The 72,089-nt window shown below is 38.8% G+C and overlaps 3 protein-coding genes across 4 annotated transcripts; 1 reads left to right on the forward strand and 2 right to left on the reverse strand.

Annotated features, from left to right (window-relative positions):
* Positions 1 to 20,047: 20,047 nt before the first annotated feature.
* LOC110894876 (probable sugar phosphate/phosphate translocator At3g11320) lies at positions 20,048 to 23,610 on the forward strand. Its single transcript, XM_022142118.2, has 4 exons — positions 20,048 to 20,591; positions 21,878 to 21,981; positions 22,060 to 22,288; positions 23,124 to 23,610. The coding sequence occupies exons 1-4, from the start codon at positions 20,145 to 20,147 to the stop codon at positions 23,280 to 23,282; spliced, it is 939 nt and encodes a 312-aa protein (XP_021997810.1). The 5' UTR covers positions 20,048 to 20,144; the 3' UTR covers positions 23,283 to 23,610.
* Positions 23,611 to 26,898: 3,288 nt separating this feature from the next.
* Positions 26,899 to 31,934, reverse strand: LOC110894875 (proliferating cell nuclear antigen). Of its 2 annotated transcripts, XM_035980571.1 has the most exons (7): positions 31,513 to 31,934; positions 30,169 to 30,321; positions 29,988 to 30,085; positions 28,598 to 29,144; positions 27,773 to 27,925; positions 27,591 to 27,688; positions 26,899 to 27,492 (listed from the first exon to the last, which is right to left on the reverse strand). In XM_035980571.1, the coding sequence occupies exons 1-7, from the start codon at positions 31,838 to 31,840 to the stop codon at positions 26,971 to 26,973; spliced, it is 1,899 nt and encodes a 632-aa protein (XP_035836464.1). In that variant the 5' UTR covers positions 31,841 to 31,934; the 3' UTR covers positions 26,899 to 26,970. The 2 variants fall into 2 exon arrangements, with proteins under 2 accessions (XP_035836464.1, XP_035836463.1); XM_035980570.1 differs by lacking the exons at positions 29,988 to 30,085; positions 30,169 to 30,321; positions 31,513 to 31,934 and adding exons at positions 29,229 to 29,326; positions 29,410 to 29,458.
* A 4,125-nt stretch (positions 31,935 to 36,059) lies between these two features.
* LOC110894874 (uncharacterized protein At2g39920) lies at positions 36,060 to 38,760 on the reverse strand. Its single transcript, XM_022142116.2, has 5 exons — positions 38,573 to 38,760; positions 38,160 to 38,297; positions 37,169 to 37,607; positions 36,510 to 36,710; positions 36,060 to 36,406 (listed from the first exon to the last, which is right to left on the reverse strand). The coding sequence occupies exons 2-5, from the start codon at positions 38,278 to 38,280 to the stop codon at positions 36,220 to 36,222; spliced, it is 948 nt and encodes a 315-aa protein (XP_021997808.1). The 5' UTR covers positions 38,281 to 38,297; positions 38,573 to 38,760; the 3' UTR covers positions 36,060 to 36,219.
* Positions 38,761 to 72,089: the final 33,329 nt, after the last annotated feature.

The raw sequence follows: 72,089 nt of genomic DNA on the forward strand, positions 1-72,089 counted from the left end.
TCCGGTAGTTCGAGTCTGTAGGCGACTTTTCCGATTCTTTCCAGAATCCTAAAAGGTCCAACATATCGAGGCGCTAGTTTCCCTTTCTTGCCGAATCGGACTACACCCTTCCAAGGTGATACCTTTAGGAGTACGTAGTCACCAACTTCAAATTCAAGGGGCTTGCGTCTTTTATCGGCGTAACTTTTCTGTCTGTTCCGAGATTTTACCAAGTTGTCTCTTATCTGGTGGATTTTGTCAGTCGTTTCTTGTAGAATCTCGGGACCGGTTAGTTGCGAGTGACCGATCTCGTGCCACACAATAGGCGATCGACATCTTCTACCATACAAAGCCTCGAAAGGTGCCATTTGGATGCTGGCATGATAGCTGTTATTGTACGAGAATTCCACCAATGGCAGGTGTTTGTTCCAACTACCACCAAAATCTATAACACACGCTCGGAGCATGTCTTCAAGAGTACGGATCGTTCTTTCAGTTTGTCCGTCGGTCTGAGGATGGAATGCAGTACTCAGATTAAGCGACGTACCAAGGGCCGCCTAAAACGTTTCCCACAATCACGAAGTGAACCGAGCGTCACGATCTGAAATGATATCACGAGGCGTACCATGATTACGAATGATCTCGTCGGTGTAGATTTGGGCTAGTCGTTCCACCTTGTAGTCTTCTCGTATCGGCAAAAAGTGGGCTGACTTCGTGAGACGATCGACTATGACCCAAATACTGTCGTGACCTGATGGCGTGGGCGGGAGCTTCGTTATGAAATCCATAGCTATACTCTCCCACTTCCATATAGGTATCGGCGGTTGTTCGAGTAAACCAGAAGGTCTTTGATGTTCAGCCTTGACTCTTGCGCAAGTTAAACAACTTCCAACGTATAGAGCGATATCCCTTTTCATACCCGGCCACCAGTACTTATAACGAAGATCCTGGTACATCTTGTCTGCACCGGGATGAATAGAATACCGGGATTTGTGGGCTTCGTTCATGATAATCTTTCGCAAATCGGTCCGCTTAGGGATCCAAATTCGGTCCAGATAATAGAATATCCCATTTGCATTGCTTACTAACTGAGCTCCATCGTGATAGATCCTCCCTCTCTTCAATGCACGCTCGTTAAAGCAAGCATGCTGAGCTTTGCGAATAAGGGTTTCGAGGTTATGCTGGGCTTGGATGTTTCGGGTACTGAGCACGTAACTCTTTCTGCTGAGCGCGTCGGCAACCACATTCGCCTTGCCTGGGTGATAACGAATCTCACAGTCGTAATCGTTGAGAAGTTCTACCCATCGGCGTTGATGCATATTAAGCTCTCTCTGATTAAAGATGTGTTGTAAACTCCTGTGATCAGTGTAGATCGTACACTTAGTGCCATACAGGTAGTGCCGTCAAATCTTCAATGCAAAGACAACCGCGCCTAGCTCGAGGTCATGGGTTGTATAGTTCTTCTCGTGGATCTTGAGCTGACGAGATGCGTAGGCTATAACCTTGTCTCGCTGCATAAGAACACAGCCGAGACCAAGGTTAGAAGCATCACAGTAGACAATGAAGTTGTCGCTTCCGTCGGGCAGCGTAAGAATCGGTGCGTTGCACAGCATATGTTTGAGAGTTTGAAAGGCAGTCTCTTGTGCGTTTCCCCACACAAAAGGCTTGTCCTTATGCGTAAGAGCAGTAAGCGGCACAACGATCTTAGAGAATCCTTCAATGAACCGTCTGTAATAGCCCGCTAGTCCGAGAAAAGAACGAACTTCGGACGGGTTCTTAGGCGTAATCCAGCTTTTGACAGCTTCAATCTTCGCAAGATCGACATGGATACCCCGACTATTCACTATGTGACCCAGAAATTGAACCTCCTCCAACCAGAATTCGCACTTGGAGAACTTGGCATAGAGTTGGTTTCCCTGAAGTAACTCGAGAACCAAACGTAGATGTTGCGCGTGTTCGGCTTTCGATTTGGAATAGATCAAGACATCGTCGATGAACACGATGACGAAACGGTCAAGATAAGGCTTACACACGCGATTCATTAGGTCCATAAAAACCGCGGGTGCGTTGGTTAGACCAAAGGGCATGACAACAAATTCGTAGTGGCCATAACGGGTTCGAAAAGCGGTTTTGGGAATGTCTTCCTCTTGAATCCGTAGCTGATGATATCCTGAACGTAGATCGATCTTAGAGAAGCATGCTGCACCTTGTAGCTGATCAAACAAATCGTCAATTCAGGGCAAGGGGTATCGGTTCTAAATGGTTAGCTTATTCAACTCCCGATAGTCGATGCACATCCGGAACGATCCATCCTTCTTTTTGACAAAAAGGACTGGCGCGCCCCAAGGAGAGGTGCTTGGGCGAATAAAGCCTCTTTCGAGTAATTCCTGGAGTTGGTTCGAGAGTTCCCTCATTTCGGATGGAGCGAGTCGGTAAGGGGCTTTGGCAACGGGGTTAGCTCCAGGAATGAGGTCGATACGAAAGTCGATATCACGACTAGGTGGTAGTCCGGGAAGATCATCAGGGAACACCTGAGGAAATTCACGAACCACTGGAACATCTTTAACTTCAACTTTCTTTTTCTTTCCCTTCTCCGCTACTACAATGTTGGCCAAGAAGGCTCGGTATTCCTTGCGGAGATACTTGCTGGCTTGAATACACGACATAAGCTTGAGACCTTTCGACGTTGTTTCACCGTATACACATAGGAGATCACCATTTGCGAGCGAGAATCGAATCATCTTTCCAAAGCACACAACTTCAGCATGGTTTTCACGAAGAAAGTCCATGCCTATTATGACATCAAAGCTTCCGAGTTGCATCGGAATAAGGTCAATTGGGAAGATGTGATTGTTGAGTTCGAGGGTACAATCACGGAGTACTGAATTAACGGCAATAGTTCTTCCTGTAGCGACTTCGACTTCGAATGACGAGGACAGATAAGAGCGCTTACGACTAAGGAGCTTCTCGAATTCAAATGACACAAAGCAGTTATCGGCTCCAGTATCAAACAAACATGATGCATAAATACCATTCACAAGGAACGTACCATTAACCACGTTGTTATCCGCCTGAGCCTGACGGACATTGATGTTGAAGGTTCGGGCATGGGCTGCTTGCTGCTGATGCTGAGGCTGCTGTTGTTGCTGCTAGGGCTCTTGCTTAACCACCCTGTTCGGGCACCTGTTTGGAAAGTGGTTAGGGTCACCACATGCAAAGCAGACTCGAGCATTGACTGCTGGTGCTTGAGCTACTTGTTGGCCTTGAGGGGCGAGGAGTAGAGCTTGGTTGACAGTAGCTTGAACTGGGGCTTGACGAGGACCATAGCGATAGTTCGCAGTGAAATGACCGTAAAGGTTGCAGTGAGCGCAAAAACGACAAGCTAGACCCACTGGATGATGATACGAACATGTCGGGCAGAGTGGGTGAGGGCCTGTGTATGCACGTTTTGCTGGCGGTGCATTGATCACTGGAGCTGAGCGCTGGTGCTGCTGCTGTTGAGTTGGTACAGCTTGTAGTGGAGTAGCGGTTGTTGCGGCAGCACAGCTCTTGTTGCTGGAGCTGTTGTTCTTCTTCCTTCTTCTTGAAGACTTGGAGGCTTGAGCAGTGGTGTTGTCGGTGGGTACTGCAGTGGCTTGATGCAGAGACTTGGTTTGCTTATCCCAGAAACCAGCCTTTACTCGCTTATCGTTGATCTCAGCGGCGAGTAGGTAGGTTTCTTTGATCGTTGCTGGTTTGGCGGTGTGAACAAAGTCGGCTACACAATCGGGCAGAGCTCGAATGTACTTCTTGATGGCTTGATCGGAGGTCTTGACTTGGTCAGGACAGATAATGCTAAGCTGCTTGAAGCGAGCAGTGAGAGCAGCGTTGTCTCCATCCTTCTGCTTGATTCCCCAGAACTCGTCCTCCAGCTTTTGGCGCTCATGAGGAGGGCAAAATTCTTCGATCATAATCGCCTTCAACTCCTTCCATGATAGCCCGTAAGCTGCATCATTTCCGCGCTTGTTTTGTTCGGCCGTCCACCAGTCTAGAGCACGGGACTGGAAGACGCCTGTAGCATTGAGAGTGCGGAGATGTTTAGGACATCCGCTCTGGCGCAGAGTGACTTCGACTGAGTCGAACCAGTGAAACATGGCTGTTGGACTATCTTCGCCAGTGAACTCTTTTGGTCCGCATGCTTTGAACTGCTTGAAGCTGAAAGCAGCCTTGCTCGATTCCTTAGGGATTTCAGCTCGGGATTCTTCAGACGATTTGCTAGCGTTTTCATACACCTAACTCACAGCTTTTGCCACGGTTTTGGAGATGATCGCAGCGAAGCGTCGGTCTCTCTTCTCTTGGTGAGTCAAACGGTGTCGGGATCCAGACGACGACATGGTCTGCATTAGACATCATCACGAGTCTCAACACAACGAAATCGAATCTCACCCCACACGTCTAGACTACTAAAGCTTAGAATCACGTCGAGTCAAACATTATGTAACATATAGGCACATAATCACAGATACACATAATCATAGAACATAGAAGTACACAGAGCACAGAATCACAGAAGCAGAAAAGCACGTAAGCACATAGAACACAGAACACAGAACACGTAAATACCTAGGCACTTAATCACTGAAGCAGTTAGAAAACAGAAACCTATCCTTCAAAGTTCGCGTGTCATTCGAATAGTATGTTGAATAGCATCGTATAGTATAGTTTAACTTAGTCGTATAGCATAACATAGCATGATACCGTCTAGATTTGGGATAACCGGGTGTCGAATTGAGATAGAATTAGCAAATGCGAGTCGTGTGTTGTTGATCGTAGTGGTAGTAAAATCGAATATTACCTCAAAATAAAACAGAGAAAGCAATATAAACACAAAACAGAGAAGCACACAAAAACACATAAAACCAACAAGTTATCAGAGTACGCGACTGCGGTTCTCAAAATCGAAACACATAGAAATCGAGAGGTAGATTGTCTGCGGCTACTAGACATCGACTACCCAAGGTAACTCGACTATTCACAGTAAACTTGTCATCACTTTCGACTCTAGTGGTCGTGCTTCTGCCTCGATTCTTGGGCATTCCACACGCGTTCCCTAGGTCATACTTGTGAGTTCAGGTCGTTGGAGTCCGTCGGAGCCTTGGTGAGATGAATAAAATACAGAACAAACTGCTAAGGTTAGGGTTTCACCCCTTGGCTTAGCAATTTCTTCCTTGTTTTTAGTAAAATCGAGAAGAATTTTCATCAAAATGGGGGTTTCACACCTGTTTTGGTATAATTCTCCTCGTTTATTGGCAAAAATGTCAAGATGAAGGAGTAAAATCCCCATAAGTCAGGAAATTTAGTCGGGAGTTTGCGGTTTTCACACCTATTCCTGATTGAATCGCCTGACGTTATTTGAAAATTTGAGTGCAGTGATAGTGAAGAATTACAGAATAAGGCACATAAACTGGGTCTGATGGTTCCTAACTATAGTCTAGGTCTCCAAGACAGCGACCCGGACTAGGTCGTGTCTGCCTAATTCCCTATAGTTATGGCTCTGATACCAATCTGTCACACCCCAACCGATGGCGGAATCATCGGGGCGCGGCACTGAGCGAAACAGATTGTCCAGAAGTTTCCACAACAACTATTATATAAATTCAGTTTACATGACACGTCCCATACCGTGTCCCAAATAAATAACAAGTTATCATAGAAAGCAACTAGGCAACTAATTCCGTTCCGACAACTCAGATTCAATTATTACAGACAAATGTTTATTTTTTTTCTAGACTCCCTAGCCTCGATTTCATCACCATGCGCCTAAGCATTCTAGGAACTTAAGCACCTGTCACATACGTTAAAATAGAGTCAATACATATAATGTAAAGGTGAGCACACAAGTTTAATAATAGCATATAGAGTTCGAATAATTTACGCATAACCAGGCACGTACACAGAGGAAAACGATGCATGTTAATTATCGACATGGGACCATCGATACCAACGACTGCGGGTTGACCGTCCGAGACGGTTCGCAATACATGATTACCACCGTAATCCATGCAAGTAATTGTCCTTAACAACCCCCGTGTGAACGGGTGCTGAGTCCAAACTATAGTACTATGTTGCTAAGGCAGGTAGATAGCACTCCACGTGTAAACATAATAAACATCATTCATTTAGTCAAGTAGCACATGCAAATGGTCAGCGTTCAAATAGTTTGTGTTTGATTGTGATTTGATAGGTAACGTAGGTAACACCCAAAAGTGCTAAAAGCAAAAAGGGATCGAGTATACTCACAGTGATTGATTGTGGATTGAAGGGAGCGCTGAGAGTAAGATTAGCCTGAATAGTTCGATAGCATAACGATAAGTAACGCAGTAAGGTAAACAAGTATGGATGGATCGAATGGGCTGGTCGATCGAACGGCAGGTTCGATCGAACGGGCTGTTCGGTCGGCTGGTATGTCCGGTTGGACAGTCCTGATCGATCGGCCGGCAGGCTCGATCGGTTGGGCCATTCGAGTGGATTGTTTCTTCCTCTGATGTGTTTGTGTTTGAGGATTTGAACTTTTGAAGTTTTTGTTGCAGTATTTGAGAACACTGAAGTGTTCCTACCTTTCAATTCGATCGATCGAACGGTTCGTTCGATCGGCTAGCTCAGTCGATCGGCTAGCCCACTCGATCGGCTAGAAACTTCAGAATTGGTCCTCAACTGAATGTCACTCGATCGAACAGTCTGTTCGATCGGCTGGCATTCCCTACTACAAACGAGTTATGAAAACGATTAAGTGTTGAAGCATAGTATCTCATGATCCGAACAGTAATGTTCACCAATCGAGTGCCATATTCGATCGAACACTACTTCGTCAATACTATACCTCAAAAGTTTGGAAAAGTGAGACGTCATGTGCTAGCCGATCGGCTGGCCCGGTCGATCGGCTGGTGTGTCCGATCGGCTGGGCTGTTCGATCAGCCTAGCTGTTCGGCCAGCAAGTCTGACCTGGTCGGCCTTTCGTCTAACACTTGGCCGTCTGGTTACTTGTCATTATATCGAGGTAGTTTGATAACGAGTTGAACTATGATACCTTCGTTCTTACCCGTCTCTCTGGCTCGGACAGGAATCACCCAAGTCCGGCCGGTGAACGGTTCGGAACGTTGGTTTAGAGTCTAACCCAAAATCGGTGAACCCTGTTCATAGAACCGAATTTTGAACCTTTTAACTTGTTAGAATGATTAGTTAGCCGGTTCAAGCTCCGTTTCTATCGGTTTGAAGGCATTGAGTGTAAAAGAGTTGAAAGAAAGTTGAGATTCCTTCTTTCAATCCTTCACAGCTTGTGGATGTTTAGATCTTTGATAGATCTTAGCTTGTTTATGTGGAAATCGGTTAGATCTAAGCTAATCATAGTTGAATGAGGCCAAAACATGATGTTCTTCAAGAACACCATGATGACATCACCCAAGAACACCTAGATCTTGGTGATTTCACGGTTAGAATTCAAGTTTTAAAAGATAGAAAGGTGTAGAATCAAGTAATGATCATAAACGTACAAGAATTAGAGTGAAAAAATCTGAGAAAAGGTGAAGAAGGTAGCTGGTTCGGTCAGAGCTTTCCAAAAATGGAAAGTATGACAATGACAGCCCTATTTATAGGCTCCAAAAGAGGAAAGTGGCAGCCGATCGGCCAGGAGTTCCGATCGAGTGGGCTGCTCGATCGGCTGGCAAGATGCTAGCCGATCGGCTGGCTTGTTCGATCAGGTTGCCTCCTGTTTGATCCGCGACAGACTTTGAGTATTTTGCGACGATTTTCGACGTTTCGATTTCGATGGACGCTGATACGAATACGATAGAGTTCCTAGTCAAATTACTTTTAATCCCAACCACTATATCTAACATACAATCTTCTATAAGTCACGTTTCGATGTCGTTTTCGATTGTGTTTGGTTGCTTTTCGAGTTTCGATTCGATCTTCGATTGATTTGCTTGAATACCACACCAACATAAAGTAAACACGCACAAGTAACACATAAGGCACACACACACGTACAACAATACCACAATTCGTATAATTCGAGTCTCGAGTTCGATGATTGTTAGATCGGTTTGATTACTGATTAGTTGACTTTATCGCATTGTTACTTCCTACTATTCACAGTCGTAGATCGGTTCGCGCTAAAACACCTTCGATTACTTCGATTCTTGCTGATTACAACACTTACTCCACATAGTACAACTAAAACACAAATTCGACTATTTACAGTCAAAGAAAGTCAAAGTTGACCTGGACTTTGACTTTGACTTTGACATTCGAAAACACGGGGTGTTACATCCACGTATCCAATCTACGTAAATGTCTAGCCGACGAGGGACTGCAGGTTTCTCTTGAAGACTTGCAAATAAACGAAGTTGTTCAGTTTGTGGAGAAATCGGTCGAAATCATGGATCAAACTGTCAAGCGTCTGAGGCGCAGCAAAATTCCCATTGTTAAGGTTCGATGGGAAGGAAAGCGTGGTGCCGAATTCACTTGGGAGCTGAAAAGTGATATGAAAGCCAAGTATCCGCAGCTCTTCGAGCAGTCTTCATCTAAGATTTCGTGGACGAAATCTCCTAAAGGAGGGGAGACTGTAACGCCCAGCGTCCCTAAACTTTAGACACTTGGCAAGATCAGTCCCTGAATTCCTATTAATTGTCAGTTTTAGTCCCTGTCAGTGTTGCAAAAATCGCGATTACTCGGCGATTAATCGCCGACTAGTCGCTAGTCGGCCTCCTACTGAGTAATTTTTCACTAATCAGCCAAAAAATCGCTAGTCGGTCAAAGTCGGTCCAAGCCGCCCTAGTCGGCCCATTTGAAATCCTTACAGAACAGGCCCAAGATTACAACTTTAGCCCATTTTCCTTATCCATTACCCTAATATGACGAAGAATTTGAGTCGGAGAAAGAGGATGAAGTAGACGAGGAGATTGAATACGAGTCGGATGGTGTCGAAATCATTGAACACTACGGGGATGACGATTACATTTGAGCTATTTGTTAATGTTTGAATTTTAAGTACCGACACTTGTTATGTTATGACTTATATGTAAGTTTAGTTTGTATTTTGAACTACTTTTACCCTTTTAAATGTTATATTGATATGGATGTGTGAGTATATATATATATATATATATATACATATTTATAAAAATAATAAAATTTACATATAAAGTTCCGATCCGATTAATCCCGAGTAATCTCGAGTAGTCGCTAGTCCCCACCTCACCGGCCGACTAGCGACTAGCGAGTTCTCCAACCTTGGTCCCTATAGTTATGTAATGTTGGTACTTTGAAACTTTAGCATGAACCTTATTGATATTAATGCTTGATACTATGATGCTTGATTCTTTATTCTAGAAGTTTGATTCTTGACACTTAAACTATGAGACTTGATACTTAACCTAGATACTTGTCTCTTGATACTTAATCTAGACACTTGATTCTTGATGCTTGATACTTGATACTTGGATTCTTGATACTTGGACTCTTGATTCTTGATACTTGAGAAACTATGATTCTTGACTCTTGAAACTTACTTGGAGCTTGACTTCTTAGACTCGTGAAACTTGATTCTTGGTTGGACGAGAGACTGGAGCCTTGTCAATAGCGGAATCTATGAAACCTTGAGACTTAGAAGTTTATGATGTAATCTAATTAATAAGATACTATTTCCCAAACTATACGTAACGCAATGCTTAATCTAACTCGCAAAGCGAATCAAAATCGGGAACGCAGAAGGAATGGATTGGCCAGAGTGGCCATCCGATCGGATGCCCACCCGATTGGACGACCACCCGAACAGGTGACCACTCGAACAACCAGCAAGCTTGTACCGCCCTAATGCACCCTCACCCTATAAATAGGCCTGTCACATCATCACTTTGAGTGATGTGACAGCTCTGCTCGACCAGACACGTGCACTCTCCAATTCTCCATTTTCTTGCTGATTTCGGTACGTTTTTAGGCTAGATTCTTGTACTTTCTTGATCTACACATCATTCTCTACATAATTCTCACTTGAAATCATACTTTTCACCGTGAAATCTCTCGGATCTGAGTTCTTGAGGATGATGTCATCATGAAGGTTGTACAAACTGACATGTGATGTCATTCTAGGCAAGATCTAGCTCAGATCTAAGATGATTCATGCGTTTTTGCACTAAATCTAACCTAAATCTAAGCTAAATCTAGACTTTTTCCTATAAAACTTGAGTGTCTTCATCTTTTTCTCAAGCTTTTACTTTATTCGGTGGAGATCGGGTCTAAACTAACTATAGATCTGATGAATAATCTAGAGTTGGTATTAATCTAGGTTTTTACCGGTAAAAGACGAGCATGGCAACGGATCCCGACATAAACCCATTAGAAACAAACGACTGATCGAACAGGGGTGATTCCCACTCAATCGGAACTTTGGTGCTAAAGGGTTTTACCGTTGTCTCGATACGTGTCGTGCCATCACCGTTAATCTAGAAACTTAGAAATTCAACAAACATGATCATCAAGAACAAGGGTCGCTGACCGAGTGGCAACCCGATCGGACAGCCGTCCGATCAGACACCCACCCTATCAGAAGACACTTGCCTTCATCTTGAAAACTTTCAATACGCTTGGTAAACAATCAAATTTGGGAGACTCGATCGAATGACAACTCGATCGGACAGCCGTCCGATCGAGCAACCATCCGATTGAGAGGACCCAGGGTGCAAACCATTCGGATAGAATGGCAATCCGATCGGATTACCATCCGATCGGACAACTATCCTTTTCACTTATGTTTTCCACACAAGTGGTAACCCGATCGGATGGCCATCCGATCGGGCAGCCCTTTGTCTCTCTACACACATGAGTCACTCGGCCGGCTGACCATCCGATCGGACAGCCATCCGATCCTGTGACTAGTTTAGCACTTTATCCAACTTCGTTACTCTGCTCGACTCTTATCCTATTGTAATCTAATCAGGCTAATCCTAGAAGAGCTCCCTTTGATCGAATAGCAGTTCATACTGTTAAGAAATCACTGTGAGTATACTCGATCCCCTTTTTCTTTAAACTTTTGGGGTGTAACATGTATTCTATGAAACTTAAACTTGAATCTTGAAACTTATACTCTATCCTATGTGAAACTTGTGATTCTTGATTCTTGATTCTTTGTGTTATGTGACGTTTAATCTAGAGTGCGTAGTTCCGCCTTAACAATAGTAGCGCTATAGAAGTAATGCACCTCCCCGTTAGTCTTTGGGGTATTGTTAGGATGAGACATATAACCTCCCGTTAAACTTTGGGAAAGGCACTTAACGCATTGGAAAGTTGGGCTATCACTGCGTGGACTGCGACACTAGCACGACTGAAACTATTTTATCGTTTACACTATGGATATGAGTTGTTTAACCTATTATTCTATTATCAAACTTGTGTACTCGCTAATACTTTGTATTGATATTTTAATACATGTTGCAGGATGATAGGATGCTTTGGAATGCATGGAATCAAGCTAGGAGATGCTTAGAAACGTCGCCTAGTTAATTTAGTCTTTTAAACAACTTGAACAATTTATGATTGGGTTTGTAAGATGATACTTGTGATGACGTTGTTAGACATTCGCATGAAATCAATTAATCTCTATTGAAAGAATAGTGTTATGGAAATTCTCATGAGTAATCTGAACGCTTAGTGCTCGCACCCCGATGTTTCCGCCATCGGTTGGGGTGTGACATGAACTTATACCGACACGTACATAAAAATAAGTAAAACAATTATGTTTTTAAGTTAAAAATTGTACCGCGCGTTGCGGTGGGGCCGAAACGTAAAGTAAGTCGAATTTGTAAAACAAAGTTTATGTCAAAACGTAGATCAATCAAAAACGTACAAAAAAATAATTAAAAAACATATTATATCTGAGCCTACCCATTTTCAAAGAAACATAATCAACTTGAATTTATACGACACGTACCTAAATATAAGCACATAAAAATGATTATATTTTTTTTTAGAAAGTTAAAGGGTTGTACTTGTCAATACTAAATGTTGAAGGGTAAAGGCTAAAATAAACAAAAACTTACTAAAAGACAAAAAAAAACGTAGTTAACTTGAATTTATAAAGACACATATATAAATATAAACACGTAAAAATGATTATAAAATTTTTAGAAAGTTGAAGGGATATAAGAATCTATACTAAACGTTGAAGGTGATAAATGCTAAAATAAAAAAAAGTTACTAAAAAACAAATGAAAAAAAACTTAAAAAAAAGGGATCAATGGGATGCCATTGTTGATCCATCTTATAATTGCAACCTTTATAGAATAATGTATGTGTGGTGTGTACTTTCAAACACGTGAAGAATATAACAAGAATCTAAAATTAGGGTGTAGGGAGTGGTTAGACACTTTAAAGTGATAAGTTTCAAAATCAACAAATGAGAGTGTGGCATGTCATTCAACCTTAATTGTTTAAACTATGCTCAAAAGTGTTGTCAATGGTTAGACATTTAATGAATTGGTAAACTATTTAAAAAAAAACATATAAATCAAAAAGCTGCCAATCATTCTCTCACAAACAACTTCCCCGTAGAGGCAAAGCTTCACTGATCATCAACCTTCACCGCGCGGCAAAGGGGGTTGGCGACGGTATGCCCGAGTGGCAAAACGAGTTTGACGCGCACACCGTACACCCTTAGATGTTTAAACTGAGCCTGAGGTTTGTAATAATTATATGTTAAACGAGAAAGAAATTTCTAATCCTCATTGATGACTTCAAATACATAGCGAGAGTCAAGCAATCACGTTACCTCTCGCGTATATAATAATAACATATTACTTATATTAAACTACTATAATAAAAGAAATCAACTTTTGAACACGTGTCATTCATTGAAGGCATCCTCAAATTTATATTTATTTTATATTAACTAAATAAATAAATAATAAATTAATATTAAACTTTATCATACTTTAATAAAATATTATCCTCAAATCTAAATTGTTAATTTAATATATTTTTAAAACAAATACCTCTCTTATCTACTTATCTTATATTAAATATATAAATAATAAATTAATATTAAATGTTATCCTAATTTATTAAAAATATAATTTTTTTATTATTTGGTATACAAAATTATATTTATTCAACTCATGTAAAACGCGGGGTTTTTAAGGATATAATTTTTTTTTATTATTTGGTAGATTTTTCAACCCGACTATACACGGATTTTTTAAAGATACGACGTTTTTAGTATTTAATACAAACTTACATTTATTTAGGATATTTTTTTTATTATTTGGTCGATTTTTCAATCCAACTATACACGAGTTTTTTTAAAGGTACGACGTTTTAGTATTTAATATACAAAATTACATTTATTTAATCTGTGTAATTCACATGGTTTTTAAAGATATAACTCTTTTTAGATCTATTCAACACGTGTAATATACGGGTTTTTAATAATGTAATCTTTTATTATTTGGTAGATTTATTCAACACAATTATACACGGGTTTTTTAAAGATACGACGTTTTTAGTATTTAGTATTCAAAATTACATTTATTTAATCTGTGTAATACACATGGTTTTTAAAGATATATAACTTTTTTATTATTTGATACATAAAATTACATTTATTTAACCCGTACAATATACAGAGTTCATAAAAATATAACTTTTTATTATTTAATATATAAAATTAAAATTACATTTATTCAACCTGTGTAATACACGTGGTTCTAACCTAGTTACAAGATATTTTAGACCAGGTTACGATCAAATAAAAAGTCTTCTAAAATAAGAAGTCGTAAGAAGGGTATCAAACAAACTCTGATTGACCTCATTCAATAGGCATTGGAACCGTCTCATCGAACTCTACGATGTGAGATTTTAGGTTTTTTTAGATGTTTAGCTTTTGATTTGAGACTTTTTATTATATTTTTTTGAACGGTAACTTTCTTAAGATATTTACATCCCCAAGACGGGGACCCTAACCAAGTCTGTCTCAGACTTACGTTGTCTTAACCGGGTCCGCGGCTGGGAGTGGTCAGACTTGGCTACGGCGTTCGGCCGGAAACCGTACCGCCTTCACACGAGACACCTCGCTGGAGTAACGGCCGGATTAAAACCGGGGCGGCTCAGGCTCGAACTTGCGCAACATTGGCTAACAAGCACTTACCATCATTGCCTGGTCCCCACACCTTTGCTACACCCGGGAGTCGAACCGGAGTCTCCAAGGAAACAAACCGGCCCAACTCCCAACTGAGCTGGGGTGGGGGATAGACTTTTTATTATATCATCGTGTCTTTTTATTTATCATTGTGTTCTTTTATATTTTGCGTCATTATGTCTTTTTTTGTGACTCATTGTGTTTTTTCTCTTTGATATTATGTTTTTTTCGACATTGTGTTACATTTTGCTCAACATTGTGTTATATTTTATGATTTATTATATCTTTATACACTTCCTGTTTTTAAGGGTCTTTCTATAATAACTTTACCCTTATGATCACGCACAACACTTATTTGTTAATGAGTTGATATATTGTAAACTTTTTAAAAAAGTCTTCCGCTACAATTCATGAGTTGAAAAAATTTTAAAACCAAATAATGAAATACTCTAACTGATATCGAGTATTGTTATAAAAGAATTTATAAAAACATGAGTGTGAAAATATCATAATATGTAATTAAATACTAGTTTTTTCTTATGTAATTGGTTTCTTCTATGTTAATGACTATATACATCCATTTGTTGTTTATAATGCACGAATCCCTAAATTCCCCTTGCTTCAACTTTTAAGAAAGGTTCTTCATTATCACGTTTCTACGTTTTTCACACTTTACTCAATCAAAAAGGCAATCAACACTTATAAAATTGCTAAATGTGCAGCGATAGAGTGACGGATTTAGAAGAAAAACTAAGGGGTAGCGCATGTTAATTTTTTTTTTTTCAGGGGTAGGGTAGCTAATACATAAAACAAAGACGAAATTATACTAAAAATGTAATTCTTCAAGAAATTTGAGAGGTAGCGCGGACAACCCCTCAGGTATGCTAGATCCGCCCCTGAAGGGTTAAGTGCACTAATAGTGTTTACAATAATATTAATAATTTGATTATTAGCAAAATGTGGGATACAACTATGTTCCCACATGCATGATGCATGTGCTAATGAAAGTAAAGGGGTCCCTGTGATGGAACTATCCTCTTCTGCATGAAGATATGAGTACAAATATTGATAAAGCTTTTTAAATATTTACAAGTGACTCACATGAATATCAATTAACTGTAACTGATTTAAAGTATAACGTTATTTTAATTAATTCCTTGAAAAAAAAGTACCAATCCTAAAAAAGTATAGATTGTTTAGCAAGTTAAATTATGAAACGAGTTTTGCAAGCACAAATTGTAAAGTATGATACGCACGATAAAATTATTTGACATACAACCTATACTTTTGAAATTTGGCCACTTATTAAACTGGTTGCTTTAGCGGTTCATTTGTGGGGTCGGTTTTTGAAACCGGATAATATAATAAATAATTTTAAAATCTAAATTTTAATAAAAGACTCCTATTAATGCCACGTGTCATTTTCTCCTTTAATCTTAAAATTTTCAATTATATTTTATTATATATCACTAATCCTTATCTTAATTCTAATAAATAATTTCAAATAATGCTTTGATAAGGTTTAGTTTAAAAAAATCATTATCATTATAAATTAAAATTTAAAAATCTACAAATTAATCCAACCTAAACATTAGTGCATTACATGTATATAGTTTGATATCAAACACAAATTTCCTAAACTGAATTTTTACCCCAATACTAAATTATTTAGTCCAATGTAGTGAATAAATATAATTTTATTTCTATATATAATTATTGCATGATACCAATTTATTCCGTCCAATATTAATATTAATATAGTGAATATATAATATTATACTTTGCATATGATTTTGATTTAATAAATTTCACCCTAAAAAATATGTCAAACTTTCTTATAACATTTACTATATATATTTTATTTATATTTATATACACTACAAGTCTAATTAGGGGGAATAGTGTCACACAGCTACATGACCCTCCTCTATTGGCCCGAATAAAATACAATTTTACCCCTACTTTAAAATTACGAATATGCCTCCTGTTAAAAATTAGTGATATATAATAAAATATAATTGAAAATTTTAAGATTGAAGGAGAAAATGACACGTGGCATTAATAGGAGTCTTTTATTAAAATTTAGATATCACTAATCCTTATCTTAATTCTAATAAATAATTTCAAATAATGCTTTGATAAGGTTTAGTTTAAAAAAATCATTATCATTATAAATTAAAATTTAAAAATCTACAAATTAACCCAACCTAAACATTAGGGTGAAGGGGGTGCTCACTTAATAGGTGAGTCCCCTCTCTTACGCCAAACCAATCCCCGTGTGCCACGTCAAGTCCCCTCTTAAACTCCCCTAACACCCCAATTTGATGGCGCCACTCCCCTCTTAGGTGAATTGGTTTTTTAAAAAAAAAAAGGAAAGCTTGTGATTGGACCAAGTCTCCCTCTTTCCTCTCTCTCTCCTCCCCTCTCTTCGGTGGCGGCACCCCCAACTTCTTCCCCGATTTCACCCCCCGCCTTATTGGCGGCACCCCCCAATTCGGCAAAACTGGTCCCCGATTAACCTTCCCGAAGGTGCCCCGCACTCCCTTAGTGCATTACATGTATATAGTTTGATATCAAACACAAATTTCCTAAACTGAATTTTTACCCCAATACTAAATTATTTAGTCCAATGTAGTGAATAAATATAATTTTATTTCTATATATAATTATTGCATGATACCAATTTATTCCGTCCAATATTAATATTAATATAGTGAATATATAATATTATACTTTGCATATGATTTTGATTTAATAAATTTCACCCTAAAAAATATGTCAAACTTTCTTATAACATTTACTATATATATTTTATTTATATTTATATACACTACAAGTCTAATTAGGGGGAATAGTGTCACACAGCTACATGACCCTCCTCTATTGGCCCGAATAAAATACAATTTTACCCCTACTTTAAAATTACGAATATGCCTCCTGTTAAAAATTACAATTTCCCCCATTTAAAAATTATAATATTGTCATCATTTTAGTTTTTCGACAAATTATGATTTCCCTGTTCAAAATTACGTTTTTACTCACAGTTCAAAATAGTCTAGCCATCGTTTAAGGTTTTTTTTTTTTTTTTTTTTTTTTTTGCAAAAGTATGAAAGTGTTTTTTTAATTAGTTGACTTGATGTAATTTTTATTCGTGTCAGACAGTTGCCTAGCACTCACTCATAAAATTCCGTTTTGCTCCAGCTCAAAATTGCAGTCTTACTATCGTTTTAGCTTTTTTTTTCTAACAAAACTATGGTAGTGTTTTTTAATTGGTTGATTATTCGGCCTAACGCTCGACAACGCGGGCGGGCATAAAACTAGTATAAATATATATTGTAGTAATTTGAAACAAAATATAAGACTACTTTATCTGTTAATGTGAATTTGTATTGTTAACCGAATATATGATGCTTGAAGTTGAAGTAGTAAATGGAATAAGTTTATAAAATTTTGCAAAGAAAACGAATAAAAAGAGTTTGAAAGTCTAAATCAATGAACAACGAATTTGGTTCACCGGTTCAACTAGCCAACCCATGACTAACAGGCTCAAATAAAGACTATAAAAATACTCAACCGGAATGGTTATGTAGATGGTTCGTTCTTACAGGACAATAGTTCATCTACTTATTTATTTATTTTTTTGAACGGTGACTTTCATTTTGAGTGACCCAATTGAAAGAGTTTTTTTTCTCTTTTCCTTAAGAAAAAAGTTTGAAGATGCATAGTTGAAGATATTGCAGTTAAGATAAACGAAAGATAGAAGTTTTAGATAAGAATTTAACGTATTCATTCTAACATGTATAATTGACATGCATATTAAACAAACTAGTTAAATGTATGTAGTAAATACTTGGTGTTATAAAAGAAGTTTTAGCCTGATTTTCTCTTTATGTACTGTTTTTTGCATACTTTTTTATATGTTACAATTTTGTTATACCATAAAAGTTCTACCAGAAACTGCAACAGTAGGGGATTAGAAAACAACGGTGAATATGAGCATAGTACAAACTTGATGGAACAGACAAACTAACTTTACTATAAATGCGCAAACATTGATGAATAAAGGTATTTATTGTTACACTAGTGCATCTCATGTTATATTTCATTATCAATGTGTCCAATTTCACATCAAAAAGCAACCAATATTTGTATGTTGTCAATTGAAGGAAGTCTAAATGTTGTGTTTTGGTTACTAAAGGTTGTGTTTTGGTCACCTAAAGAGCATTCATAAGGAATTCAAGTTCAACCAATGGAAAAAAAATCATCTCGGCATTTCCTTTAATACTATTGCCAAGTGCCAACTCATCATCATTCACCCTCACTCCGCATTGTTCAATGCCAAAAATGGGCTAGTTGCGTAACTTGTTACCTATTTACCTTCGGTTTCAATGTATTTTCCCTTTGGGTTTTAGACCACTTCTTTGATTGCACTATTGTAGGAGAATAAACGACGCCAAGATCCCCATAATTAGAGAATCTAGGACTCAAAGTGACATTTCACCACAACCACCACCGTGCTTTGATTGCACCATCAAACCGCCATGGCTTCTTCTACTTATCTCTTCTCGAAGATGCAAAGAAAAAGAGAAGTCATTTGACCCTAACCCTCCATTTCTTTCCCTTCTCGGTTTGATGCCTTAGTTATCTTTGTTGTTTCTTCATATGCACATCGATCGTGGGCAAATGTATGTGTAGATCGTGCAACAGTCGAGCGAATGTCATTGCATTGTCGTTAATTACTTGGGCATGGATCTTTACTAATATTGTTGCAGCGACTCTAAAAGATAAAAATGCACACCCTAACATAGATATGAAATCCATTTAGATGCTAGATGGTGAGAGTGATTTATGGTCGTGATTAAAAACACCTTAAATATAGGATTAATTTCTTATATACCCTTACAAACTTAAAATAAATTTCATATATACCCAACCAAAACTAAAAATATTATATATACCCTTACAAAATAGTTAAAATATCAAATATACCTAATTTATTGAAAACAATCTAATAAATAATCAATTTACCCTTATTTTTTAACTTCAAATTATCATATATACCCATCTTTTAACTTCATATTTTATATAACACATTTTAAACTTAAATTTATTTTTACCCATTTCTTTTCTATTTTTTTTTTCATAAACCATAGTATTCTTCATAAATAATATTTAAGCTAATCAAATTAAGCTAGAAATGAATAAATATAATATTTGAAGTTAAAGGTCATATATGAGATTTCAAAGTTTAAAAAAGATAAGGGTACAATCGTTATTTATTAAATTGTTTTTATTGAATTGGGTATATATGATATTTCAACTACTTTGTAAGGGTATATGTGGTATTTATAATTTGACAAGGGTATATATAATATTTTGTAAGTTTGTAAAAGTATATATGAAATTGCCCCTTAAATTTATATTCCAATTCTTTAACAACTTTACATACCAAACATAGGAATTCTATGCTTTTTATTCACTCGTCTTTGTAATGCTATCTTCGTTTCTAAATCATAATAATTGTTATTTGCATTTATTTACCTGTAAGACGCGTTCCGCTTCATCTTTTTACCTGCAATATGATTCTCGAAAAGCATTGTACCCGCTAATCCTATCATTAATAGCATGTTATGAATAATAAAGAAAGATCCCTCAAAGACAACTATTAGTACTTTAACGAGTATAAACATCTCAATAAAGCAAAAACTGATCTTACTTTTATCATTGTGCCATCAAAGCAAAAGGATACAACATGAGGGACTAAATGCATTCTTTTAACTTCTAAAGTACTTTTCATATAAACTCACTTTATAAAAATACATAATAAATTAATATTTACACTTTCGTACACTATAAATATAAGTTCCCCTTGGACTCATACATAAAAATTTGCCTCTTTTCCCTGTACAAGTAGCCAGACTGACCGCCGGTTGCCCGATCATCCAATGCATTAGCAATTTAGCATTAATCATATATGCAGATTTGATCCAATTCATAAATGTCAGCAACAAAGAGCACCCGAGTTTTCACAGTGGGGCTGGTGACATCATGGTACTCATCAAACATAGGTGTTCTGTTGCTGAACAAGTATTTGCTGAGTAATTACGGGTTCAAATACCCGATATTTCTCACCATGTGTCACATGACAGCATGTGCCTTGTTTAGTTACATTGCAATTGCGTGGCTTAAGCTGGTGCCCATGCAGACGATCCGGTCTCCTGTTCAGTTTGTTAAAATATGTGGTTTGAGTTTTATTTTTTGTGGGTCTGTTGTGAGTGGGAATATCTCCCTTAGGTACTTGCCTGTGTCGTTTAATCAGGCGGTTGGTGCTACGACCCCATTTTTTACTGCGGTGTTCGCCTATTTGATGACTAGGAAGAAGGAGGCTTGGGTTACTTATGCTACTCTTGTTCCTGTTGTTATTGGTGTTATCATTGCTAGTGGGGTATGCTGTTTTTTTGCGAATTATTATTGTTTGATTTATCCTTTATGTTTAACTTAGGGACTTCAGACCTCGGTTCAACACTTAATGGTTCAGATTGTTTGTTTGTTTCGCGAGCAGATGTCTAAATGGTTCAGACATTTGCCTCTGAATGGTTAAGCATTATACTGAATCTAGTTATTAGGATAATTATTGGCAGATTATTTTTATTATTAGTTGGTTAGTTTTGATTCGGTTATTATTAGTACGTTTTGTCTTGTTGTTTCGATTCCTTTAGCCCAATTTATGTTACCTGTTTCTTGGTTTTAAAAAGCCAGGCGTAGATCCTAGGGCTTTTGTGAGAGTGATGTACGAAAGGCGCGGGTGAGGCACGCTTTTGTGATGTAAATTTAGCACAAGGCGCATTGTTAAGCCGTTACAAGGGCCGGGTTTGTGCTTTAGGATGTTGTAAAATAGGATTATTAGGCCGGAGGGTGTGGAGGCACCACCCATGCCACCTCACCGTCTATAGCGCCTGATGGCGCCACCACCCCACACCGTCAGATTTACGAAGGGGCGCCATTGATGGGGCTTCACCATTGTAACGAGGAAGAAGGGAGGGGGCAGGTGGGGCCCACATCATTTCATCCAATAATTTTTTTTTTATTTTGTTTAATAGGGGCTTTATCCCACACCGTGCAAGTTAAGGGAGGGCGTGATAAAGCCACCGGGCTGATGTGGATCTGACGTGGCGCTGACGTGGCGTGATAAAGTCCCTAGGGGCTTTATCCCACACCCTCCAGCCTTAGGTTGCACATATAAGCTATTTAGATATTAAGCCACATATAGAGATTATCAGCGTCCAAAATTTGGGTAAGTGATATAAGAAACCTATGAGAACAATATTCAAATTTATATAGTAAATTGTGCCTCACGTACGAAAAGCAGTGCGCTTTTGCACTTTACGCCTCAGTTTAAGACCCTGTTGCCTCGATGCGCTTCATGCTTTTTAAAACAAAAATCTGCTTTATCCGGCTTACTACACTTTATATATCAAAAGGAAAAAAAAGGTATTTTTTCGAGCCAAGTGTTCCTGTAGACGCAACCTCATGGGACATGACCCACCCTCCCCAGACCCTACCAGCAGCTTTTTGCTATGAGCGAGGTTTTATTGGGGACGTTTGTTGTGTTTATTATTCTTATATATGAAAGAGATCTGATTTTTGAGATTATATCATTGACCAATACAGTTATTAAGTTCTTTTAAAATCTTTCATGGTTACTCACATTTGATATTGATTTGTTCATAGGGGGAGCCTAGTTTTCATCTGTTCGGATTTATAATGTGTGTCGGTGCTACCGCTGCTCGAGCTTTGAAAACAGTTGTTCAAGGGATATTGCTTTCTTCGGAAGGGTAAGCAGCTATTCATTTCAGTTTTTTAATAATGATTTAAGGTAGCAAACTTTATAGATTTTGATTGTGAATATTAAGGGAAAAGCTGAACTCCATGAATCTGCTTCTTTACATGGCTCCAATTGCTGTTGTGCTTTTGCTTCCTACAACACTATACATGGAAGAGAATGTTGTTGGCATAACAATAGCACTTGCTAGACAAGATTTTGGGATTGTTTGGTTGTTGCTTTTCAACTCTGCACTTGCCTATTTTGTCAATTTAACCAACTTTTTGGTCACCAAACACACCAGTGCTCTTACTCTTCAGGTACACACCTTTTTTTACTTTCTAAGTGCTTACTTATCATTTACTTTTGTGCTTCCTTATCATGCTCATTCATTATGGGACCTTCTTCGGTTGGGTGGGTCAGCGGGACCTAGAGGTGTACAAAAAAACTGGTTTTAGAATCGAAACCGGAAAAAAAACCGAAACTGGTTTTTTTTTTAACCGGTTTTTTTTATAACCGGTTTTTTTTTAACCGGTTTTTTTTTACCGCCGGTTTTTATACCGGTTACTATTCTTGATTTCAAAAACCGGTTATTAACCGAACCGGTTATTAAAAAACCGGTTAAAACCGGAAAAAAACCGGTTTTTTTGGGAAAAACCGGTTAAAAACCGGTCCCAACCGGTTATACCGGTTATTGTTTTGGACCTTAAAAACCGGTTATTAACCGAACCGGTTATTAAAAAAACCGGTTTTTATTTTGGGTGAAAAAAACCGGTTTTTTTAACCGGTTTTTTAAAAACCGATTAACCGATTTGTACACCTCTAGCGGGACCCATTAGTTTGGCGGTCTAAACTGAATTTTTATTAGTTTTTCAAAATTGCTAATATTTATTAGTAGTTTTGAAAATGATAAAGATGTTTATGAATATTATAATACATTTACATAGCACATTCCATAAATAAAAAAATAATGATAAAATAATAAAAGTTAAACGTCCGATTTCAAATTCCATCCGTCAGAAACGAACTGTATAAATCTAGAGACTTGTACCTTAAATAAAAAACAAAACCGGGTCAACAACGAACTTGAGAAAAAGGTCGTAAGGTAGTTTGCATCAATGATATTGTTTAAATGGATTTATGGCCGATTTTCAGGTGCTAGGAAACGCGAAGGGGGCGGTAGCAGTGGTTGTTTCAATACTGATCTTTAGAAATCCTGTTTCTGTAACCGGGATGGCTGGATACACACTCACAGTGTTCGGGGTTATTCTTTACAGCGAAGCCAAGAAGCGTAGCAACAAATTACCGTTATAACCTTAACTAGAACCTTAGATGATCTGTTTGGTCTAGATTTGGGTTTATATCATTACTGCTGATGCTGTCATCTTCTTCCCCGTCTTGTCCTCTATATTCATTTTGATATCATTCGGCTCAAAATCTCGGATCAGAGACCACGAAGCTTTAACCGTGTAACCGGCATTATGAAAGTTTCAGTCACATGTGTTTACGGCTCAGTAAAAGATTGTAGTATTGACCCCTTCAAGAAACATGTTATTTAAACTTACAGATTGACTTGGTTCTTGTGTACTGCAGCATCCCTTGTGGAAAAGATTTTTACCTTTTTACTAATTAATTATTAACTTTTGTCAAAACAAAAGCTATGATTCAAATGGTATTATCTGAACTACTTGAGATCGGTTCGTTGTAAGCTCGTATAGAGCTGAGCTTAAATGAGCTCAAACCCAAGACGAGGCCCATTTAATAAACTCACTCAATCCTTCTTCATGCATGAAAATTCTTTCTTTGATGATATGCTACAAATTTACATACAATGGTGTATGAATCAACTGTTTTTGTACATCAATGACATTAGTTTGCCACATCACAACTATCTTTTAGTCGAAAAAATGGTTATCAAACCTTTTTGGTTGAAATTTATGGCTTAGGGTTGGATGTGCATTTTGAAAATGATTACGAATACGAGTAAAGTTGTAATAAAGAAGTTGCTGGAGAAGCGTTTGGACGTTTTTGATTTTTTTGCAGAAGTAGGTGCTTTGAGCAACCAAAGAGTGAAACTAGGTGGGCATGAACTTTGTAAGTGAAAATAGGTAAGTCACCATTCTAATCAGCGGCTTTCATGTAAGGCTATGCGGTATGGTAGAGGCCCATCCTTGGAGGATGATCCGCCACGTAAGCGTCATGTAGTTCGGGTGTGAGGATAGGGCAAAAAGGATGGAGGTAAGGAAATGGAGGATGAGCCTAAAATATATATGTATATGTTGTATGTATATATGTGTGTGAGAGGGGGGCCGTCCAATTCGTCTCACCCCCGACGATGGCGGCGAAGGAGGCACGGCGACGGAGGGCAGGAACTGGAGAGGGGGCACGGCGACGGTGCTGGACAGTCCCCATACCGTCCAGCCTAAGATTCCTGGGCTCCTGCAACACTTCTGACACAATTCTTCACTGTCTCCTAAAGCCGCTGAATGGAATTACAATGTTCATTAAAGCCACAAAATTACAATGTTTAGGACCACAACCTTGGTTTTTTTTTTTTTTTTTTTTTTTTTAAAAAAAGCCAACAAAATACTTTATTTCATCTAGGACCAACAGATAAGTTAGTCCATCACCAGGTACAAGTGTTCACCAAAACTAAACAAAAACATTACACATGCATGCTAAATCAAACCTGCACTGCACCACTGAAACCATGACAAATTTTTTGCCTTTGACTTGCTTTTAATCCAGAGGTAGCCCAGTTGCTTTATTTCTTCTTTGACGCGTTCTAGTGTGCCCATTTTCCGGTTAAAAACAAAGTCATTCCGGTGCCTCCATTTACTCCATAGAGGGACTTGTACAATCGCATTTATAACCTTCTTCCATCTTTTTGACCCACCAGAATGTTTCCAAACCTCCAACACATCCTTAATGCTTAACATAAACAACCCCGGTATCCTACACCAGTTTGTTATAAAATCCCAAATAGATTATGCGAAAACACACAAAACAAACAAGTGTTCCGCAGTCTCGTCAGCACACCCGCACAGTTTACATATTGTTGACTCCAGCTGCACGTTTCTTCTTGACAGCTCTACCAATGTCGGCAGTCGGTTCAATGAAAGCCTCCATGACATGAAGCTTACCTTCATTGGCAGCCTTCCAAAAAAGTCCACCTCCCCACCCGAGTATCGCTGACGTTGAAGCTGTTTCCTTAGGCTCTGGACTGAGAACTTCCCATCTGCCTCTAAAACTCACACCCAACTGTCTACACCTAGCCCGGAACTGTACCGCATGAGGTCCCATGTGAGTTCCTCTAACTGCTCCAATCCTTCAGCAGAGCTGGGACTTCTACTCCACTGGTACGTAATGCCTTCGACCCCATCAATAACTGTAATCCTTCCGGCAACCGAAACGTTTTTTACGTGTTCCAAAACAAATAAATCTGGAAACCGAATGCACAGAGGTTCGTCACCAAGCCACCTTTCCTTCCAACGGCTTTCTATGAAGATGGTATTATGAATCAGCGGTTTAATCAAAGCTGGTGATATGGATCAGCGATGTTTTAAGAAGGTTATATCAAACAGCGACTTTAGGTGAAGATGGTGATATGGGTCTGCGACTTTTTAGGAAGTTGTTGTTCAATTCGGCAGCTTTATAAAAGTTTTTGTTTCAAACAGCAACTTTAAAGGAAGTTGTTGTTTCGTACAGCACGGCTTTAGAAGACAGTGCATAATTGTGTCAGAAGTGTTGCAGAAGCCCAGGAATCTTACATGAAAGCCGCTGATTGGAAGAATGGCAACTTACCTATTTTCACTTACAAAGTCCATGCCCACCTAGTTTCACTCTTTGGGTGCTCAAGACACCTACTTCTGCAAAAAAAAAATTCGACGTTTTTGTAATCTGTGAAGTTATAATAATCAAATAATCAATTTAAAACACAAATCCGAACATCCCTTAACCATATACGGTATGAGTGGCAAAGACTGTTTTGCTCTCTTAACAATACCTAATGATCAATTTAGACCAACCTCCAGATTGAGCCGCTATAAAGCATGTCAATGACCACACCATGTTGTTTCTCATACTCCCTATACAATATAACCAACAATCATGCAGGCCAAAGTTGTGTATTTTTGCACCAACATCGCGTGTTTCATACGTTTGGCCTCTTTAACACCATTAAGATGACCATAATCATGGAATCTACACCTTCAGAACACATTGAGCCAATGCATATGTGTACCCATATGGATCTCAAAGTTAAAAGTGTAAAGATTATGTAACTATCCATGAACATACCAGTCGTCTATGCCTATTAACACCAGATCCCGACCGCCACCAACAGGCTTAACAATCTTGAAGTGATTTTCAACAAGTGACACCATGGTACTAATCTTTATGTAATGACCATCTTTAATATACTTGACAACTGTATTTTTTTTACAAATTTCAGAAAAGGAATAATAATTCATAACTTTTTTTCTAATCAAATAGTCCACAACAATATCATTCCACACGAAAAAGGGCAATTACAAAGCAATGGCAGGTAGTCGGGCAACAAGTTGCGCCGCCACCCCCTTTTGAATAGAAAAACCAATTCTACTAAATACAAAGTTTGAAACCTTTAGCGACGAAGAATTACTATTAAAGACTTTTTGAACCCGATTCAAAAGTCGCACGGCGTCAGGAGCGAGACCACCAAAGGTATCAAACGCAAACGGGACAAACACATGTTGATTCTCCAGGCAGGCTTTCTCATGTTTTGCCACTTTGCTCGCATCTGCCTTGAGCACCAAAACCATGGTTAAACTGACTGATAGATCTTAACATTTCACCCCTAACCATCCCTAAACCTTTGCAATTGATCATTTTCATCCCTAAACCATTTGTTTAATAAGGTAATTAAAATATGTTAACAAAATTTAAAAACTTGTAAATAAAATAACATTTCATTAATTAGAAACAATTACAATACATAAAATTAATAAAAAAAAAAAACCTTTCATTTCCATCCCCAACGTTGTGCAATTTCACACTTTCGTGCCAGCACCGCATCCAACGCCGCTCCAGCCAAATTATCATGCGGCATTGAAAAGAACTTCATATCTTTATCCATTTGTTTTTGCTGCATCATGCGCACCTCCTCTTTCAAAAGAATGATTTTATATTCTTGTTCCTCCTTCTTGAGGCGCAACTTCTCCTCCTTGATCTTTTCTACCTTGGCTCTATGTCGTTTTTTGGCCTTCATATCTTCTTTGTTAACTTCCCGTTTGGTTTTCCCATTGGACTTGGTTTTCACCGGCTCACCGTTCATCTTTTTAACTTCTTCTCCCTTTGCAGCCAGACCGAACTTTAGATAACCCATTTCTACAATCTTGTATTCGACCTTAAGTAGTCCTGTAGAACACAAGCTCAATGTCACTTGGCTAGCTAGTGGGGTTGCCTCTGTGAAAGAGTTGAGGTAACTCAGTTCAAATTTCGCTGAAACTGGTTTCCACGTTTCGATTATAGTCGCTTCTTCTGGCTGCAAAAGTTAACACACCAATTGAACCCAACAAGTTCCACATAGATTCAGAATGTTTGTTCATATAAATAATATAATTACTCTGAATACATACATACCTTGTCACCAAAAGTGTTTTGTGTGCACACAATATTTGCAGTACCAGTGTCCCCTTTGGTTGAGAACTCTAACCCTTCTTTTGTAAAAGATATCACAACTACAACAAGGAATTTGATTACACGGTTAGCATTTTGGATTCAATATTGACAAGTAATGTGGATGAAAATCATGAAATGAATACCAGTGTCTCCGACTGTGCTAAAATCGTTGCAGATTCTTGCAAACTCGGATGATGGCATTCGAACAGTGGCGTCATAACTGAATTCTGGTATTTGAAGAGGCTTGTAATCAACGTCCGTCAGCTTCATCTCAAAATTAGTAATCTTGTTTTGATCTGAACATTTTAAGTATTTCAAATAACCAATATATAAGTCCTGACTTAGTCCCATAAAATATCAAACTACCAACTTGAAATAAAAGAAAACAACCAAAGCACGTTAAAATATGCTTTTGGGAAGTTCGTTTATTTAATAAATGAAAAGGCATGAACACATGTCTCATTCATTTATGTTCGTGAATGGTTGTTTACGTTCGTTCATTTACGTTTATTTATGTTCGTTAGTTACGTTTGTTCATTTAAGTTGGAATATATATTCATTAAAATTTTTAGGTGATTACAGTTAGTCTAGTTTTATGAAATTTAAATATCATCCAATAGAACTTAGTCTCGTTTTATTGGTTTTATAGGAACAACAAATTGATCTTCGCGTTTACTTTTAGTTGGTGTTCATTCAATTATGTCCGTTTATCTTTGTTCCGTTAAGTTCCTTCATGTAATGACCATTTGTGTTCATTTACGATCGTTAACCTTTCGCTTATACTTTCAAGTAACGAACATAAACGGACACGAACAAATCCAATTTCGTAAATGAACAAGAAACCTTTGTCGGTTTACTCGTCCGTGTTTGTTCTTGGTTCTATATAAACCAAACGAACATGAACATGCCCGTTCATTTCGTTTATAAGCCTACTAGTGCAAGTAGATATGAGAGAAAGGAATCTTTACCAAAGTTTTCAAACACAATATTAACACAATCGTCGCCGTCAGCAGCCTTGATTGTGACGATGTCGTTATCCCCAGCGCACTTTAGCATTTTAGCCATGACACCGAGGTTTATTCCCAAGGACATGTTACGATCGCAGCGGTAGTGCTCAAAACCGTCGGATCTGAGAAGAAGCGACACTATCGCCTGGTGCATTGGATCCATGGCCTGAAGTGAGACTCCAGTCGACGAGCACTCAAATTTTGCGTCGACATCGTTCACCAGATTCGCTATGGTTTTTATTGCTTTCCTCAGCATGCTCCCCTGCACCGACTTCAGTTCCACCAGATCAACATTTTGACAATTATCTTTATTCATCTTTGGAGCCAAATAGAACCTCAGGTGACCCATTTCCGCAATCTTGTATTCGACCATCATTGGCCAATCAGAAGCCAAGCTCAGTGTCACTTGGCTAGCCAATGGGGCCGCCTTTGTAAAAGATTTCAGGAACCTCAATGCATATTTCTCTGAAATCGGTTTCACCATTTCAATTATAGTCGCTTCTTCTCGCTGCAAAAGTTTACACAACAACTGAACCAGACCAGTTCCCATATATATTGAACATGTTCTATTCTATATATATAGTCTACATACCTTGTCAGCGAAAGGGTTTTGTCTGCACACAATATTTGCAGTACCAGTGTCCCCTTTGGTTAAGAACTGCAACCCGTCTTCTGTAACAGATATCACAACTACAATAGAAAATTTGATTACAAAATAAACATTTGGGCTTAGTTTTGAGAAGTAATGCGGATGAAAACCATGAAATGTATACCAATGTCTCCCATGGTGTTAAGATCTTTGCAGATTCTGGCAAACTCGGATGATGGTTTTCAAACACAATATTAACACAATCGTCGCCGTCAGCAGCCTTGATTTGTGACGATGTCGTTATCCCCAGCGCACTTTAGCATTTTAGCCATGACACCGAGGTTTACCAAATTTTGCGTCGACACTCAAATTTTGCTCGACATCGTTCCCAGATTCGCTATGGTTTTTATTGCTTTCCTCAGCATGCTCCCCTGCACCGACTTCAGTTCCACCAGATCAACATTTTGACAATTATCTTATTCATTCTTTGGAGCCAAATAGAACCTCAGGTGACCCATTCCGCAATCTTGTATTCGACCATCATTGGCCAATCAGAAGCCAAGCTCAGTGTCACTTGCTAAGCCAATGGGGCCGCCTTTTGTAAAAGATTTCAGGAACCTCAATGCATATTTCTCTGAAAATCGGTTTCACCATTTCAATTATAGTCGCTTCTTCTCGCTGCAAAAGTTTACACAACAACTGAACCAGACCAGTTCCCATATATATTGAACATGTTCTATTCTATATATATAGTCTACATACCTTGTCAGCGAAAGGGTTTTGTCTGCACACAATATTTGCAGTACCAGTGTCCCCTTTGGTTAAGAACTGCAACCCGTCTTCTGTAACAGATATCACAACTACAATAGAAAATTTGATTACAAAATAAACATTTGGGCTTAGTTTTGAGAAGTAATGCGGATGAAAACCATGAAATGTATACCAATGTCTCCCATGGTGTTAAGATCTTTGCAGATTCTGGCAAACTCGGATGATGGCATTCGAACAACAGCGTCATATTTGCATTCTTTTATTTCAAGAGGCTCGTAATCAACATCCATCAGCTTCATCTCAAAATTAGTAATCTTGTCTTGATCTGAACATTTTAGGTGATTTAGTCAGCCAACATACATATATCTTAATTTAATCCCAGGATATATCAAACTACCAAGTTGAAACAAAAAAAAAAAAAAACAACCGAATCACCGTTAAAATATAAGAATACTAATCAAACTAGAGGAGAAAATAGAAGAATACTAATCGAACCATTTGTGCTTTTAGGAACTTCAATGAACCGTTCATGAACTGTTTGGTAGAAAATGAATGAACAAACATGAACACATGTCTCATTTGTTCATTTATGTTCATGAAAGTTTGTTTACTTTCATTCATTTACATTTTGTTGGAAATTTCGAATTAATGGTTCCTTTGCGTGCAAGGCAAGGAATTAAAGGCTCCTTTGCGTGCAAGGCAAGGAAACTAATTAAGGAGTGGATAATTAATTGTTATTATCATGTCCTAAAATAGATACATCCTAGTTATAATCTAATAGGTGTGTTTAGATTATAAATACCATGCTTTGGGTATTAGGGATTGTATGAGTCAAGTTTTGTGATAGTTTCTTGACGTTAATAAAATTTGGGTGCTTAGCCAAGTTGTTTTTGTTTTCCGTTTTCGTTATTGTTCAATACCGATTCATCTTGACATTTATTTATGTTTGTCTGTTTACTTATTTAGATTATATATAGGTGATAACAATTTAGTTAAGTTATATTGGTTTTATAAGAGTTAACTGCCATTTTCGTCCTCTGGTTTGGTGAAAAATGTCACTTCAGTAAAAAAAAAAAAAAAAAAAAATTGCGCCAGTTCCGTCCTAAACATTTTTGAAACGTGCCAATTCAGTCCAAAAAGATAAAGCCTCGCACCAGTTCCGTCTTTAACGTTTTTAACGGCGCGTTATCTTTTTGGACAATGTTGAGGACAGAACTGGCGCAAATTTTTTTTGACATTTTTCACAAAACCACAAGGACGAAAATGACAATTAACTCATTTTATAAAGACACGACTAAAGGATGTTCACGTTTAATACTTCATTTTTGTAAATGAACGAAGTTCGCTTTACTTATTCGTGTTCGATCGTTTGTTCTAAAAAAAACGAACGAACATGAACATGCCCCATTTATTCATTTCGTTAACAGTTAAGTCTACATGCAAACATAAACCCTAGATCTTCATCAATACATAAAACCATACTAACGCAAGTAAATAAAAAAGTAAAAAACTTTACCGAGGTTTTCAAACATAAAACTAACACAATTTTGGCCGTCGTGAGCCTTGACGGTAACGATGTCGTCATCGCCAGCGCACATTAGCATATCAGCCAAGCTACCGAGGTTGATTCCTAAAGACATGTTAGGATCACAACGGTAGTGCTCGAAGCCGTCTGATCTGAGAAGAAGCGAGACCATGGCCTCGTGGATTGGGTCGATGGCCTGTAGTGAGATTCCGGTGGACGAACACTCGAAGTTTGCGTCGACGTTGTACACTAGATCCGTTATGGATTCTATTACTTTCTTCAACATGGTACACTGCTGCACCGACTTCACTTCCAACATTTTTTTTTGAGTGTGTTAACAGAGAGAGAGAGACGAGTGTGTAGTGGGTGAAGGAGAGGGGTAGAAGACGCATGTGATTTTGGCGGGAAGTGGATGTAGTCCCGCGAGAAATTGGAATCGAAACGGCGGCGTTTAGGGATTCGGGGAACGTGATTACTGATTAGGATTAGTATTGGAAATTAAATGTTGTTGGATTTAGAGAAATGTAGGTTAGAAATACATAGAGTAGCAATCGTGTTCGGTTAATGGGTTGACGGGTTACGGGTTGGTGAGTGAACCCGACCCATATTATTATTTGGGTCAAAGGTTTTAACCCGAACCTGATCCGTTTTTAATATGAGTCAACCCGAACCCGACCCATTTTTTTAAAATGGTCGTGTTAGTCGACCCAAACCTGTTTTTGTTCGTGTCGGGTTCGGGTCGTGTCAACAATTGTCGCACCTAGTGATACGCAATTGAATGCTAATATGATTTCTTATGTATTAGAGCAGTAACAACGGATGGTCGGCTCATGAGGTCTACTCATCGGACGAGCACAAATCCGGACGAGGCTTGTTGGAGGCGTGTGACTAGGACCAAACGAAGGAGCTGGTCCGCTCAAGCGGACCAGTGTGGCTTGGATTGAGTGGGGACCACCCACTTACAATACTTTTATTTGTATTTTTTAGTTTAAAAAATAGATAAAAAGTGAGGTGTGATTTGAAAGTTTGGATTAGTTTATTATTGGAGAAAAAATAAGGTTAGTAAAAACAAATCCATTTCATTATAACCAAATAATATTTTTCTGATGCAATTGAATGGATAATTCACTACTTCCTTATCATACAACCATTTATTATTATTATTATTATTATTATTATTATTATTATTATTATTATTATTATTATTATTATTATTATTATGCTAATATCATATTTAGTGTCGTAATCGAGCCAAGTCAGGTTGAGCTTGAGCTCGAACTTAAACGAGCCACTTCGATTAGGCTTGTTTATTTTATCGAATCGAGCTGAAAAGTCGAGCTCGAGCTTGGCTAGTAAAATGTTCGAGTCAACTTGAGCTAAATCAAACCGACTAGTTAAGTTTTTATTAGTATTTTTTAATTTTTTTCAATAAATATTGATAACATAAAAAACAAAAAAAATACACATATATCTATATCTATATGTATTATTTTTATATATCTAATATTTCAAAGATCGAAATCCATATTAAAAATACTATATCTATAATTTTTGTTTATTTTGTGAATGTGAATACTTCAACCCTCCCACATATTTTTATTTACATTTAAAAATTTTAAATTAATCTATATATAATAAAGAGTTAATTACGTTTTGTCTATGTGGTTTTGTAACAACCCGACTTTTCAGAAAGTCAAAGTCAAAATCAGGTCGTTACTCAGATCTGACAATTCTTGCTTAATTATTGCCTTGTACTCTCGAACTCAATAATTGATACTTTGGTTAACGGTATTTTAAATTACGATTTATTAATATGTGAAGTAACAGTGCGATAAACGCAACTAAATGCTATTCTACTTAACGCTATCACCTCGCTTTCGCATCGCAACTCAAAACGCAGTTATTGGTATTGATTCTATGTGTGTGTGTTATTATGTGCCAAAAAGACACATTGTTATATTTTACAGTATCAAGGGCGATTACATTGTTTACATCTACCAAAAACTCAATCAGTATTTGTCACACGGTGGCAGTTCCGATGTGACGATGGTCATATCACTCATTGGCTAATTTTCGTCCAATAGTGAAGGTTATCAAGTATGTATACAAAACCTCATATACCGACAGTAATTGCAGAATACAAAGACTTAATCACTGTAAGTATAACTAAAAGCATTTAGGGTTTTGTAAAACAATTTGATAGAAAGAAAGGATGACTCACAGTGTTGTGAGAAAAAAGAAGAATGACTCACTTTGTAGACTTAGGGTTTTAACTAAAAGCCTCCTGGTATAATTCTTGGTATAATTCCTAAGTTCCTAATAATATATACAATGCACACACGTTAGTATAATAACTCAACTCAACTTTATCGACACATCACGAGATCAAAACCCCAACGTAGTTAACAAAGTGTAGCCCTATACAGGCAACACCTTGACATCAGTTGCTGGGTTCAGGATTGATCGGACAGGGGTATTGAATCAGTGATCAGGGGTTAAAATACTTACAAGGGGACAAAGCTTCGTAAAATTAGGGGTATTGGGTATAATATTTTCGAGCAGAAAGTTTAGAGAGAGAAAGTTTTGAACGGTTTGAAAGTGCAGACTGAATGCTCTATTTATAGTTGATCTGAGACTCTTTCGCCCCCCGTGATAGACTAAGCCAATCCGATCGCGCCCCGCAATAGCCTCTAGCTAGGGCTTAGGTGTTAATATTCATCGGTATAGGTTTGACACGTGGACGACACGTGTCCCTAGGCGTGTCCGTAAAGTTATTGGGGATTCGCCACCCGCGATAGATCTTGATTAGTCTGTCGCGGCCCACGACAGACGTAGAATTATTTTTTTTTTTCTATTTTTCATACTAAGTTCCATTTTGTAAGTTCGGGGTTTTGATTACGGAGTGTTTTGAGACATTTTTGAGGGTTGTTACACCATCTTCAACCGACCCCTACCCCCAAACCCCATGGCCATTCTCTTCAAACAAATCATCGGCCAACTTCTTTTCTACCGATGAATTCCACCAATTCCGACAATTACACAAGGCACCGTCCAAACTTCATCTCCTCCCCTCGAGTTTTTTCGAGCAGGTCTCAAGTTTTCCTGGTAACGTCGATTGTGATGGGGGAAATTAGGTGGCCGACGATTTCAATTGTGATGGGGTAAAGATAGGTGGTCGGCGATTTCGAAATTGGTGTAACCGGTTGACGGAGACAAATCTGTCGCCGGTGGAGGTGACAAGGAGATCCAGTTGACGATGATACGGCGGAGTGGAGCGGTGGTGAAACTAAGTCGTTGGAACAAAGTTATGGAGCAGGAGCACAGTGGCGGAGCTTGACCAAAAGTTTCGAGCGGGCGTAAAGTGATGGGACCCAAAAATTTGTTTCCAATCATTAGGTTTCGAGTCGGGTCGGGTCGGCTATTCGGTTAAGGTCGGGTCAACTAATAATAGTTCCAAATAAAACTAAAAAATTTCATTCATTCAAAGGAACCGTTCTTGCACATTGAAAAACTAAATATTGTATAACAAACAAAAGACCAATATATATATATATATACACACACACACATATAATGATACGAGATAAATGGAATCTGGATGAAGAATTACAACTCAGCTCGACAATCTTTAAGATTTTTGAATTCAGTTGTGGTTTAGTTTATTGTGTGGTGGATAATCTAGGGTTAAACAAATAAGAGTTAAAATATATTTACCAAACTACCCATCCTTTATATACAAAGTGTATAAATATTTAGGATATACAATTTAGGAAAAATAATCGGGTGGGCGATCCTATATAATTTTAAAATTTTCGGACGAAAAATCGGAACTTATACACTTCTAACCGAAACATTGGAGGGGGCGGGTGCACCCCCGAGCACCAACTATCCTCCGCCACTGCAGGAGCAGATGATGTTCTGGCAGGATCTGAAGAATCGGGAAGAGTGAAAAGTAAAGTGAAGGATACTGGTACAGTTTTGACAATTTTTAAACTAATGGACTGTAATGGTTATTTCCATTATACCACAGGGACGAAAAAAGTAACTAACTCTTTATTTATTTTAATTTTAATAACAGGGGCGTTATGGTCATTTCAAATAAACTAACAGAATAACTGGATGGCGTTAGTGAGGGTGGACTGTAATTGTTACAAAAGCGAAAGTACGTGGATTGTTTTAGCAATTTTTAAACTAATGGACTGTAATGATTATTTTCAACAAACTACATATCACTAGCCAGACCTAGCTCGAGCTTGGCTCGTTTATAATTCAAGCTCGTTTACCACCAAGCTTTTTCCAACGAGCTTTAAGCGAGTAGCGGGATTTTTGAACACATCTAATCATATTGTTATATGTAAATATTGTTCTGATGATATCATCCTTACTAATCAACTTCATATTATTCTGCGTAACATATGTTGAGGGAAATCACTGAAAAAAGTAAATCGGTGTAGCTAGAAGCATTAGGTTGAAAAGTTACTTAGTAGATAAAATATAATCAAAACCAACTAATATATACCTAATTTTAATACAAAAAATACCAAGAAGCTGCATTTTCATCAGCTTAAAACAAGTATGCTGCAGTAACAAGTTTCTACTACCCAAATTGGCTCTAAATAAATTCTCTCTTTTGATCATATGCTACAAATTTATATACAATGGTGCATGAATCAACCGGTTTTTGTACATCAATATACATTAGCTTTCCACTTCTAGTGTGATGAACGGATTCGGAAGCTTGAAGATCTGTGTACTATTAAGCGGGCCGAATAAAACATCCATACGGCTGCTGATCACTGCTGCAATATGGTATCCTTCCGCTTGCATAATCGCCTTTTGCTTGTAGAGATACTCGTGGATATCCATTTTCATTTCCTCATCTGATCTGCACCACATCACAACAATCTTTTAGTCATAAACATAATTATCAAACCTTTGATGATATGTGCTTTAAGTGGCAAATGACTATTTTACCCTCTTAACAATACCTCATGATTAATTCAGACCAACCTCCACATCGAGCCGCTATAAGCCTGTCAGTGACCACACCACGTCTTTTCTCATGCTTCCTAGACACTAAAACCAACGACCATCCTGCAGACCGTAGTTTTGTGTATATTTGCACAAACACCGCATGTTTCATAAGTTTGGCCTCTTGAACACCATCATGATGACCATAATCTTGGAACCTACACCATCAAAACCACATTAAGCCAATCAGAGGCGTAGCTTTCAAGGGGCCGGGGGGGGGGGACCCCGAACTTTTCGCTCAATAGTGTTATTAGTGGCGGACCCAGAAATTATTTACTGGGGTTGCGAACGTGGGTCTTAACCAACATTTCAAGGGGTGCGGTCGGAATTTTTGCCTATAAAATACACTAAATATTTTTTTCAAGGGGTGCGCCCGCCCACCCAGCCTATAACCTAGGTCCGCCCCTGAGTGTTATGTATGTACGTTTCGTAAAGAATTTTTAGGTATATACGTTTTCGACCCCCTGGTTTTATAAAAAAAATTACTTATATAGAAATTTTAGGTCCGGTGACTTCCGACCCCCCGTTGGAAATTTTCCAGCTTCGCCACTGAAGCCAACGCATATATGTATTTGGATCTTCCAAAATTAAAAGTGTGTAAAGATTATGTAACTACCGATGAACATATAAGTCGTCTATGTCCATTAACACCACATCCCGACCACCAACAACAGGCGTAACCTTCTTGAAGTAATTTTCAACAAGTGACCCAATGGTACTCAAATCTCTTGTGTAATGACCATGTTTAATATACTTGACAGCCGCATTTTTACAAACTTCAGGCAACGAATACGATTCATAGCTATTGATATTAAGTTCCGCGTGTAGAGAAACCGTCTTGCAATAATCGTAAAGATTAAGATCGAACTGATCGACATATCTTAACATTTCTACAGCCCCAGAATTCCGGCTTTCACATGATTGTAACATGACCACCAATGTGATTAGCACAATCATCAGCAACACCCCGATCGTTACAAGAACACCAACGAAGATTGTTGCAGCAAATGAAGACATATAGATCACAGATTCCGTTCCAAATTCACTTTCCATATCTACAAGATTCATAGTTTAAGAAATCAATTACCATATGCAATTGACATGTATCAAAATCATCGGTTTTTATAGAAGAAACATTTGCCCTAAACAAACCCCACCCCCTTCTTTTTACTTTTCGTACCCATCTCAAAGTTGTCAAATCACTAATATTCATTACTTTCGTAATTAAAGACAAAAATATCTTGATTTGACATTTTTTAGGGGGTACGAGGAAAATTTAGGGTTGGGTTACGTTTAGCCAACCTTAGACGTACCCTACTCATGAACATTTTTAGGGGTTGTTTACCCACCCCCACTCCATTTTAGGGCTTATGCTAAACGCACCTTACCCTCTTTATTTTTACCTGCCGTACCCTCTTAAGTTGTCAAATCACTAACATCCGTACCTTTTCATACTAAAAGACTAAAAAATTTCGGTTGATTTGACGCTTTTTAAAAAGGTACGAAGAAAAATTTAAGGGATGTGATACGTTTAGCCCCCGGTGAATAAAACATATAGACGATGTGACTAATTTAGTAAGGGGACGTCGTGAAAATAACAGGCGTACCAGATTCCGGACCACTAGATAGACTTTCAGAATAACCCCTTTCCATCTCATGATCATATGCTGACATTTTGAGAAAATATATATGAACACACAACACAGGAGTTATAATAAGTACTCTCATATGCAATCAAACCCTACCTGCAAACCATAAACACAAATCAACTCAAGTTTTTCACAATGAATTAGGCAGAAACAAAGGAAACCCAATTCAATTTGGTCTCTATCATCTGAATTACGTGATCAAATTAGCCACTGAAGTAAGTCAAACAATTTTCCTTATTCTTCGGATAGAAAAAAATCAAATTTTAGAAAAACATATCCAAACCCACATCGAATTCAAATGTAAATTTTGATATGATTTGAAAACTACAAGTTGTAAGGTGTCTAATGATAAGATTAACACACGAGCTTACCGGATGAACCTGAGCTGTCAGCATTCAGATCAAACGATCACAACTATTATTGGTTTCATCATGGGAGTTGATCTTGAAACAGAAGATGCTTCGAATAAGTCAAAATAGGTGATTGTTTCTTGCAGAATCGCCCAATCCAGGAACACATGATGTGTTTCTGTGAAAAACTTTTTTATATAATTTTTGTCAGTTTCGTTCAACCTTGTTTTTTTCTATTAGTTAATAACAAGAAAACAATACTAATAATTTTAGTTTTGAATAAGAAAAATAATAAGGGTGAAGGGGGCACCCCCTAATGAGGTGAGGGGAAACTTTTTTTAACCCAATGATAAGTTGTCATGTCATTTCCCCTCTATAACTTTCCTCTTGTCCAAAAACGTACGGGGTGCACCCCTCTTAGGGGAATTGTTTTTTTATTAAAAAAAAGAAAATAATTGATTGGTTGTTACAAGCTATGGGCCCACCATCTCCTCTCTTTCTTGTGCGGTGACTTCTCCCCCAACCCCCTCCCCAATTTCCCTCCCCTCTTTGATGGCGGCACCCTTACCGGTCGGCAACAATGGTCCCCGAAGGGAGTCACCAAGGGTGCCCCGCTCCCCCTAAGGATGATATGAACGTAGCTACGTCGTGTCATTCGTGAGGCTGATGTGGAAGAGAGAAGCTATGGACGTGGCAATGAGAGGGATGAGTGGACGCCCTTTAGGAAGTTGAGGAGGGGTATGTGAGAGTTGGAGGAAAGAGAGAAAAGAGGGATGTCCGTGGTAGGCTAACGTGAAGACACGTAAGACTCACCACGTTGACCATAGTCTTGTATATATAGTGTTACTAGGTTTTGTGCCTGTGTGACACACGGTTGAAATTACATAATATTAAGGTAAATAACGAAGAAACTAAATATATATTAGAATTCACGAAATATACAAAGACTTCATAATCCTTTTATACAACAATTGTTGTTTTATTTATAACATTGTCATCTAAATCAAATATTTGTAAGGAATACTGGATTTTAATAATCCCAACTATTCGTCGTTGGCCGCCAACAGTCCCAACTTCAAAAGTAACCACTGGCAGTCCCAACTATTGACATATTGGCCACCAATGGACCCTGACTAACAGAACCCTAACGCCGTCTCCAGTCGCCGAAAAAACCGTTTTTTGCCCAGAAAAAGGTTTCTAAAGATCCGATCTAAGGTTACAAAGAGGTTTGGGATGAAAATGTTGAGTTTTCCAGCCAAAAAGTTGTAATACCCCGAACCTTAATGTGCTGGTTATAAACGTGTGAAATATGTAATTTATATTTCATATATTGTTAAACGAGTAAGATGATTGTGTGAAAGGTGCAATATTTTGACAAACCTTGGCTAATATAGGAGACCGTTAATATTAATAATTAAATATATTATTTTTTTACCTTACTCCGTTTTTAATGAAACTTAGGTTAAAACGTAGATAAAAATATGCTCGTTCTAATGACATATTCGTCGTTTTATAAAACGTCATATTTTAAAAGTTATACAAGAAAAACGAGTGAAGCAGCTGAATTAATATAACTAAGCTAGCTAGCTAGCACGTCAATTGTCCCACATCGCCCGAAAAGCTATTGAGGTGCTTGCTTGCTTCACATATATATAGGAGTTAAATTGTAGGATTTTAGATACATCAAAATTTTAACGGGGACGCTCTAGTATTGAGAATCCCGAGTATACGATACCCCGTTGGGTGTTGTTAGTAGTCGTTTTTGGAGCTCGAGTAGGAGCAGGAGTAGGGAAACTCTACTTCAACGTGCCGTAGATAGTTTTGAGGTATACTCTCGTTTAAGTTTATGTTTAGTTATTTTTTATTTATTGTTAGTAGTTAATATTAGTTTTATTATTAGTAATATTACATTAGTAGTAGTAGTGTTAGTATTATTTTTAGGTACTAGGGTTATTGCCAGGGGCGGGTATTGGGAGCCTAGCCTTAGTTAGGCATGGACTGATCACCCATGCTTAAACAAGGTAGGGTTAACCAATATCCAACCATGATAATGACTAGTTAGTTGTACCATTACCTAACCTAGGATTATGTAATTGTGTCAGGACCTTGAGACATAACCCAGTCGTACTAGCGGCAGTTAAGCAATTGCTAATCAGGTGAGTCATCATACTTGTCTTTTAAACTGTGATAGTATACTCGTCCATAACTGGTAATAATGAGAATGCTGCAGTATGCATGTGTCAGTAGGGGTATATGGGATCCTATTATGCTTAATGAGGTGTGTCACTCTGGGAAGGGTAATAAGGTGTTGTACCCACAGGCACTTCGTGCTTATAAGGTCCAGCGACACACACTCATACCTATGTGAAGGCTGTAGGGGGACACAGCTGGAGGACCAGTATGTCTCTTGTACGGTGGTTTGTGACAAGTCAAATGTGACCTATAATGTTCAATGAGGCCCAACCTGACTATAATGTGGTCACATGCCCATATTGTGTATGCATATAATGTAAACTATGGTATGTCTTTATAAAAATTGTATAGTATGAGCTCACCAGTATATATCTGACGTCGTTTTGAGTATACTTATCTCAGGTGAGTCGTGAGGAAAGCTATAGGAACTACTTGACAGTTATGGAGTTTTAGAAAATCAAGGAGTTCTTAGTTGCCAAGTTTGTAAATAAATAAAGTGTTGTACTCAGACTATTATAAGTTTTAATGAAAGTTTAGTTTGTTTCCGTTGTAAGTGTATCAATTGTGCATAACCACCCAGGTTACGGGGTGGGTGTTACAGTTGGTATCAGAGCCCGAGGTTTTAGCGAATTTGGTATTGCAGGAATGCCTAAGCTTTAACCATTAGTTCTCTAAAGATTAATAGTACACTCAGACTAGGCCAAATAACATGTTCTCAGGAAAAGTACTTGCATAGTCAATTGAGTGACGCTAGAAGAAGTAAACTATGTTGTGCCTTTTTATGTGCTATTTATATCTCTATGTGATGTATATAGTTGTTATATTATAATGATGTATCATACATACTAGTAACTCTTTATACTCATATTCCGATAGGAAGGAGACAATGTCTGAACATAGAGATTAATAAGGGTCTAGAAATAATCAGAATAACAGAAGGAGAGAGGAAGGTTCTTATAGGACTCGAACTCCCTCTCACAGTGTCAGGTCCCGGTCTAGTACAAGCATGCGTCTAAATACTGAGGATATCCACAATATAGCTGTGGAAGTGGCTAAGGTAATGAAGAATGCACAAACCGGTAATGTTAACCAATCTGGAGAACGACATGAAGAAAGCTCAGCAGCCTCCACGCCAGTACAAAGGGAAGGAATGGGCGAAAGGAAAAACACTATTGCAACCATGCCACTAGAAGGAAAAGGTGAATATTCCAAATCAAAGGAATGTACTTATAAGCACTTCATGTCCTGTAAACCTCAGTCCTTTGACGGAAGAAAGGGAGCACTAGAAGCTCAAGACTGGCTCAACAGAATGGAGTCAGTATTAGACCTATGTGAGTGTGATGACCGCAACAAACTACGGTTCGCCGTACATATGTTTGAAGCTGAAGCCCTTCACTGGTGGAACATTGTGGTCCGAACAGAGGGAAAAGAAAAGGTTAAGGAGATGAAGTGGGAGGAGTTTATTCATAAGTTTCTTGATAAGTATTGTCCTCCCAGAGAGACTGAGCAACTGGAAGTGGAATTCTTTCAGTTAAAAATGGGAAATAAAACCTATCGAGAGTATGTTTCTCGTTTCAATGACATATCTCGACTGGTTTCTTATTTAGCATTGACTGAGGAACAAATGATCAATAGGTTTATTTGGGGTCTACCCTCTGAAATGAGGGTGTTTATCAAATCCAAATCCCCCAAGACTTTTGCAGAAACTGTTGAGGCTGGCGCCGTCATGGCTGCCGAGATGATTCTGCGGCAGGCTGAATCTCCCGCCCCAAAAAGGAAGTGGGAAGAAAGAAAGGGGGACACCCGGAATAACAACTTTAAAAGGCCTAAAACATTTCCTCAATGTCAAATTTGCAAACGCTTTCATACAGGGGAATGTCGTTTTTCTTGTCCAAATTGTAAAAAGACGGGTCATGCTCTTCAAGAATGCAAGGAAAAGAAGAAGTGTTTCAAATGTGGAGACCCTAACCACATGAGATCTGAATGTCCCGAACTCAAAAGAAATGATAGGACACAACCAAATCAGCCAAAAAGGCGGGCATTTGTACTCACCACGGAAGAAGCCAAGACCAATACAGACGTTATCACGGGTACGTATCTCGTAAATGATGTATATGCGCGTGTGTTATTTGATACCGGTGCAAATAGAAGTCTAGTGTCGACTACCTTTAGACCTTACTTGAACCAGGCGTCCCAAAACCTAGATCATGCCTTTACAGTAGAAATGGCTGATGGAAGTCAAAGAGAGATAGTTGACATTGTTAAGAATTGTAAAATAAGCTTAAACAACCATGTTATCCCTATAGACCTAATGCCTATGGAACTTGGAGAATTCGACATATTCAAAGGAATGGACTGGTTGACACCAGATCATGCGGAAGTTATATGTGACAAAAGGATCGTCCGACTACGATTACCCAACGGCAAACAGCTAACTGTATTGGGAGACCGCACTGACAAGACTAAGAACCTCATCACGATAGCACAAGCACATAAATGCCTAAGGAAAGGGTATGTTGCCTTTTTAGCATATGTCATAAACACTACAGAAAAGCAGAAGGTCGAGGACGTGCCAGTAGTACGAGAATACCCCGAAGTGTTTCCCGATGAGCTCTCGGGACTACCATCGGATAGACAGGTTGAGTTTCGCATTGACCTAGTTCCCGGTACATCACCGATTGCTAAGTCGCCGTACAGACTAGCCCCAATAGAAATGCAAGAACTTAAGAAGCAACTACAAGAGTTGCTTGACAAGGGGTTTATCCAACCTAGTTCGTCGCCATGGGGAGCACCCATCTTGTTTGTCAAGAAGAAAGATGGGACGATGCGTATGTGCATCGATTATAGAGACTTGAATAAAGCCACTATAAAGAATAAATACCCTTTACCCAGGATCGACGACTTGTTTGATCAATTACAAGGGGCAAGCTATTTCTCTAAAATAGACTTGAGGTCTGGATACCACCAAGTGAAGTTGCACTAGAAGACATACCTAAGACTGCCTTCAGGACTAGGTATGGTCATTATGAATTTGTGGTAATGCCATTTGGATTAACCAACGCACCTGCAGTGTTCATGGACCTCATGAACAGAGTTTGTAAACCTTACCTCGATAAGTTTGTGATCATTTTTATTGACGATATCCTTATCTACTCTAAGAATGAGGCAGAACATGAACAACACCTGAGAGCAGTCCTTGAATTGCTCAAGAAAGAAAAACTCTATGCAAAGTTCTCTAAGTGTGAATTTTGGATACATGAGGTGCAATTCCTAGGCCACGTGATAATGAATGTGGAATACAAGTTGACCCTGCAAAGATCGAGGCCATCAAGAAATGGGAAGTACCGAAGAATCCCACTGAAATCAGAAGATTTCTGGGGTTAGCAGGATACTATAGAAGGTTTATTTAAGACTTCTCAAAGATTGCAACACCATTAACCACACTAACCCAGAAAGCCTCTAAGTTTAATTGGGAACCTAAACAAGAAGAAGCCTTTAACACGTTAAAGCATAAGTTATGTAGCGCCCCAATACTGTCACTTCCTGAGGGAATAAAATATTTTGTCGTCTACTGTTATGCATCTCACTATGGTATGGGATGTGTACTCATGCAAAGAGGCAAAGTGATTGCCTACGCCTCTAAACAGTTGAAGATTCATGAGTGGAACTACACAACCCATGATTTGGAACTTGGTGCCATAGTGTTCGCGTTGAAAATTTGGAGGCACTATCTTTACGGTACAAAGTGCACTATCTATAGTGACCATAAAAGTTTAAAACATATATTTGAGCAGAAGGAGCTCAATATGCGTCAGAGATGATGGATGGAGTTATTAAGTGATTACGACTGTGAGATCCAATACCATCCAGGTAAGGCAAACATAGTAGCAGATGCTCTAAGTAGAAAAGAGAAACCTCAACCAATAAGAATTCGTGCAACCAGAATAGAGGTTAAAACTAGTCTCTTAGATCAAGTTAAGAATATACAACAAGAAGCCTTAAAAGAGAATCATATTGTAAAAGAAAGAATGATTGGGAGACTGAAGCTACTGACAATGGGAGGGTATTACTAATGTTAAAAAGGGTTATTATACTAACACACGTGCATTTGTGTAAATTATAGATATTCACCAGGAAACCCTAAAGAATAACCTAAGACAGCAATGTGAGTAATCTCCTTTTTACCAACTGTTTTACAAAACCTTAAATATTTTACGATGCAATTTAGCAGTGATTGAGTCTTTGTAATTCTACAATTACTGCCGGTATGTTGGGGTTTTGTATACAAAATGTGAGTAACGTTACCATTGGACGAAGATTTAGCCAATGTGTAATATGACCCACAAGTCAGGATTAACAGTACTGAATGAGTAATTGGGTAGATATAAACATTGTAATCGTCCTCAATACTGTTTAAATTAAATTAATATTTCTTGATTAAACTGGGATTCACTCACCAGTATTTCCCACTGACAAAACCTTTTTAAAATGCGTTTTAGGTAACACAATGTGAAAGCCAATTAGAAGCCAGCTGGACAGCACTGAAGGCTTGGAAAAGTGGCTATAAAAGTTACCTAAATAAAAGAAAGCGTTTATTTCAATAAAGTGGGATTTATCCCTGTAAATCAGTTTGTAATAAAAACTTGGGTTTTACCCATGTGTTTAATATTATAAAATATGGTGGTTTACTCTGATTTAATATATCCTAACTGCGGTCCTGATGAAAATTTCCGCTGCCAAATAAGTAATTAACATGATACCACCGAAACTTGCTCACGGCAGCCCGTTCCCGGGAACTAGGGATCGGGGGCTGTGACAGAAGGTGGTATCAGAGCTATGCCACTGATTCAGCCACAGAAGTGTTCTGCTGACATCAAAATTCAAAGTGTTAGGAAATAAATTATGGAAATACGTGCATAATTGTATTTCTTGCTATGTGTTATCTGACTATTTGTTAGTTTACAGTATGAGTGACCAAGGACCTTCTGACGCCTATCGTCAACTGTCTAGTTCGCCTAGGAGCGAAGGCACCTCCTCTTCTCAGCCTGCCCTCTCAGGGTATTCTGCTGACACAGAAGAAGGAATCTTTGTGTTTAAGGCTCAATCTGAAGAGCCATTTCCTCAGAAAAAGAGGGGATGGTTCAGTAGGGGAGCGCACGAGCGTAGGAAAAGAATGAAAAAGTTGCAGGAGCAGCGAGTGTTAGCCGCAGCAAAAAGAGAGACTGATGCTTATAATCAGGATATGCTCAATAGGGGTATCACTAATATCCATATTTTAGCAACCACTGCTGCTGACCCAAACCTGGAACAAATGCTCGCACCCCAACCACAAAATCCTGACCAACCCATGGAAGTAGAAAACCAGATAGAAATGCCTGATTACAACCTGGAGGAGATACCTAGGGTACCTGCACCAGATCCCCTAGACCCAAACAACTACGACCCCTGGTGGGACGATGTTAGGGACTACGTGCAACAGAACCCAATACAGGAAAATGTGCCAATGCCCAACTTAGGAGCTTATCCAGGGTTAAATCCTCAAGATCCCTACAATATTAGTGATGCATATGTTAGGGAAATTTTAGAGAATCCATACCCGTACCAGGCCCCTATGCCTCCATATCAGGAACCCGTACCACAAATTCCAAACCCAGTCCTAGAACCTGCACCCCCAATGAGTGCAGAAAATGTCCAAGAACTTAGGACTTTTGGGGAGGAAATTTTAGAAAGCAGTGAGAGAATGCGACAGGTGGGAAAACGCCTCGTATGGAAATACGATGAGCGTAATATGGATTTTTGGATGAATCCATATCAGTGACTGTGATGACAGGAACGGTAGTAGTAATAATAATAATAATAAAATAATATATGTGTGTATGTGTTAGAAAAAAAAAAAAACTACGGATGCCTACTATTAGTATTGTAGCTTTATATTTCAGTCGGTATTGTAATTTAAATTTTAGTACTTGTGTGCAATGATGCATACTATATAAATAGAGTAAAAGTCGCAATGCTCGACGCTTTTGGTTAAAAGTGCGTGTCATGTGATTGGCTATATTCAAATATTAATTGTGATATTAATATTTGGTAATTGTTTAAAATTCAGATGGCCGACGAGGAAAATCAAGATAATCTGAATAACGATAACCAGAGTAACAATAACGTGGTTAATGAGAATCCAAACAACAATGGAAACCAAATGGATAATAGTGCCGTTCAACACATAGTGGCACAAGGAATTATAGATGCAATGCCATTTATTATTCAAACAGTTCAAGAAGCGAATAATAAAAGTAAGCATAGCAGTAAACGACCCAGTGAACTGGAAAACAGCGTGTACAATGGACCCGTACTTCAAGCGCCCATTCCCAAAAGAAGAAGAACCATGCCATATGGTTGTTCTTACAAAGAATTCTGGTCCTGTAAGCCAATAGAATTCTCGGGAAATGAAGGACCCATTGCAGCCCTACGCTGGATAGAGAAAACTGAGGCTGTTCTGAAAATAAGCAAATGTGCTGAAGAAGATAGGATAATGTTTGCTTCAAATCTGTTTAAAAACGCAGCCTTAGAATGGTGGAACACTATCCTCCAGTCAAGAGGAAGTGATAGAATTTATAGCATGGAATGGGAGGAATTCAAAAATATGGTTGAAAGGAAATTCTGCCCTCCTAATGAAAAAGAACAAATAGCAAATAAGTTTCTGAATCTTAGAATGGTCGGGGTAGACAGTAAGGGTTACACTACCACATTCTTTGAATATGCTAGGATAGTACCTACCCTTGCATCACCTGAACCAGTGTTAATCTCCTGTTACATCTGGGGATTAATTGGAGAGATTAGACATATAGTCAAGGCAGCTAGACCTCAAACTATAGAAGAAGCTGTAGAACTAGCCAATACCTTGACAGATGAGTTAATCCGTACTAGGGAAGAAGATCAGAGAAGAAACTTAACCCAAAGGCTTACTCAAGAATTCCGTTCTGGGAATTCCAACCGTAGGAATGTAGGGTCTACATCTGCACCTTATTGCAAGTATTGCAAAAGGAAGCATTCTGGAAAATGCTCCATATATTGCAATTTTTGCAAAATGTCAGGTCACAAGGAAGAAGACTGCAGAAAGAAAGCCAACAACCGAATATGCTTCAACTGTGGAGAAAAAGGTCATATCAAGCCAAACTGTCCGAAGTTAGCTCCAGTTGCAAACAACAAGAACACTAAAAATGCTAGAGCATTTGTTCTAACTGCAGATGAAGCTAGGATGATTCCGGACGTTATTGCTGGTACGTTTTTAGTTAATGATATTTTTGCTAAAGTATTATTTGACTCTGGTGCAAACCAAAGTTTTATTAATACTTCATTTTGCAAACCCCTAAATCAATCATTAACTAAACTACCACAAGAATGTCTAGTAGAGACAGCAAATGGAGAAACCGTTAAAATTTCTGAAATATTGCCAGAAGCAAGAATAGAAATTTTTAATCAAAAATTTATCGCAAACCTTTACCCAATGAATCTAGTAGGATTTGATGGCGTATTGGGAATGGATTGGTTAATAGCCAATAAAGCTAATATCTTATGTGATCAAAAGTCAATTCAGATAAAATCACCAAGAGGTGAAAAGATCACAATTAAAGGAGATAAACCATCTAGATCCACTAAATTCATCTCTGTAATGAAAACTGCAAGTTATATAAGGAAAGGATCTATAGTGTATTTGATTTCTATAATCACTAGCACGAAAGGAAAAGAATTAAAAGACATTCCAGTAGTGTCCCAGTTTTCAGATGTCTTTCCAGAAGAATTGCCAGGACTACCATCCGACAGGGAAGTTGAATTCAGAATTCACCTGCTACCAGGAACAGCACCAATTGCCAAAGCACCTTACCGTTTGGCACCCGCTGAAATGCAAGAACTTAAGAAACAGCTAGACGAATTGTTGGAGAAAGGATTCATACAGCCAAGCTCATCGCCATGGGGAGCGCCGATTTTATTTGTTAAAAAGAAGGACGGATCAATGCGTATGTGCATTGACTACCGTGAATTGAACAAAGTCACGATTAAGAATCGGTATCCATTACCGAGAATCGATGATTTGTTCGATCAACTTCAGGGAGCTCGATTTTTCTCTAAAATCAATTTAAGATCAGGATATCATCAATTAAAGGTACAGGAAGAGGACATTCCTAAAACCGCATTCAGAACGAGGTATGGTCATTATGAATTTACTGTCATGCCATTTGGTTTAACCAATGCCCCAGCCGCATTTATGGACATGATGAACCGAATATGTAAACCATATTTAGATAAATTCATAATTGTCTTTATAGATGATATTCTAATTTACTCTAAAAGTAAAGAGGAGCATGCAAAGCATTTGCAATTACTTTTAAGTTTATTGAGAAAAGAAAAGCTTTATGCTAAGTTTTCAAAGTGCGAATTTTGGTTAGAACAGGTGCAATTCCTCGGACATTTAGTTAACCATGAAGGAATTCATGTAGATCCAACAAAGATCGAGGCAATTACCAAATGGAAAACCCCGGAGTCACCAACTGAAGTTAGAAGTTTCTTAGGATTGGCCGGTTATTATAGAAGATTTATCCGAGATTTTTCTAGAATAGCCATTCCTTTAACTAAGTTAACCTGTAAATCTGTTAAGTTTGAATGGGGACCAAAACAAGAAGAAGCCTTTAGAATTCTTAAGCAAAGATTAACCCACACACCCATACTAGCGTTACCAGAAGGAACTGAAGACTTTTGTAGTCTTTTGTGACGCTTCTAAGTTAGGATATGGATGTGTATTAATGCAACGTCAAAAGGTTATAGCTTATGCCTCTAGACAACTTAAAAATCATGAAGAAAATTATTCAACCCATGATTTGGAATTAGGAGCTATAATTTTTACCCTTAAGATTTGGAGACATTATCTTTATGGTAGTAAGTTTACTATTTTCACAGATCATAAAAGTTTAAGATATGTCTTCGGGCAAAAAGAGTTGAATATGAGACAAAGACACTGGATGGAATTACTTAGTGATTATGATTGTGATATCCAGTATCATGCAGGAAAAGCAAATGTAGTGGCAGATGCTTTAAGTCGAAAGTATCATGAAAAGCCAAAAAGGGTACGTTCTCTTAAATTAAATCTTCAAGTAGATTTAAATGATCAGATTAGGAAAGTTCAAGAATCAGTAATCAAGGAAGATACTGAAAAATTAAAAGGAATGATTAAAGAATTAGAACAAGGAACAGATGGAATTTGGAGGTTCCATAAAAAGAGAATATGGATACCTAAATTAGGAAATTTACGTCACCGTATATTAGAAGAAGCCCATAAGTCTAAATATACAATGCATCCAGGAAGTGATAAAATGTACCAGGATTTAAGGAAAAATTTCTGGTGGATAGGAATGAAAAAGGACATAGCAGCTTATGTTTCTAAATGTTTAACTTGCTCACAAGTTAAAGCTGAACATCAGAAACCCTCAGGTTTGTTACAACAATTAGAAATGCCAGTCTGGAAATGGGAATTGATAACAATGGATTTTGTTACCAAATTACCCAAAACAAGAAAAGGTAATGATACAATCTGGGTGATTGTAGATAGGCTAACCAAGTCAGCTCATTTCTTACCAATGAAGGAAACCTTTAGTATGGAACAATTAGCCAAATTATATGTAAATGAAATTGTTTCATTACATGGAATTCTTTTATCAATTGTTTCTGATAGAGATAGCCGATTTACCTCTCATTTTTGGTCAAGTTTCCAAAAAGCAATGGGAACCAGGTTAAATCTAAGCACAGCTAATCATCCTCAAACATACGGGCAAAGCGAAAGGACAATCCAGACAATGGAAGACATGCTTAGAGCTTGTGTAATTGATTTCGGAGGTAATTGGGACGAACACTTACCTTTAATAGAATTTTCTTATAATAACAGTTATCACACAAGTATCAACGCTGCACCATTCGAAGCACTTTATGGACGAAAGTGCAGAACCCCAGTCTGTTGGGCAGAAATTGGGGAAAAACAATTATCTAGACCCGAGATAGTACAAGAAACAACTGACAAAATCATTCAAGTCAAGGAACGACTAAAAGCAGCACGTGATCGACAAAAGAGCTACGCTGATAACAGACGCAAACCATTAGAATTTCAAGTAGGAGATAGAGTATTATTAAAAGTCTCTCCTTGGAAAGGAGTGGTAAGATTCATCAAAAGAGGAAAGCTAAGTCCCAGGTATATTGGACCTTTTAAGATTGTTAAACGAATAGGACCTGTAGCATATCAGCTACAACTGCCAGAGGAAATGGCAGGAATACATGATGTATTTCATGTATCTAATCTCAAAAAGTGTCTAGCTGACGAATCACTCGTAGTACCTCTCAAGGATATAGAGGTTAATGAACAACTCAAATTTGTAGAGAGACCTCTACAGATTGAAGATAGGAAAATTAAGAATCTCAAGCATAAGAGATTAGTTCTGGTCAAAGTAAAGTGGGACTCCAAAAGAGGACCTGAATACACATGGGAACTTGAATCGGAAATGCAAAAGAAATATCCACACTTGTTCCAGTAGATCTCGAGGACGAGCTCTAAAACAAGGTGGGGAGGATATAACAACCCTCGGTAAAACCGACACCCTCATAATAGTTCTGACACCCTAATATATCTTTAAATGTCTCAACATGTTTTTATATGCACCCCGTATGTGAAAACCGAGCCCAAAATACAAATATAACATATAAAATAAATTAAAAACAATAAATTATTAAGTTGAGGCGGGCCGCATTGACCTCACCTCAACTTAACGCAGGCCGCATTAGAATGCAACCAGAATCCGCTGAAATCATTAGTTGATGCAGGCCGCGTACGAGTTTGTTTAAGTAAAGCGGGCCGCACGCGACCTAGAATGTGGCGCAGCCCTGAGCCGCCACGTGGCCCAACACACAACGAACCTAGGTGGTGACCGGGCCAAGCTACGCGTTGACCCAGCGTTGACGCGGGCCGCGTAAGCTTAGCCCATACTTTACGCGGGCCGCCTGGAAGTCCGAATTCAGCACTATAAATAGAAGGCAACGGGGGCCTTCAGTCTGTCGTTCATTCCTTTCTTTCTTTCTAAATTTCTGTAGCGGCTTTATTATACCCGGGCATTATACCCCCTAAAATAGCGAGGTTCTGCTACGATGTAAGTATTATAACCCCTGGAGACGTATTAGATACGCTGCCCGATTGATCTAGGGTTCCGTAACGGCTGTCGTGGTTCTGTCCGACGTAGTCGTTGGAATGCCGTCTCGGGGAGGGTATTACTAATGTTAAAAAGGGTTATTATACTAACACACGTGCATTTGTGTAAATTATAGATATTCACCAGGAAACCCTAAAGAATAACCTAAGACAGCAATGTGAGTAATCTCCTTTTTACCAACTGTTTTACAAAACCTTAAATATTTTACGATGCAATTTAGCAGTGATTGAGTCTTTGTAATTCTACAATTACTGCTAGTATGTTGGGGTTTTGTATACAAAATGTGAGTAACGTTACCATTGGGCGAAGAGTTAGCCAATGTGTAATATGACCCACAAGTCAGGATTGACAGTACTGAATGAGTAATTGGGTAGATATTGTAACAACTCTCAGTAAAATTAATACTTAATATGATAATTATCCAATAAAGAAACCCTAATTGAGACACCCAAGTGATTCTGCATAAACCCTAAAAATTCCAGAACAATCGGAATCAGGATCAGGGCCCCTAAAACTCAAAGGGGGTAAACCCTAGCTAACGATTATCAACATAAAACGTTGTTTAATTCTTATTGGTCAAAATCATCAAGTCAGCAAGGCTAGTCCCGAACCTAGGCAGCCTATAAATAGAGTGCTTCCCTTACGGACCGTAAGGGATATGGCTTACGGTCCGTAAGCGTGCCAAATTTCGTATATAAATAGCAGACATTGGCATTCGATTTCTGCTGTTCAAACGACGTTCAATTTCTCAATTGACGTCGAGTTATTCACTGTACAACACACAAATCACTAATTAGTGTAGCGGGGTACTGCTACGATGCCGAGTATTAACTCGATCGCTGTTCAATTCTTTTCTTTCCGTCAGCTTTTATTTTTGTAAATAATAGCTCGGGATTTTGCCCTCTAAATCCCTAAACTCTGCCCGTTATTAGAGTAATAACTCTAAACACTGGTACGATACTCTATCCGATCGATTATAACTATCCGATGATTGTCTGAGTGCTGCTCAAATTGAGTTATACTTTGTTATTCATCATGATTTCGACTTGAATGTTTGAGTGCTGTCCGAACTCGGGCTATACTCTGTCATTCGTTGTGAATCCACTGAATTGTTAAGTATTGCACTTGTAAATCGTTGTGAGGGTTTTATCTCGTGATTATCGTTAAAGTTGAATTGAGTTAATACACTAATACGAGTTCCATTGGGTCTAGAAATTAGAACTCGTAATCAGGAAACTGCTAGAATACTTAGTAGTTAAATAAACTTAGCAATTAAGTTAGCTGAGTAGATTAATTAATCTGTTAATTAAATTAAGTATGATTAATTAATTAGTTAATCAAGATTAATTAAGTTAATCCAGATTAATTAAGCTAAACTAGATTAATTAAGCTAAGTACAATTAAGTAAGATTAAGCAAGATTCATTAATCAGCTAAGTAAGATTTATTAAACACCTAAATAAATAAATATACATATATATATAATAGATAATATCAAAGGAAGGTGCTAGGAAGGTGTAAGAGGATAGATATAAGTGAATAGGAAGCTTCCTAGAAGATACATAAGTAACTTCCTAGAAAAGCTATAGGAAACTTCCTAGAACTTTCATACTTCTTTCCTATAAATAGGAAGCTTAGGAATTCATTTCCTTTGTTCATTTCCTTCTTTCTTTTCTCTATACGTAGGTGTTCTAACCAATAATCACCGATGCGATGCTCTGTCCGATAGATTCATGAACCATCCAACGAATACCGAAGTGCTGTGCTTTGTGAATTTCGTTAAATGGAATCCAAAGTACTATACCTTGTGAGTTCATTAAATGGATACCAAAGTACTGTCTGAATAAGACTATACTTTGTGAAATTCGTTAAGGTTCGAATCTCGTGACTACCGTTAAGGTTTGATTTGGGTTTTACACAAATACGTATTCCATTCTGTTAAACTATATGTTTAACTACCGAAAATACTTCCCACTACACACTCACAATCAAACAAACTATTAAATCATCAGAAGATCCAGAATAATAAAGTGCATGATTAATTATCGGAAGAAGTAGAATCAAGAAGTTTGTTAACTCAATCCTGCATGCTGATTTGTGAGTCATTCTTTTTTTTTTATCAAACTGTTTTACAAAACTCCAAACTATTTTCAAAGTTATAATTACAGGGATTAAGTCTATGTAATCACCAAATTACAGCCGGTATGTGGGGTTTTGTATACATTACTTATTTCCCGTCACACTTGGACAAACGGGTGGCCAAGGGGTGATCTGACCACAGTCACAGACACCATTGGACAAATGGGCTAGCCAATGGATGGTCGAGTGACAAATACTGTGGGTAGTTGGTTTGATATCAGAAACATTGTAATTCCCCTTAATACTGTAAATTATAACAAGTGTGTCGTTTTAATAAACTGAATGATTCACTCAGTATTTCCCGCTGACAAAACCTTTTTAAAACGCGTTTCAGGTAATTACAGTAGATTGGGGTAAGAATTGGATCCAGCACTGAAGGACTTCAAGAAGTGGCTTATTTTATTAATTAAATCAAATTAAGAAATATTGTTTTTATTAAAAGCTATCTTTGTAAAACATGGAATTTATTCCATCTATTTAAATAAAATCCGGTGTTTCTAAACTCTGATACTTTTCCTAACTCATGGTCCTGATGAAATTTCCGCTGCAATGTTTTTCAAAATAATCACCGGTACCACTGGACTACTCACGGCACCGATTCCGGCCAGGATGGGGTCGGGGGTCGTGACAGATATAAACATTGTAATCGCCCTCAATACTGTTTAAATTAAATTAATATTTCTTGATTAAACTGGGATTCACTCACCAGTATTTCCCACTGACAAAACCTTTTTAAAACGCGTTTCAGGTAACACAATGTGAAAGCCAATTAGAAGCCAGCTGGACAGCACTGAAGGCTTGGAAAAGTGGCTATAAAAGTTACCTAAATAAAAGAAAGCGTTTATTTCAATAAAGTGAGATTTATCCCTGTAAATCAGTTTGTAATAAAAACTTGGGTTTTACCCATGTGTTTAATATTATAAAATATGGTGGTTTACGCTGATTTAATATTTCCTAACTACGGTCCTGATGAAAATTTCCGCTGCCAAATAAGTAATTAACATGATACCACCGAAACTGGCTCACGGCCGCCCGTTCCCGGGAACTAGGGATCGGGGGCTGTGACAACTGCAAGATACAATCTTAGAGGAAGCTCATAAGTCTAAGTATTCCATTCACCCTGGCAGTGACAAGATGTATAAGGATTTAAGGAGAGATTATTGGTGGCCAGGAATGAAGCGATCTGTTGCCCATTATGTGGAAAAGTGCCTTACATGCCTTAAGGTGAAGGCAGAACATCAAAAACCCTCTGGATACTTGCAACAACCAGAGATTCCAGAATGGAAATGGGAGAAAATCACCATGGATTTTATCACGAAGCTCCCAAGGTCAAGTCACAGTTATGATACTATTTGGGTAATAGTTGACAGACTGACCAAGTCTGCACACTTCGTGCCAATTCGTGAGGACTATAAAATGAACAAGCTAGCTCAAATTTACATCAAAGAAATAGTCTCACGACATGGGGTGCCTGTATCGATCTTATCAGACAGAGATAGTCGTTTCACATCTAAATTCTGGCAAAGTTTCCAACAAGAGTTGGGAACCAAGCTTAATCTAAGCACTGCATATCATCCTCAGACGGATGGGCAGAGTGAACGGACTATTCAGACATTAGAAGATATGCTTCGGGCTTGTGAAATTGATTTTGGTGGAAGTTGGGACACTCATCTACCACTCATCGAATTCGCCTACAATAATAGCTATCACGCCAGCATCAAAGCTGCACCTTATGAAGCTTTATACGGAAGAAGGTGCCGAACTCCTATCTGTTGGACGGAAGTAGGGGAAAGTCAACTATCAGGACCAGAAATCATTGTGGAGACCACAGAAAAGATCCAGCAAATCAAAGAAAGGATGAAAAGTGCTCAAGATCAACAAAAGAGTTATGCAGATCAGAGGCGTAAACCCCTAGAGTTCCAACTAGGGAATAAAGTAATGCTTAAGGTATCACCTCTGAAAGGAGTGATTCGGTTTGTCAGTTTCGTTTAACCTTATTTTTTTCTATTAGTTAATAACAAGAAAACAATACTAATAATTTTAGTTTTAAATAAGAAAAATAATAAGGGTGAAGGGGGCACCCCCCTAATGAGGTGAGGGGGAACTTTTTTTAACCCAATCATAAGTTGCCATGTCATTTCCCCTCTATAACTTCCTCTTGTCCAAAAACGTACGGGGTGCACCCCTCTTAGGGGAATTCTTTTTTTATTCAAAAAAAAAAAGAAAATAATTGATTGGTTGTTACAAGCTATGGGCCCACCATCTCCTCTCTTTCTTGTGCGGTGACTTCTCCCCCAACCCCCTCCCCGATTTCCTTCCCCTCTTTGATGGCGGCACCCTTACCGGTCGGCAACAATGGTCCCCGAAGGGAGTCACCGAGGGTGCCCCGCTCCCCCTAAGGATGATATGAACGTAGCTACGTCATGTCATTCGTGAGGCTGATGTGGAAGAGAGAAGCTATGGACGTGGCAATGAGAGGGATGAGTGGACGCCCTTTAGGAAGGTGAGGAGGGGTATGTGAGAGTTGGAGGAGAGAGAGAAAAGAGGGATGTCCGTGGTAGGCTAACGTGAAGACACGTAAGACTCACCACGTTGACCATAGTCTTGTATATATAGTGTTACTAGGTTTTGTGCCTGTGTGACACACGGTTGTAATCAATAAAATTTATATAAAGCTTAAAACTATAAGTAATTGAAATTACATAATATTAAAGTAAATAACGAAGAAACTAAATATATATTAAAATTCACGAAATATACAAAGACTTCATAATCCTTTTATACAACAATTGTTGTTTTATTTATAACATTGTCATCCAAATCAAATATTTGTAAGGAATACTGGATTTTAATAATCCCAACTATTCGTCGTTGGCCGCCAACAGTCCCAACTTCAAAAGTGACCACTGGCAGTCCCAACTATTGACATATTGGCCACCAATGGACCCTGACTAACAGAACCCTAACGCCGTCTCCAGTCGCCGAAAAAACCGTTTTTGCCCAGAAAAAGGTTTCTAAAGGTCCGATCTAAGGTTACAAAGAGGTTTGGGATGAAAATGTTGAGTTTTCCAGCCAAAAAGTTGTAATACCCCGAACCTTAATGTGCTGGTTATAAACGTGTGAAATATGTAATTTATATTTCATATATTGTTAAACGAGTAAGATGATTGTGTGAAAGGTGAAATATTTTGACAAACCTTGGCTAATATAGGAGACCGTTAATAATAATAATTAAATATATTATTTTTTTACCTTACTCCGTTTTTAATGAAACTTAGGTTAAAATGTCACACCCCAACCGATGGCGGAATCATCGGGCGCGGAACTAGGCGAATCAGATTGCTCAAGAGAATCCATAACAACTATATTGCGATAATAATTATTACATTTGTTATCCCATACTAACAACATTACAATCACATAAGTTATCACTGATTTCTTGTCCTCTCGAACAATACAAATCCGACAACCTAGATTTTATGTGGGTTTCTAGACTTCCTAGCTTGATTTGATGTAGACCTCGACTTATATACCTGCAACATACGTTAAAAATAACGTCAGTATGAAGGGTACTGGCGAGTATACAAGTTTTTGATAGTAGTATAATAGATAAAAACAAGTGCTGCGAATTCCTATATACATAACGAGATACACAACATACGCACTACAAGACTAATGCTCCAGCTTTGTCTCTACGGCTTAGATTCTCGATTGCTCGAACACCTAAACTAGACCCCGTCGGGTGCTACAGATCCATACTAGTTAAGGCGGGACTCCGCGAGTAAAAGTCCTAGCGCATACATACTAGCATCACGTGTAACTATGCATAAGTCATTCGCAAGTGATAGATTGATTGATTGATTGAACACATTCGATTTGCTTGATTGATTAAACACATTCGATTTGCTTGATTCATTGTAAACGTATGTTACACCCAAAATATGATTAAAAAGGGATTCGAGTATACTCACAGTCGGTGTTTAACTAGTAAACACAACTTGGTTGGATTGAGGGGTGCACGTCCGAAATTACCCTGATTACAATTCGATAGCGTAAGCGTTGGATAGCGTGTTAAGAAGTTGGGCAGTAATCTGGTCGGAAAGGCTGTTGTTCGATCGGATGGGCTGTCCGATCGGCTAGCACGTCCGATCGGCTAACCTATCCGATCGGCTAGCATGTCCGATCGGCTAGCATGTCCGATCGGCTGGCATGTCCGATCGGCTAGCCTGCCCGATCGAATGGGCTGTCCGATCGGCTTGCATGACCGATCGACTAGCCTGTTCGACCAGTTAGCCTGTTCGTTCAGCAGGTTTTTGACTAAGTTTCGAAGGTTTTTCGGTGGTTTTGACTGAGACGGTGTGCTTTCGTGCTAAACAACTGAAATTCCAACATTTTCGACTTGTTCTGATGGCCGGGAATCACCCCGTTCCATCAGGTTTGGCCGGTTTTTGACGGTTTTCCCTTGTAAATCTCGAAAATCACCCGTTCTTGATTAGAAATCAGATCTTGAACCAACTCAACACTAAGAATGAGTAGAAAAGTCGGTACAACTCCGATTCCTTCGGTTTTTAAGTGCATTGAGTGTAAAAGAGTTGAAGGAAGGTTGGAAATCCATCTTTCCGTCCTTTCACACATGATTGAATGCAGATTTGTACAAAAAAAACATTGTTAAATCTTGTGGAAATCCTCCAGATCTGAGTTGTTCTTGGTGAAATGAGGCCAAAACATGAAGTTCATAAGAACACCATGTTGACATCATCTTAGAATACCTCAAATCCGCTGATTTCACGGTTAAAAATTAGAATTTGAAAGATAGAAAGATGTAGGATTGCGTTTTGATCAAGAAAGTACAAGATTTGGGTTGAAAACTTACAAGAATCGCGAGGAATCGAGAGAAAAAGAGGCAAAAACGTCCTGGCCGGTCGAGAGCTGTCACTTCACTGTTCAAGTGAAGTGAATGGCTATTTATAGGCAAGGAGGAAGAAAGGGAGGGAAAGGAAGGCCGTTCGATCGGCTGGCCCAGCCGTTCGGCTGGCCTGTCCGATCGGCTGGCCCAACGATCGACTGGCCTGGCCGTTCGGCCGGCCCAGCCTATCGACTGGTCCTTCGTCGTTTCGTTTCGGCGTTGCGATAGGTTTGTCCGTACATAAACTTGTATTTATTTATCATCATCATTATTATTATACATCAGTACACGTTAACACTTTTCTATTTCGGTTTGAATTGATTTGATTCGATTCGATTAACTTCACCAACACCACAGCTATGATCATTATTTATTATATATATATATATATAGGTCCATGCGTAATTATCCATATTTCGATTCACCTTGCGATAATCGGGTTGCGCGTGACCTCGAGTGCGCTTTCGAATATTGCGACGCATCACGGCCATCAAGGAGGGTAGTATCGGTCCTCTCTTGATGTCATCGCGAGCGTTGGTATGTTTGATGTGTTTTGATATTGAAAATACTGAGATATAGCATTATAATAGATATTGATACATTATGATCTGAATCTCCGGTGCTTGGCGTAACGAGTATAGCGAGTAGTAACAACGCACAAAAGTGCGGGTTGTTACAGTCTCCCCTACTTTAGGAAATTTCGTCCCGAAATTAATCCACCAGTATGGTCGATGGTGATTGAATGTGAATGGAAGTCTCGGTAACAGCGACAAGAGAGCGAGCGTTTGATTTTTTTTTTTTAACATACGAGAGCATTTCGAAAACTGGCGCGAATTGACAGCACATAACCAAGGCGATAGTACACACACACAAGTAGAAATAGTTCCATGACACACACATAAGAGTCGTTGGATCGCTCAGTTGGTTGATCGATCAGTAGTCCGATCAGCCGGCTGTCCGTGGAAGTTACAATCCGCTTGGTCGGCTTGGTCGTCCGAGTGGATTGTTTCTTTCTTGAGGACGCATGATGACTTGACTTTTGAAGTTTTAGTTGCAGTATTTGAAAACATTGAAGTATCCTTACCCCTTCAGGTCGGTCGATCGGTCAATCGTTCGATCGGCTAACAACCCGACTGATTGGTACTTCAGCAAGACAAGTTCCCAGCAGGATGTCACGCGTTCGGACTACAGTTCGATCGGATGACATTCCTAACGTGTCGAACATGTTGAAAATCGATTAAGCTTTGAAGTTCAAGTATCCCATGATACGAGGAGTAATTCGATCGGCTGGTAGTCCGATCGGTTAGCACTTCTTTCAATACTTAAGCTTCAGGTAGGTTGGCTGAGTGGGACCCAAGTGCTAGCCGTTTGGCTGACCGGTCGTTCGACTGGATGCCCGATCGGCTAACTATTCGATCGGCCAGCACCTTGACCAGGTCGGCCTATTCGTCTCACACTTGGTCGTTTCGATTGTTTTGTAGCTCTATCGAGGTATTTTGATGACGAGTTAAACCATGGAAACTCGGTCCTTACTTGGTTCTCCTGATCGAACAGGAATCACCCAAATCCGATCAGTGAACGGTTCGGACGGTGTTTCTGGTCTACCCGAAATCAGTGAACCTCGTAGGTAGAATACGGATCTTGAGCTAACACAACTACTGATTGGGTAGTAGTTCGGCACATACGTACACACATACGAATCTTGAAAAGCTAACTAATTGGTATTGTTTGTGTAACAACTGTCATTAAAATCCATAATTAGGATGGTAATTAGCTATTAAGGAAACCCTAATTAAGGAAACCCTAATTAGGAAACCCTAATTAAGGAAACCCTAATTAGGGAAATAGGGGGACAGATTGCCTGGAAGTATGACGAGAGGGAACTCCGTTTCTAGAATGACAAGTAGGAGGGTGGTAAAATTATCTTTGTATAATAGTAAAAGTAAATAATGAAACCAGTTGTAACATAACGAATAAAACATTGTAAAATATCGGTGTGTATTGATGCATACTATACTGATATGAAATGCAATCGAGAAATCGATAATTTTGGCTTTATGTGTTATAACTTGTTTGATGATTTGTATAAATTGTTAATTGCTAATTATTCATGATAACTTATCATCAGATGGCAAATAACGATAACGAACCAGTAAATGAAGTTAATCAATCGGAGCAACACCCAGAAGATCAATATATGACCAAACAAGATATTGAAAATATGGTTGCCCAAGGAATAGCCAACGCAATTCCAATGTTCGTTGCTGCTATGAAAAATCCAACCGATCCGCAACGTATCATACCTAGCAAACATACTATTGAAGATAATTTCAGTAATAGTATAAACGGGGGCAATAATCATATAAATCATGACAATGAATCTCAGCACACGCAGCGCCCTAAGAAACGAAAGGCTGCAACACCTGGTTGCACTTTCAAAGAATTTCTTGCTTGTAAACCTGCTGAATTTGCAGGCAACGAAGGAGCAACTGCAACACTGCGATGGTTAGAGAAAACCGAAGCAGTAATTGCAATAAGTAAATGTGCTGAAGAAGATCAAGTCATGTATGCCTCAAATCTGTTTAAGGAAGGAGCACTAGAATGGTGGAACACAGTGCTGCAGGCAAAAGGAAGACGAGTGGCTTATGCTATGACCTGGGAAGAATTTAAGAATCTTGTTGAAAGAAAATTCTGTCCTGAGTATGAGAAGGAACAAATGGCAAATAAGTTCCTAAATCATCGAATGACCGGAGTAGATTGTCGTGGTTATACTTCGACATTCTTCGAATATGCGAGAGTGGTACCTAACCTGGCTTCGCCAGAACCGGTACTCATTTCTCGATATATTTGGGGATTAATTAGCGAAATTCGCAATATCGTTAAAGCTGCGAGACCTCGCACTATTGACGATGCAGTAGAATTAGCTAATACCTTAACCGACGAACTAATCCGTACAAGAGATGAAGATAGGAAGAAAGAATTGGCTCAGAAAATTACCCAAGGATTTAGGGTGGGTAATAGTAGTAATTTCAAGAAAAGAGGAACAGGGCAATCTTCAAGTGTGCCATTATGCAAATTTTGCAAAAAGAGACATTTTAGAAAATGTAATAGAATTTGCAATTTTTGCAAAACAACCGGACATCGGGAAGAAAACTGCAGAAAGAAATCCATAATTTGTTACAATTGTGGAGAAACTGGACATATCAAACCAGAGTGTCCTAAATTAATCAACCCAGCAGACAACAAACCCAAGGCAGCTGAAGGAACTACTAAGAAGAATGTTAGAGCATTTCAGCTGACTACTCAAGAAGCAGAACTCATTCCGGATGTGATCGCCGGTACGTTTTTAGTCCACAACGTCTATGCAAAAGTATTATTTGACTCTGGTGCGAACCAAAGTTTTATAAATACTTCATTCTGTCAAGCTCTTAAGTTACCATTAACTACAGTTAGGCAGATCTTTACAGTCGAAACTGCAGATGGGAATTCCATAGAAATTAATCAGGTTTTGCAAAAAGTAGACATAGAACTTTTAGGTCATAAGTTTGTTGCAAATCTATTACCTATAAAATTAGCTGAGTTTGATGTTGTGTTAGGAATGGATTGGTTAATAGCCAACCATGCTCAAATCATATGTGATAGAAATTCTATAGAAATTCAAGCACCTACTGGAGAGGTAATTAAGATTTCAGGAGATAAACCTCGGAAGCCATTAAAGTTCATATCAGTAATGAAAGTTGCTAATTATGAATGAAACCAAGGAATAGTATATATGATTTCCGTAATCATTTGTACTAAAGGTAAAGAACTCAAGGAAATTCCTGTAGTCTCAGAATACCCAGATGTATTTCCAGAAGATTTACCTGGATTGCCACCAGATAGAGAGGTAGAATTTAGGATTCATTTAATTCCAGGAACTACACCGATAGCCAAGGCACCTTATCGATTAGCTCCTACCGAAATGCTAGAATTGAAAAAGCAATTAGATGAATTACTAAGCAAAGGATTTATACAACCTAGTTCATCCCCTTGGGGTGCACCAGTGTTGTTTGTGAAAAAGAAAGATGGATCAATGAGAATGTGTATTGATTATAGAGAGTTGAATAAGGTCACAATTAAGAATCGATACCCATTACCTAGGATTGACGATCTTTTCGATCAATTACAAGGAGCTAGGTATTTCTCTAAGATAGACTTAAGATCCGGATATCATCAATTGAAGGTACAAGAGGAAGACATACCTAAAACTGCTTTCAGAACTAGGTATGGTCATTATGAGTTTACAGTCATGCCCTTCGGATTAACCAATGCCCCAGCTGCATTTATGGACATGATGAACCGAATCTGTAAACCATATTTGGATAAATTTGTGATCGTATTTATTGACGATATACTCATTTATTCCAAAAGTCAAGTCGAGCATTGTCAGCACTTGCATGCACTCTTAACTTTGTTAAGAAAAGAAAAATTGTACGCTAAATTCTCAAAGTGTGAATTTTGGTTACAAGAAGTGCAATTCTTAGGCCATATGGTAAATCATGAAGGTATTCACGTAGATCCTGCTAAGATCGAAGCAATTACCAACTGGAAGGTTCCACAAACTGCAATGGAAATTAGAAGTTTTATAGGTTTAGCCGGTTATTATAGACGGTTTATTAAGGATTTTTCCAAGATAGCCGTACCATTAACTAAGCTGACCTGTAAAGCCACTAAGTTTGAATGGGGACCAAAACAAGAAGAAGCTTTTAGAATCTTAAAACAGAAATTAACCAATGCGCCAATCTTAGCCTTACCAGAAGGAACAGAAGATTTTGAAATATATTGTGATGCTTCAAAATTAGGATATGGATGCGTGTTGATGCAACGCAAGAAGGTAATTGCGTATGCCTCCAGACAATTGAAAAAGCACGAAGAAAACTATACGACTCATGATTTAGAACTAGGAGCCATAATTTTTGCCCTTAAGATTTGGAGACATTATCTGTATGGAAGTAAGTTTACTGTTTATACAGACCACAAGAGTTTAAGGTATATATTCGGACAAAAAGAGTTAAACATGAGGCAAAGAAGATGGATGGAAGTCTTGAGTGATTACGACTGTGATATTCAATATCACGAAGGAAAAGCAAACGTAGTCGCTGACGCCTTAAGTCGTAAGTATCATGAAAAACAAAAGCGAGTCCGTGCTCTTAGAATAAATCTACAAGTAGATTTAAGAGAACAAGTGAAGGAGATCCAGAAAACAGCAATCAAGGACAATACCGAAGGAATGAAAGGTTATCTAAAAGAATTAGAACAAGGAAATGATGGAATTTGGAAATTCCACAAAAGCAGAATTTGGGTACCTAAGCAAGGAGATTTAAGATCGAAAATTTTAGAGGAAGCTCATAAATCTAGGTATACTGTACACCCAGGAAATAATAAGATGTACCAAGATTTAAGAAAGAATTTCTGGTGGATAGGAATGAAAAAGGACATAGCTGAATACGTATCTAAGTGTTTAACTTGTTTACAAGTTAAAGCGGAACACCAGAAACCCTCAGGTCTATTACAACAGTTAGAAATGCCTGTACGGAAATGGGAACTTATAACAATGGATTTTGTTACTAAGTTACCCAAAACCAGAAAAGGTAATGATGCAATTTGGGTAATCGTGGACCGATTAACCAAATCAGCTCATTTTCTACCTATAAAAGAAACCTTTAGCATGGAAAGGTTAGCCAAATTGTATGTGGATGAAATAGTATCCTTACATGGAGTCCCGCTCTCCATCGTATCGGATAGAGATAGTCGTTTCACTTCCCGATTTTGGACAAGTTTTCAAGAATCAATGGGAACCCGACTCAATCTCAGTACTGCGTATCATCCACAAACTGATGGACAAAGTGAAAGAACAATCCAAACTCTGGAAGACATGCTCAGAGCATGTGTAATTGACTTTGGAGGTAATTGGGATAACCACTTACCATTGATTGAATTCTCCTATAACAATAGTTATCATTCAAGTATAGAAGCCGCTTCATTCGAGGCACTATATGGACGCAAGTGCAGAACACCCGTATGTTGGGCAGAAATAGGAGAAAGTCAATTATCAGGACCAGAAATCGTACAAGAAACCACAGACAAGATAACCCGAATCAAGGAAAGATTGAAAACAGCCAGAGATCGCCAGAAGAGCTATGCCAACAATCGTCGCAAACCACTTGAATTCCAAATAGGAGACAAAGTACTACTAAAAGTATCTCCTTGGAAAGGTGTTGTAAGATTCGGTAAGAAAGGGAAACTGAGTCCCCGATATGTTGGACCATTTTCAGTGATTCAACGAATCGGACCAGTTGCTTATCGCTTACAACTACCCGAAGAACTAGCTGGAGTACATGATGTATTTCATGTATCCAATCTCAAGAAATGTTTATCAGACGAATCCCTGGTAGTACCTCTTCAAGATGTAGAGGTGAACGAAAAATTAAAGTTTATAGAGAAACCACTACAAATCGAAGATAGAAAAGTCAAATTCCTCAAACACAAGCGACTTGTGTTGGTAAAAGTCAAATGGAATTCCAAAAGAGGACCAAAATACACTTGGGAATTAGAGTCAGAAATGAAGCGCAAATATCCTCATCTATTCCAGTGAATCTCGAGGACGAGATTTTTCTTAAGGTGGGGAGAATGTAACAACTGTCATTAAAATCCATAATTAGGATGGTAATTAGCTATTAAGGAAACCCTAATTAAGAAACCCAAGTAATTCTGCACTAACCCTAAAATTTCCAGAACAATCAGAATCAGGATCAGGGCCCCTAAAACTCAGGGGGGGATAAACCCTAGCCAACGATTATCCTCATAACTCTGTGTGAAATTCGAAATTAACGAAACTGTCAACACAGCAAGCCTAGTTACACACGTAGCTACCCTATGAACATAGGTTACCACTCGCGTAACGCGACACCTATAGGGGGTACCCCTCGCGCTACGCGACGGTGTCAAATTTCGGGTATAAATAGAGGGGGTTGGGACTTGAATTCTGTCTTTGGAACGACGTAAATCCGAGTTACGTAGATCAAGTTATCACCGAAACAGTCCAACACACACACACAAATATCGAATCGCTGCCACGGAACAGGGTAATTACTCGATCGCTATTACGATTCAGTTTCCGGAATCAATACATTCAAAGAATGTCTAAGTGCCGCCCACATTGGGCTATGCTTTGTCGTTTGTCGGTAATCCGATAAATGAGTTGAAGCATTGTACTTTGTCGTTTGTCGATAATTCGATAAATGAGTTGAAGTACTATACTTTGTCGTTTGTCATTTTGATAAATGAGTTGAAGTATTGCACTTAGTCATTCATTGTGAGAAATTGATCTCGGGAATTATCGTAACTGCTGTATTGATCACTAATCCTGTTTTGTGTGTTTTATTGTGAAATTAGGTTAACAAGAATAAAATCATATTCTGTCAGTACTAAATCTGCAATGTGAGTCATTCTCTTTTTATTAACTGTTTTACAATACTCCAAATTTCAAAGTTATAATTACAGTGATTAAGTTTATGTAATCACCAAATTACAGCCGGTATGTGGGGTATTGTGCACAGTATTACTATTGTTTTAATCACATTAGGTGGGCGAGCCTAAAAGTAAGTGATATACGTCACTCATTGGGCCAGCCAATGGTGATATGACCACAGTCACAGAGCTGGTCTGTGACAAATACCTATTCTTGAAATGTTGGTTGATAATAAACATATGTAAAAACTCTTAATACTGTAAATTATAACAAATGCGTCGTTTTCAGTAAAATGAATGATTCACTCAGTATTTCCCCGCTGACAAAATCTTTTTCAAACATGTTTCAGGTGATCTGCTATAAATCAGGGAAAAAGTGCTTCGAAGCATTTCAAGCTTAAATAGTGGCTCAATATAAAATAAAGAATTATGTTTTATTAATGAAATCTTGTTATTGTAAATTATCAGGGTTTTATCCCGAATTGTGAAATAAAAATAAATCGGGAAAAGTTTTAACTTAGCCGATCCTGTGAATAAATTTTCCGCTGCTAAACTCACAATAAATAAAGTACCGCAGGATTTCTGTCCCGCGACTCCTGAAACGGGTAAAACCGGGTCGGGGGCCGTGACAGTTTGTTTATGAAAATCTTCTCATGGCGCGGTGTTGACTGTATCGATGTCCACATCAGCGCTATGAGAAGGGTTACTTTTAAAAGATCTTGGGGCAAAAACTCATTTTACGAAATTTTCTCGTCACCTGGTGTTAACTTGAGTCGATTGTTACACCAGCGTTACCAGAAATCTCGTTTTGGTTAAAAATTTCCAGAAAATTTTATAAGAAAAGTCCTCGTTTTCACAAGGTTTTTTTTAATAGTTGTTAAAACTCTAAATCCGGAGGTCGGCCCTGCATGGCACCTTTCTACGAAAGTTCGACAATATGGGTAAAACACTTGTGTATAGGAGACACCAGCAGTGCATCCATCATGTTCTATCCATATGGTTTCCGTTTCGCGGGTCAGTGTCATGCGTGTCGACATAGCATAATTGCGTTGACTCGACCCAAACAAGGATGGGTCGACTCAAGTCTCGGTAGATGTATTGGGTAGACTGAATGATGAACTCGTCTTTCGAACTTAGCTTGGCAATACAAGCAAGGGCGATAAACGACAGTTGATGCATTGCGAACGATGGAGACATGCGATTTGATTAGATTGAATACCACAAACGTTAACCCCACGTGACCCTTTTCCACGAAATTCTGCTAGTAGGGTTGAAACATCACCATGTTCCAGACTTATTAGTTTTGTTTCGTGAAGCGAGGTCACACGAGTTAACCTAACACTGATAACATGAATAATGATGAGCGATAGGAGTATCGTTTCGATGAGCTTTGCCGGAAAAACGTTTAAGCAGAGAGCGACGAGCGGTTTGCGACACTTGTCTAGCGATCCGCGATAAACGATTCGCAGCAAGCGATAAGCGATAGGCTAATAGCGATTAGACAAAGGTTGATTCGATTCCTCAGCATCATAGAATTCTGACTAACATTGAGCCCCACACGGCCTTTTTCCACGAAGGTCCATTGATACGGTTAAAGCGTTGCCGTTTTAAACATATAAGTTTCGCCTCATGAAGCGGGGTCGTGTGTGCTACTTAACTTGATAACACCAAAAGACTAGGAGTGATAGCAATGATTGATGAGCGATAGGATGATTCACACAGTAGAGATCACGATTCACACAATATAATTGATATCGATTTGCGAGATAGATTCAGAGATAAGCACAAAGAGTTATGTGTGCGATGCTTGATAGATTCAGGCAAAACTGCGATTGGGTTTCGATATGGACTTACGACTAGTCTTGCGTTGCTTCAATTTCTCTTCGGGGTGAACTTATTCAAGTTCATCGATGTGGCAATTGTGTTGCGTTCGCCGACTTACGAAAGTCTCGCAGCGATGCGATTTAGTTTCGATCGATTTGTAGTGTGTCAAAATAATCCACATAATAATAATTATTAGTATAATAATAACAAAAATAGTATAATAGGGCTACGTTCCAACTCCACATGGCACTTTCTTCACAAGACTTCGGTTAGTATGGCGAAACACCGTCATGTTTCCACCACACGCCTCTGTCCCGTGAATAGGTGTCACACTTTGTCAGACATGGTCAAGACGCTTATATATAGGAAGTACCAGCGGCGTATCCACCACGCTTAACCATGCCCTGAACGTAAAGGCATCATTGAAATTTACTACGATCTCCGTGCACTAACCAAGATAATCCTGTGTGCACCCGTGATTAGTTGATTCTTACATGTATATCATACCTTATCTCAAGAACGCATAGGAGGGTTGAAATGCATTATATAGGACATAGTGCTAGCATATAGATTCGTGCGTGAATACGAGAAAGAAATAGAATCCATATTACGTCGATTTGATGCATAAGGTTCCACACAAATGTAATGGCGATAAGACGTACGATTACAACAACATTAGAAACGAAGTAACGTTGTTGTGGAAAACTCATGCGGTTGCTGCTAAAGTTCTTCAATGCTGCGGCCCTGAGTGACAGTTCCAGGTATGATGACCATACTTGTTGCAAGTTACGCAGTACCGGCAGCCTGTTCCAGGTGGATGATGATACGTACACCGAAGGCACTGGGGATGGCTTCCAGTGTATGCGCGTTCCGCAAGAACTGGAGCAGATCGTAGCGGCTCAGGTTTCGGAATCTCTTCCACGTTGGGTTCCTTTGGCTTGCGGTTGGGCTGAACTTCTTGAGATGATGCAGTGTCGTCGGAGGCTTCGTCTAATGATTCACTTAAGGCGTCATCGGAAGAATCCTTCGAAGAGTTCTCAGAGGAATCGTCGGAAGGATCTTTAGAAGAGTTCTCATGGGAGTTGTCAGATGAACCGTTGGTAGATTCGCCAGAGGAATCAATGACAATTGCTTGATGAGCCTGTTTGACTGGATTCTGGGAGAAGAATCCACTCAAGACTCGTTTGTCGTTAATCTCTGCAGCCAGTTGATAGGCTTCTTCGATGGTAGCAGGTCTTGCAGCTTCGACGAAATCACCCACACACTCCGGCAAACCGCGAATATATTTCGCGATGGCTTTCATCGGAGTGTCACACCCCCAAAATCCCATCTGCGGAGTACTACCGCTTGGAGGCGTGACTGACCAGGATCCAGCCACCAATCATACTGAACAAGCATATAAGCAGTTATAAAAGTTTAGCCAATACGATTGGTGTTTCAAAACAAACAAGTTAAGTTGCAAGCGGAAGCATCAGTTTAAAGTTATAACATAAGTTCAAAAGTTTCAAGTTTAACATAGCACGTAGCAATCCGTGTCCCACAACGACCCTCCTCCATGCAAGCTCCAGCTGAGTACCTATGGTCCTGCAAAGCATGTAGTGACGAGTCAACAACTAGTTGAGTGAGTTCACAGTTGGGTGTTCGTTTTAGTTGTTTCGAAAACAGTTTCCTTTAACTGGCATCCTGCCGTGGGGGTTACCCCATAGTTTAAAAACGTGACATGTTCATTCCCAGTTACTCCGGCACTCCAGCCGTGGGGGCTACCCCATGTTAGTTATCAGGCATTTCGGCCGTGGGGGCTACCCCATGCGTACACTAGACTTGTTACCATATCGACTGCTGACTGTAGTCATGTTTATGTGCCCTGAAAACATCAATGTCTATCATCATTGACGTGCCCCAGATCCATTAGTTCACGCCCGTCCTCTGCGGCACGGTGTGAGGCTTGTCAGACCTAAATAGCGCTATCTAACTAATGACCCGCTCGCCATTGGCCCGGCGATTAGTCGATACAAAAAAAGGAGGGACTTCGTGATAGAGTTTTAGTCTAGTACGTGTTATCCGTCCATCCGGACGAGGAATCACATTCCTGAACCACTGACGTCCTACCCAGGGAGGACGAGGAATCCACGTTCCTTAACCCCGTACCCAACCCAGGGAATCCCATGCTTTGTAAAGGGTGTGAACTCACCTTGGTTTGCTCGGCAGTTAATCACAGAAAGTCAATTAAGTTGCAGGTAATCAATTAGGTCCTATCACAGGTATTATTCGTATCAGATTCAAGCCAAGCAGTGCACGCATGTTCAACACGTATTGTACACAGGTAATAATCATGGCAACACGTTTAACATAAACAGTTCACAGGTAACAGTCAAATACAAACCCAAAGTCCAAGTGTGAGGCCCAAACGGTTTGGGCTCGTGATAACAGGCCCAAACAACACGTCAACAGTAGCACATAAGTTCATAAGTCCGGCCCACTAACTTAGGCCCAAAAGTGTGGTCTCGAGTCGCAACCGGACTCGCAAGCATGGTCTCGAGTCATGCTGTCTGTGCTGATCTTAGGTGGTTGCGAGTCGCAACCTATGTCGCAACCGCGGTCTCGGCTAATCATGCTAAGGTCTCGAGTCGCAACGGGACTCGTAACCTGTGTCGCAACCTGTGGTCTCGGCTTGTCCTGTTATGGTTGCGAGTCGCAACCTCGTGGTCTCGAGTCATCACGCTGTGGTTGCGAGTCGCAACTATGTGATTGCGAGTCGGAATGCTGTCGTTTTCATGTTCAGTGTTGATTCAGATATGGTCAGCTTAATGGTACTATGTAATCAGGCCCAAATCAGGAAACAACCAATAGGATATCACTAACAAGTTTTCCTAATCAGGCTATTAGTAAAAATGGATCAAAATCACAAGGGTTTTCACATCTTCAACTATCATTCAAATTGTTCTTCATATAATCAAACACATTCATAACACATTCAACCTTTGTTCAACCAAAACTATGAACAACCATTAAACTCTTGAGCATAACACCACAAGCTTGGCTCTATACTAAGCCGATTACATGATATATGCAAACCGATTTCATGAATCATCAAAATCTAGTAGTTTAAACTCTATTTAACACAAGATATCATAACCCATCATGCAATGTATCCGAAATCAAGATATATCAACCGATTTATCACAAATAGTTATTTTATCAAACAAACATCTCATGTATAAACAACTTAGTTATGCAAACATAATGCCATAACATCACCAATCCAAGCACAAAACACAACAAAGATTACTAACCGGTTGAGAGATGGGAAAGGTGAACTCTAATGTTGATTCCAAGCTTGAGCCGACAATCCTAGTGCTAACCGATTGGATCCGAAAGATGAGGAGTGGTTGTGTTCTAGAGTTTTAGTGAGAGAGGATAGGAGAGTGTGTGTGTTGTGGTGATCAACAAATGATAAAATAACTAAGTGTGGTATATATATACTAGTTCCAAGTGGTGCACCCTTAATGGGTTTCGGGTGAGGGTTTACGGCCCAAATGGCCCAACCGGCCAAAGGCCCAAGCCGGCCTAATGGTTATTGTTCACTCGAGACCACATGGTCTCGAGTCGGGTCCTAGTCGTTTCGAGTTGGGTTCTCGGCTCGTATATAACACGTACATATATACATACAATGCACACATAACAAAGCACATATCACATAAAAGGTTCACGTTATCATTAAG

The sequence above is a fragment of the Helianthus annuus genome, chromosome 12 (assembly GCF_002127325.2).
Source record: "Helianthus annuus cultivar XRQ/B chromosome 12, HanXRQr2.0-SUNRISE, whole genome shotgun sequence".
In the NCBI taxonomy this organism is placed as follows: domain Eukaryota; kingdom Viridiplantae; phylum Streptophyta; class Magnoliopsida; order Asterales; family Asteraceae; genus Helianthus; species Helianthus annuus.

Coding starts and splice junctions, on each gene's coding strand:
- LOC110894876 (XM_022142118.2), top strand. CDS start 20,145: ATGTCAGCAACAAAGAGCACCCGAGTTTTCACAGTGGGGCTGGTGACA. Junction 21,982..22,059: donor ATATTGCTTTCTTCGGAAGG/GTAAGCAGCTAT, acceptor GTGAATATTAAG/GGAAAAGCTGAACTCCATGA. Junction 22,289..23,123: donor CCAGTGCTCTTACTCTTCAG/GTACACACCTTT, acceptor GCCGATTTTCAG/GTGCTAGGAAACGCGAAGGG.
- LOC110894875 (XM_035980571.1), bottom strand. CDS start 31,840: ATGTTGGAAGTGAAGTCGGTGCAGCAGTGTACCATGTTGAAGAAAGTA. Junction 27,926..28,597: donor TATTGTGTTTGAAAACTTTG/GTAAAGATTCCT, acceptor TAAAATGTTCAG/ATCAAAACAAGATTACTAAT. Junction 27,689..27,772: donor TAGCACAGTCGGAGACACTG/GTATTCATTTCA, acceptor TCCTTGTTGTAG/TTGTGATATCTTTTACAAAA.
- LOC110894874 (XM_022142116.2), bottom strand. CDS start 38,280: ATGAGAGTACTTATTATAACTCCTGTGTTGTGTGTTCATATATATTTT. Junction 36,711..37,168: donor GACGACTTATATGTTCATCG/GTAGTTACATAA, acceptor TTGATGGTGTAG/GTTCCAAGATTATGGTCATC. Junction 36,407..36,509: donor TGGTCTGAATTAATCATGAG/GTATTGTTAAGA, acceptor GATGTGGTGCAG/ATCAGATGAGGAAATGAAAA.